General features: G+C 38.7%; 2 protein-coding genes and 1 pseudogene across 13 annotated transcripts; 1 reads left to right on the top strand and 2 right to left on the bottom strand.

Annotated features, from left to right (window-relative positions):
* The first annotated feature begins 1,993 nt into the window (after nt 1–1,993).
* On the top strand, nt 1,994–25,673 carry LOC143863652 (uncharacterized). Of its 4 annotated transcripts, none has more exons than XM_077374382.1 (13): nt 1,994–3,262; nt 4,656–4,782; nt 4,987–5,027; nt 8,217–8,310; nt 11,721–12,295; nt 13,004–13,117; nt 14,064–14,136; nt 14,281–14,320; nt 14,722–14,794; nt 18,535–18,600; nt 24,662–24,722; nt 25,045–25,204; nt 25,290–25,673. In XM_077374382.1, exons 1-11 carry the CDS (start codon nt 3,132–3,134, stop codon nt 24,699–24,701), a joined length of 1,374 nt encoding a protein of 457 aa, XP_077230497.1. In that variant the 5' UTR covers nt 1,994–3,131; the 3' UTR covers nt 24,702–24,722; nt 25,045–25,204; nt 25,290–25,673. The 4 variants fall into 4 exon arrangements, with proteins under 4 accessions (XP_077230497.1, XP_077230496.1, XP_077230499.1 ...); XM_077374381.1 differs by having other exon boundaries at nt 25,282–25,673; XM_077374384.1 differs by lacking the exon at nt 13,004–13,117 and having other exon boundaries at nt 25,282–25,673.
* Nucleotides 25,674–26,660: 987 nt separating this feature from the next.
* LOC143863654 (uncharacterized) lies at nt 26,661–47,781 on the bottom strand. 9 transcript variants are annotated; one of them, XR_013240929.1, is made up of 6 exons: nt 47,231–47,752; nt 46,941–47,018; nt 29,160–29,236; nt 28,991–29,043; nt 26,941–27,698; nt 26,661–26,858 (listed from the first exon to the last, which is right to left on the bottom strand). XR_013240929.1 is itself a non-coding variant. In XM_077374386.1 (4 exons), the coding sequence occupies exons 1-4, from the start codon at nt 47,348–47,350 to the stop codon at nt 29,040–29,042; spliced, it is 279 nt and encodes a 92-aa protein (XP_077230501.1). In that variant the 5' UTR covers nt 47,351–47,752; the 3' UTR covers nt 28,048–29,039. The 9 variants fall into 9 exon arrangements, 3 of the variants coding, with proteins under 3 accessions (XP_077230501.1, XP_077230503.1, XP_077230500.1); XR_013240927.1 differs by lacking the exons at nt 26,661–26,858; nt 26,941–27,698 and adding exons at nt 29,330–32,677; nt 33,426–33,519 and having other exon boundaries at nt 28,042–29,043; nt 47,231–47,781; XR_013240931.1 differs by lacking the exon at nt 29,160–29,236 and having other exon boundaries at nt 47,231–47,751.
* Nucleotides 47,782–51,557: 3,776 nt separating this feature from the next.
* Nucleotides 51,558–52,049, bottom strand: LOC143863360 (benzyl alcohol O-benzoyltransferase pseudogene; annotated as a pseudogene).
* Nucleotides 52,050–60,948: the final 8,899 nt, after the last annotated feature.

Below are 60,948 nucleotides of genomic sequence, written 5' to 3'. Positions count from 1 at the left end.
GTTTTTCGATTTGGATCCTTCGAGCTTTGTCCTATATTCGAAGATTGGTGTGCTTTATTAGAGCTCCCAACAGATGGACTTTGGATACAATCTTCGAACATAGATTCCTCTCATTCCATTTTTTGCAAGCTATTCAAAAATCAAACTGTTGATGCACTTTCATGCTTAACGGATACTTGTGTGCAAGTTCAAAACCTCATCACCCTTTTTTCTGAAAACGTCGATCCCACTAACTCTCGTTTTCAGAATTGTCGACGCAGTGCTTTGATTTTTAGTGTCTTTGCGCGATATGTCATTCGGAAAAACCCTCGTGTTGCTCCGTTAACTTTGTTAACTGTGGTAGACCAAATTAACAAAGGGAGGAATCCCATTCCTACCATGTTAGCAGAGACCTTTTTGGGACTAGATCTTATTGCTTCCCAAAATATCAAAGACAATTTCTGTGGGTGTGTGAAGTTGTTGTATGTCTGGCTTGGTGAAAAATTTCAAATTCTTCAGCGACAAAAACAAAATCCGTATACCCTGAAGAATTTCCATACATGGAAACCAATAACCAACCAACCTCAGTCCATTGATGAATGGCACAATTGGTTACAACATGTAGAAGAGAGTCAGTTTCGCTGGGTAAGTCATTCATGTTTCCATGTTTTTACTAGCACTTACCCGCATTCATTTATTTACCTCATGGGTACCGAGAAATCTTCCTTTTATGCACCCATGCGAATTCTCCATCAGATTACGGGAATTCCATGTCCTCCCGGAATCACAGTCCCTCCTCTTTGTGAAGATCTCACTCCTGACCTTGTCCGATCTATTGTGACTGCTTGGGGAAACAAAAATATAGAAAGGAGGTTAGGCTTATCTCGCAAATTCCGACGTGGAGAAATATCGGAAGAACCCGCAAGTCGGAGGGCTCGGATTGAAGAACCTTGAAGATTCGTATCATGTTATTCTGATTTCTGCATTTCCCATTTTTGTCAGTCTGTTTATCCAGTTGTGATTAGAAATTAATATTTTTCATCTCTTGTAATCACGATTTGAATTTTATTAATGAAAGTGTGTTTTTGTCTCTTTTGTCATTATTTGATCAAAATAGTTTATCTCGATTATCAAAATTTTAATCTAGTGTTTATATTTCCATATCAGGATTCTTGATTGAGCAGCCATTGCTCCTAAGAAAATCCTCGTTTCAAAATCAACCTGGTCCCGTCAGTCCGCTGATTCCAGGCTGAGTCGTTTTTCTTCCTCACCAATTTCTTTTACCTCCCCTGCATTACCTTTCTCCAATATCCAGGAAATCCCTTCGCCTGTCCAATTTCCTATTGCACAGATGGCTGACTCTGGAAACGCTATAGCTGAGATGAGTGAATCATCCTAAAGGGGGTACGAATTTATCATTGCCCTATATTTTTTGCAAACAGTGAGTGTGAATCGGCGAGAGGGAGAGATCTTGGGTATCACAGTTATTGATAAAGACAGAGAGAAGGTTAAGAGAGAGAGAAAATGGTTTGAAATTTCGGTTTCAGCATAAATTTCGGACCTAGCCGATACTTAAAACAAGAAATGAATTATGTTATTAGATAGCGAGAGACTATATTACTAGGGATTTGCTAGGGATTGATACTTAAAACAAGGTCAATTGGATGTCTCTTAAGCAAGATATTTTTTTATTCCTCAGTCTGTGCCCGAGCTGATAAATTCACCCTTTTTATTATTCTGAGGACACCCACTATTTATTCTCCTTGAAATCGGCTAAAATAGGTACTCATATAGTCATATACAATTAAACAGTGTTTCCTGAAATGCCGAAAATACCCAGATAAGACAGACCACATCCCTGGAAACCCTCACATTCCCGAACGAGGACGTGAGGAAGAGAACTACATGGGTATTTTCGTCATTTGAAGAAATACTATTTTGCTGATAAAGGGGCGCATTTATCAGCAACCTTCTCGTTTTACTATTATATTTTCTTATATACTGTTGATGATAAACAGTCTAAACCCCAGAAAGGAATAAACCCTAAAACCATCTTGTTTTCTGCTCAAATTTGCAATCAGAAAGTTTGTAAGGATCACACCACAGTCTCCTGCCGAGAACTTGAAGAATTTACAGAAAATAAAGAAGGAGAAACCAAGGGGACTAGGATTCTTCATTGCGGCTGATTTTTTTTTTCTAGGGTTTTCTCTAGGGTTTTTTGAAACAACCAATTGATCCAAAAGCTTAAGCAGTTAGAGTTGGTGAAAAACAGTGCTAACCCTAGATAGGAATCAACCTTGAGATTGCCCTGTTTTTGAGTGATGATAGATTTTATTAAAGAGAAGAAACTCAGAGACTGAGATACCATTCAAAAAAAAAAAACCCTAGATATTGAGGTGGTCAGATACAAAAAAGGAAAGTTTGGAACAGTATTTGCGGTGTTCCTGGTAGTGAAATGGAAGAAATTAAGGAAAAATCCAGAAGGGGAAGGAAGAAAGGCACGGGCGCAGGAATGAGGAAAAATGAAGTGGGTTTGAAGAGAAAGGCCGTGGAAGATAATTCAAATTCAGTGGATCTTACATTGGATAGAAGCAATGCGGAAATTATGGTGGAAGAGAATTCAAATTTAGTGGATCATACATTGGATATAAGCAATGCTGAAATTACAAAAGAGGAAAGTTTGGAACTGTCTTTGCCGCGATCCATGGAAGAAATTAAGGAAAAATCCAGAAGGGGGAGGAAGAAAGGCACGGGCGCAAGAACGAGGAAAAACGAAGTGGGTTTGAAGAGAAACGCGGTGGAAGAGAATTCAAATTCAGTGGATCCTACATTCGATAGAAGCAATGCTGAAATTATGGTGGAAGAGAATTCAAATTTAGTGGATCATACATTGGATATAAGCAATGCTGAAATTACAAAAGAGGAAAGTTTCGAACGGTCTTTGCCACCTTCCATGGAAGAAATAAAGGAAAAATCCAGAAGGGGGAGGAACGAGGAAAAATGAAGTGGGTTTGAAGAAAAATGCTGTGAAAGAGAATTCAAATTCAGTGGATCCTACATTGGATAGAAGCAATGCTGAAATTACGATTGAAGAGAATTCAAATTCAGTGGATCCTACATTGGATATAAGCAATGCTGAAATTGCAGTTTCAATGTTTGATTATTCAGTTGAGAATCACTTTCAAGCGATCAAAACGATTTCTTTGCTTTGCGGAATTACGGACGAAGAGAGTTTTGCTGAAAGTGAGATTGAAAGGTTCTCCTTGTCTGTCACTTTCTTAACGTGAGTCCAATTTCAAACCCCATTTTTTTCTCTTGATTTTTCGTTGTTGCTTTTGTATTTCAAGAGATGGAAAAAAGACTTCTGTTATTAAATCATAATTAATGATTAAATAAGTAAATCCCAACTAGAGGATATAAATTTCGATCGAAATAATGTAAAATTCGGTAAAAAATTTCGGAAAATTTGGCCGAAATTTCAGCAATTTCGGTGGAAATCTTGTAAATTTCGCTGAAATCCGGTAAAAAACTGATTCAATGTACTTTCGGTGTCGGATTGGAACAAAACCGAAATATTTGGGCCTAAATTTAAGATTTCGGATGAAATTTAAAACTATTGGTAATAGGTTTCCATTGTAAATTTCATTCTTGCAATTGATACAAACATTAAAATTGCATTGGTTTCTATACTAAAGGCCGTGCTTTTATTGATTGAGTGATATTTGTTAGCATCATTCTCAGCTAAATTAGGTTGAACTTGAATTCTTTTATGATGAAAAATGTTTTTTCCAGCAGGGGAATATGTGTCCAAAGTTTAGCTTGCGAAGATGACCTCGAAGTATGCATGTTTTTTTTAATGTTTAGTACAAATTTTGCATTAAGTTTACGTTCTGTAATGTGTTCTAAAAACAGTTGGCCATCTTAGAATAGCAAGCACTTGGGCGCTTCAATTTCAGATACTTATAGAAAGTTTCATTCTTTGGACATAATCTGGCATCTGCTCTTGAAGACTTTGATAAGGGCCTGTCTTGTTCTTAGCAAATGTAACTTGGTGCTACTCCCTCTCTAGAATTTTGCTCCCACTTTGAAACCTGTTGTAGATTATGCTGTAGCTACCACTTTCGTGGTTCCATCAATATTGATTTTAGCTCGGTCAATTTGATGCTATTTTGTTGTGTCTTTTCATTTTAGAATCTAAATATTGTGAGTTTTCTCAAGTACAATCCCTTTAGTTAATTTTTTTATTTAGCAAGTCTACTTTTTTTTATAGAATATTTGTTAAAACCTACTTAAGCTTGAAATTGTTGGCTATAACCTACTTTAAAATGTGTTAGGTGCTAAAGTTTGCATGATTTTGGATCTATTTAGCAAAACCCACAAAAGGACTAAATTTTTTAATACTCCTCTTAGTTGGAGCATTTTCCCATGTGCTACAAGAAAAATAGTCCACTCAATTTAGTATCATTTTATTGGTAATGTGTTTGCCATTTTCTCCTAACATGTTGATGCTTTATTTTTTCTTGTCTTTGCTTCTAGCATTGAGGATATGTTAAAAATGATTATACACAGTATATGCCTCCTTGTTTTGTTTTCAATTTGTGAAGTTCTCCACCTATCGTCAACTTTTATGAGTTCATTATGTCATCCTGATAAAATGTATTTGTGTATGTATACAGAGAATGGAAGCACCATTATTACCAACCAAAAATCATTCGGTTCGCTTATGAAACAAGAACCCCTCAAGTAAAAGATGCTGTTAATGGGGTAAGCTTACCCCCGTTTTCTGCTGCAACTGTTCCTAAGGTAGGTTGCGATGAGTCGGTTCGTTGGGCTATTGATTTTTTATAATCCTTTTCTTTTTCTATATTTCTTTTAGTTATTTTTTTTTTAAAGAAAGCCATACTCGCGCTTTTTTGCTACGTACTGCTTTAAAGTGAGCTGGATGTTGCATCTTGGACCTTATTTACCATATCCTTTTTTATTACTGGATTTGATATATTGATGCAGATGGAGAAACTATCTGGTAGTACCCAATTTTTGAATTCCAGGTATGTTGGTTTTATTTAGTTTTCCATGTAGTTCTATTTGAAGATCTTCTTCCCTTAAAGTTGTAACAATAACTCAAGAATACACCCCGAATTTTATTTGGATTGATTATCACTTCACTTTCTTGCTCTCTTTTTTCCTGTTTTCATGCAAGTGAACTTGGTTTTGTTGTTATACAAGATTATTATGCGTGCATTCTTTCATCCATAAGTGTGAATTTCATTAGTAAAAATAGAGAAATTGGTTAGCAATTCTCTTTTTTTGAACAGTTTGATTTATTTACATTGGTTAGCAATCTCCATCAAAGGAAGTAAAAGTCCTCATTGTAGGAAGAAAGAAATGGCCAATGTTGGATAACAAAGCAAACCCGTTTTCTAGGAAATCCTGTCTTGAGACCATGAGGAAGTACCAGTTACAAACTACCCCGCTACTAGTCGACAAGTTTGCTGTTCCCCTCACTATTCACTGACTGGTGGTTGGGGAGATCTAGATGATATTTAATGGGGACACCTGGTCCATACTCTGGTCAGTGATGGATTTAATTTTATTCTTGCGTGCTTATTACATATTTTTAATGGCAAATTTTATTAGCAGAAAGGGAAAGGAAACAATAAGGTGAGTGAGATGGTTAGAAAAACACAACAAACAAGAAATGGAAGAAAAAAAAAACATCATCTGACATCAAGGGAGGAGAAAGACAAAGGTCATAATCTCCTCCCGAGTCAAATCTGGAGCGAATAGGCTAGTAGTCAACTCAACTAAGCCTTTGTCCCAAACTAGTTGGGGTCGGCTAGCGAATAGGCTAATCAACCTCGGAATTGGTTGATCCCCAAACATGCTATAACACCACTGAGTAGCCCTCAATTCTGTCCTTGGACTTCCTCAATCACGTCCATAAAGTGCCAAGGATAACTGGCACCTTCACCCATCTATTCACATTCAACGGGTCTCCTTCCACAATAAGGTCCTTTAGAAGATCTTGACCCGCACTACAAATCCCCAATAGGAGAGCGATGACTTCGGCAGTGTTGGAATCACGCCTTCCAATTGGGTCAGAGAAAGCCATACTAACTTCCCCCTTGTGTCACGCAACAACCCCCCAATGCCGTCGGACATGAATTAAACTAGACGATAAAGGGCGGAGGGGGGTTGCTAAGCTGATTTTCATCACAATTCCTCTTAATTGTCGAGGCGGAGTAATTATGGAACTCAGGGAGAACCTTTGCCCACTAGGCAATATCAGCTCCTGAAATGCTCACACATTTTTCGGAACACCCTCAGAAACTCTATTGTTTATTTCCTTCCAGAGGATCTACAGAATTGCAACTAACACCAAACCCTATAGAATTCACCCCTCATCGACCATGGGGCAAAAGAGCACTAATCCAACAAATCAGCGGCTTCGCTCACAAAAGTACAAGCAATCCCAACCATCTTAATGCAAAATACAATACCTTTTTTTGAAAGATAGGGAACAAAGATATGGTCCACTGACTTCCCATCTGCCACATGTAGAGCAAGAGGAACAAGGAGCCGGTTGAATTATCAAATTGAGAACTTTCCATTCGACTCAGGAATACAGATTCTTCTGTCTATGCTGTCACTCTTAATGTCGTCTGGATTAATTCTTCACAAGTAACGCCCCAACTCTGGATTTCTCTCTAAAAAAGTTTATGCAGAACTGAATATTCCAATCCACCTTACCAATCAGCCTAGTAAAACAATCATTGGCATACACATGGAAAACAATCGTCGGCATACACATGGTTAAGTGCATTTCCTTAAATTAGGAGGGTTGTATATCAATTCGATTCTTACAATGCAGGTCTATTTTTATTTGTCGCGAACTATTCTAATTTACTATGTTTTATTGAAAAATTGTGAATTATTGGTTGAATTCCATGGAATATAGGGAGAGCTAATTATTTTTTGTTGAATATCTCACAATTTTTTCATGGAAATTTTCCATGAACATTTTGCTCCTTTTTCCCCAAAAAATGACAAATTTTGTAACTATTAACTTTTTATTGAATATCTCACAATTTTTTCATGGAAATTTTTTCCAGGAACATTTTCCTGCTTTTTTCCCAAAAAATTACAAATTTTGGAACTATGAAACTATTATGACTCGCGGCAATTGAGTCATGGTGAGATGTGGCAATGTCAATGTGAAACGTAGAAATTGCAATCATCAATGGAAAAATTGCTAACACGATGAGGACCCTAGGAAGTTTTAGCGACGATGATATCATTAGAGGCAAAATACAACCATAAAAGTCAATTCGATATTCTGCCCCATTAGAAGAGCCAATGGAAGAGGATATTCATGCTTGAAATTTTTGGACCCTACATCAAGGCCAAGAAAACTTGTAGTGCGCGCGCGCGCAATCGCACGTGCGTGTGTGTTTGCATGTGAGCATGTGTGTGCGTGTGAACATTATGTATTTCAATTTCCAATGGAGATAGTTTGTTTTGGTCTTGTAAACGACTACTTGTGAAGGGATTATAGCACCTTCTCTTGTATTTTGCATTCTATAGTAATGTCTATTTGGCATTTGGGCGTGCTTCAAAGGCCTTGGTTTTCGCAGATGCACATGGTCTTCCAGTTTATACCCCCTGCTCCCTGGAGTTCTGCTAGAAATTAATGTAACCTGGAGCGTGTGTGCGCGCGCACGCGTGTATGCGTGTGTGCGTGTGTTGTGTGTGTGCATGGGGGGGAGGGGAGGGGGCGTTTTGCTTGGGCTCATCATGGGTTTGCGCCCCACTGGAGATCTTAACCAGGATGGAAGGTGGAAAAGCTTTTCATAAACATTTTTGATATCACTAGACTAGAGTATTTTACAATATTGTATTTTTCGTTTTAAGAAAGGAAAAGGTTGATTTTGTTTCAACATTATGTGCTTTTAATTGTTGAGATTGGACATTTTCTTCCTTTGCTCTACTCTTGCTTTCCTATATACTTAAGAACAAATTAATCCTTACATACTTTTCCAATACTTAGTTAAGTCAGTGTATTTGTTTTATAAACAAAACTATTTAAGAAAATTGTGGCATACATTCTCAAGACAATATTCTTATGCAATTAATTACTATCAAGATGTCATTACATTTATATCATTTTCGGCATTTCCATTTCTTCTAGTTCATTCCCTCATACATTGTAGAATGCTACTCATAAGATTTTGTTGCAGCAAAGATTTCATATTGCACGTTGGTGGGCCTGTTTGGGCATTGGATTGGTGTCCTAGGATTCATCAAAGGACTGAGCATCCTATTAGTTGTGAGGTACTTTCAAGTTTCAACCTTGAAACTGGTATTATTTCCCTTTTGCACTTATGGATTCACAACAGCGACACAATACTCTTTTACCTTCTGTTACTGTATGTTTGATGGGAAAGGATTTGGTGCTTAAACTTTTTTCTTTTTTCCCCTCTCCTCTGCACCTTTAATTCCGCACATGTGTGCCATGAGATTGAGCTGTTTGTTCAATTGGGCCATAGCCCGTGTCCCACTTTTTTTTTTTTATCAATGCTACCGTCTGGAGGAATTTTGAGGACTGCAAATGGAATGTTGAAAAAAAAATTGAACAATGGTCATATTCGGCCAGGAGAAGTCCTCCAGCCGGATTGTTAGGATACTCCAATCAGTGCGAATTTTGGGCAATTGTCATCCATGGTGGGGCTTTCCAAAGGAACGGTCCGAATCTCATGCGTATGGGCTACATTTGTAGGTTCAAGGTTGCTGATAGGAGGAAAAGAAATAAGTCTTGAGCACTTTACTAGATAATATCTATGCATGTGGATATATCTATCTATCTACCTTCTGTATGTTTACCATATGGATAGGTATGTGTGTGTGTGTATAAAATATACGGATGATGTGACATAAAATGTGACACAGTTGCTACATCCCTAGTAGCTGTTTCGTGTTGTGTTGTGCAAATGGGTAGTCAGTTTCATTTGTCTGTATATGTTCCTTATCAATTAGGTATTAGGTAGTGTTGTTTGATCAATCTTAGGTATTAGGCTTTTGAGATTGATATATGAAGTATACTCCACCCGAGACGCTGAATACTATATATAAAACCTCAGAATCATCTCGGTGCCCTCTGTCCTAAGTGAGTTGTGAAAAAGAGTTTTTATTAAGGAGCTGTCATGCTGAGAGCCCAATACATAAAACATGATATAGTTGCTATATCCTATGTGTTATTTTCTGGTTCGTATGATGTAGTGCAAGAGGGCAATTCGTAATGACTTATTGGGTTTTGCTAAATATGAGTAAGTTGTTAATGTTGTTTAATTAATCTTTGGTATTACGATTTTGAGCTTTAATATGTAGGTATTCTCCCTACAAAATGTGAAGCAGTAAATTTAAAACACTAAGTTGACTTCGTACTTGCCAAAGGCCTGAAGAATTTGGAAAAAAGAAGAAGAATGGCTCTCAAGAATTTGAAAAATTAAAAATGAACAAACTATGGGGCATGTGTGTTTCGTTGTCTCAACAGGTTTGTGGTTGTGTGATGGGGACTATCCAAGATGCCATGAAGAATTAATAAGTTAAGGCAGGGCCCAGCGTTAATGTTCAAAGAATTTTAGATAGTTTTTAGAGTATTGTTTAAGTCTTTTAAGTCACAGGGGGTAGTAAAGTCTTTTCTTATCAAAATCACTCAAGTTCTTTGAGTTGTAAGTTTTTAAGTAGGCCCCACACATATATTATGAAAATTTTAAGTGGGGAGAAAGTTTTTTAAGTCATTGATGGCATTTGAGTCCAAAAGTGGTGTTTTTTAGTTTGGGGTTCTAGAATATTCTAGTTCTCTTTCTTATATATGTAGTGTCATGTTACTTTTCTTTTATGCTATGATAGAATGATTAAAGAATTGAATTTTTTTACTCGTGTGGATGTGAGTATGGTTTTTAAATTTCGGCTGAAATACTGAAATTTCGACCTAAATTTTGGATTTCGGCCGGGGCCAAACCGCTACCGAAATTAAAAAATTTCGGCCGAAATTTAAACTGAAACTGAAATTGCCACCGAAATTTCAATCCTTGGATGTGATTTATGTTCTTAGGATGCGATGCCTTGATCCTCATGTTGCAATCTTCTTTTTCTTTGGTTTGATGCTGAGGAAAACTCTTGGTGGGCTGTCTTGGGATAAATGTCTTGTTTCTTCATTATTTGCAATCTATATTTTCACTATTTCTCTCTTCTTTTCTTTGTATCTTTCAGAAAAAGAATTTGCCTAGGAATTGGAAATATTCCTTTCCCTTCCCTAAAAGCTCGAAACCATAATTTTTTCTTTTGTTTTAAACATCTCATCTCATCTTAAACCTTGTGTCTCTTAGTCTTGCCAAAAGCTTTGCCTCCACCTTGTCAACATGTCTGTACCTTTTCGGTATACATCTACACTTTTTCGACATGCATCTACACCCTTCCAAGCCTACCCTAAATCTAGTAGAAATATTTTTCCAATCTAATCAAATAGTAAGATCCAAAACCCTAAATTTTACCCCCATTCCCTACTACAATAATATACTCTTGCCAGTTAGTTCAAATATCTATAGCTTGCATAGAGTATTTCCTTTGTCCGTACCTTATTCTTCACCCTAGTCGGTTAAAACCTGAGCCTAATATTTTAAAGATACCCCCTTTCATAGATTGCCCCGCCTCATTGTATTTTTAGTTAGTCAAATAGAAATCATACAACTACAGTAGGAGCTCTAATAATTATTATTGCGGTTGACGGCATTTTATACAAGGTATCAGTGAGTATTAATTTCTAAATAGGTGTTGTCCATCCCCCTACTCCTAGCCATGTGACACTTCCTCTGTCCAACTCTGTCCTTGCCTTTACCATGTTTCTGATGCACAAGGTTTTATTACTATCTATCTGGCCCTCCTATAACCCCCGACAAGCAAGATTCTAGTACTGTTGCCCTGCCTACATCTACCATAGGAGTTTGTGCCACTGCCACGCCAGAGTCCATGGTTGTTACGACCACCACAATGAATTCCAGTGGAGATTGAACATATACTACATAGTGACTTACAATATGTACTTTGAACAGCATTATTGGCCATATGCTTAGAGCAACGTTTCATAAGAAGGTACTCACTTATGTCTTATATCACTGGTTTTTTTAATTAAATATTGGAAATATGACGGTATAAATTACCAGCATAGGAACAATGCTGGTTCGTGGTTAAAGATACACTAGATTATAAATTTATGAGCATTTAATGGAGTCCAAGCTGTACATATGTACTACTTGAAGCTTGGTTAGGTCCAAAACGAAGTGAACTGACAAGTTCTTAGTTGAGAAGGCGCCAGTTCACAGTTGAGAAGGCAAGTTTCTAGACACCGGTTGAAAGTTAGAAGTGTTTATGATGGAGCCTATTAATTGATGAAACAAAGTCTGAGTTACTACTTTGTTGCTTAACCCTTTTCAACTAAAAGAACGGTTTTATTAGCATTGAGTTCATTCATTTTTTCAGATGTTTTAACTGGTAATTGGATTTCAGTACTGGATGAAGTATCTTGGCTTGGAAGTTGTCATTTTTTCATGATTACGAAAACCAATGTTTTTTAATTACCTTACCATCTTGTTTCATTTTCAGTATCTTGCTGTTGTCATTTTTTTTCATGATTGTGAGAACCAGTGTTTCTGAATTACCTTACCGTGTTGTTTCTTTTTCAGTATCTTGCTGTTGCTGCTCATTCTCCTCACTCTTCATATGACAAGATAGGTGCCCCATTGACTGGCAGAGGTGTCATTCAGATATGGTGCCTTTTAAATGTTTACAGAAAAGAGGAACCAATTCCATTGAAGCCCAAAAAGCGGGGTAGAAAGAAATCAGTCACATGTGAATCTTTAGATGATTTAAGTAGTAACAGTGAAAGAAGATTAATAGTAAAGGGTGACATGGGAGATAAGTCAAGCCAAGGTGGCTATAGTGATAATATTAATCCAATTTTGGCAGCCATGAATGGGGAAAATAAATCTTCTGATGCAGTGTCGCAAGCAAATGACAGCTGCAGTCAGGACGTGATGGCACTGGGGTCGGAGGTTGTCCGTGAAGGTTGCCTGGGAGTTAGCATGGGTAGTTCATTCCTTCCGAAGGATGTTGCTTTGCCTAGGGTCATGTTATGTCTGGCCCACAATGGGAAAGTTGCATGGGATGTTAAATGGCAGCCTTACAATGTTAATGATTCTCAATCCAAGCATCACATTGGTTACCTTGCTGTATTGCTAGGAAATGGTTCTCTAGAAGTGTATGATATTCTCCTTTTTGTATTTCTGTTTTTTTCTTGTCATAAGTGTTCATTATTTAGGTTTTAATTTTTACTTTATTAGTTATTAAATGCCTTATTTAAAAAAATTGCTGCACCTCAAGAACTGCATTGTTTTATGTCATACTAAAAAACACATGCCGAAAGACTCTCTGGTGCATACATGAGAAGCCTGTTGAGTTCTATTAGTTGGTCATTCTGTCCCTAATATTTATATTTTGATTACATTCAGCTTTTTCATTCATGTATCCATATCATTATAGTCTTCTTTGATAGTACATTTTGCAATTGCCTCGGCCATTCGGCTCGGCCCGTTTTTTGAAATTTTCCGTCATTCAAAAAGAAAAAATTTCTCAGCTTCTATAGAATTGAAATTAAATTGATAGTTATTAGTATCCTTGCAGTCTGGCCACAATATTGGACCATATAAGGGAGGATATGTCTATCCCTACTTATGCCATGTAGATATTCTCTTCTATTAGTCTTGGTTGCATTGTTCTGAAAAGGTTTACTCGGCACTTGAACCTATGTTTGACCGCCTCTTATTTTCCCAGTTTTGGGGGCCTTGTCCTTGACCGTTTCTTATTTTTGCTTGACACTTGAACCTATGTTAGGGACTACCTTATATTTATTTTTTCACTTCAGAAATTCTGCTTAATGACTTCTGATGATCCTATCAACCACATACAGGTGGGAGGTTCCTTCTCCTAGCATGATCAGGACTTTATATAGTTCTCGGTGCAAAGAGGGGATAGATCCTCGCTTTATAAAACTAACGCCAGTATTCAGATGCTCAAAGATAAGGTGTGGGGCCAGGCAAAGTTAAACACTAGTTTGAATAATAAAATGTGTTCTGTAGTGCATTATGGATTTCTGGTCGTGAAAGATGAAGTATCATGTGACTTTTAGCTTTCAGAATCCTGAATGTTTTATATCATTCACTTGATTTCAATTGTAAACTATGAGAAGATTATTTTCTGTTTTTTTCTTCTTGTAGTTAATAGTTTCTTTACATATGATTTAGAAAAGTTGATAATTATAAAAGATGAGCTATTTTGACAATTATGAACGTAGAAATGGCTGTAAATTTGTTCTAAGGGAACAACTTCCAATCACTAGGTTTTCATTAGTTGCTTCTTCTCAAAATTTTAAAAGGCACTTTTTGTTTGATCGTCTCCCTATTGACATGACTCATACTAGCTAATCATTATAATTCATGAGTCCCTTGGTTCTATACTGTAGATTCATGAAACTGGAAGATGGGACATACCCTAGCTGAAGTCTCTGTTTTAATGTGTGCAAGTATAGCTCAAGTTTATATAATTGACTTGGAATTTCTCACATCCTTCTTTTGTCTTTCATCTGGTGCAGTTTCTTTGAAAAATTATATATATATTATATATGTGTGTGTGTGTGTGTGTGTGTGTGTACATATGAAAATATATATATCGGGGGTGGGTGGGGGGGGAACTTGCTACAAAATTTCGCTGAAAGCCATATTGCAGCTGGCTTTTGCATGTGCAAACGGCCACACAGGTTGACTTTTTGACATGTTTTGTCTTATTCAATTATTCATCTGAGGTGGATATTCTCACGTGCAAAAGCCAGCCGCAAAATTGCCTAGCAAATCCCTATATATATTTATATATACAAACTTTGTGAAATTTTTAGTACTTAACTGTCCTGTTGCTCTGTCCACATTCTTATTCTCTATTTCTCTCTGACTATCTAGAATGTGTTGTTAAAACAGCATTCCTCTTACAGTGGAGTGGTCAACTTCAGCCCCTCATGAGTTAATCCTAGCTGGATGCCATGATGGAACGGTAACTTTTGCCACATGCTCTCTAGGAAAATTTATTAACTATGCCCAGTTTTTTTGAGACGTCTATTGTCGTGTTAAAAAAGTGGTTGTCTTGATGGTAATTTTGAGATTTCTTATTGGAATTGATACTTGTCCATACATTCAGGTTGCATTGTGGAAGTTCTCTGCAAGCGGTTACTCTCAGGGTATTGACATTACATGCTCCAGTTATACAATTGCCTTCTTATTCTTTTTACTTCACCATTGTGATTGAATATCCTTTTAAAACAATAACAATGTATTGGCAGAATCTATCCTTTGTAAACTTGTAGGATCATTACATAACTTCTAATCTTGGTGGAAAGGAAAAGGGTGTAAATAGTACTGATTCTGTATTTTTTGGTCTTATAGGCAGAATTTATCCTTAGTAAACTTGTAGGATCATTACATAACTTCTAATCTTGCTGGAAAGAAAAATGGTTTAAATAGAAGCGATTCTTTGTTTTTTGGTCTTTAGTAGTGATTTTATATTCTAAGAACCATTCTTTCACTTTTAAAATACGCTGGCATTTAAGAGTTGAATTTCACTCTGCCTGTCTATTGGCAGATACAAGCCCTTTGCTTTGCTTTACGGCTGATACTGTTCCTATAAGAGCTGTAGCTTGGGCGCCTGACGAAAGGTAAGCGGTGCTTTATTATTGATTTTGATGTTAGCATTCTTTTTAATGTGTCACTTATCTTATTAAATCTCAGTACCAGTTCTCCTTGTATAGTCCAGTGGGTCCTGAATTAGGTCACATTACAATCTTGGAAAGATATTTTTTCATACATGAAACTGATGTTTTCAACATGCTATTTGATAACTTGAATTAGGCCACATTACAAACTCAGATGTACAATTAACCTTGCTCTGGCAGATCTAGATTCGACCATGCGATGTTCAAGAGGGAGACAAATGTGTGTGTGTGTGTGTATATACATAGAGAGAGAGAGAGAGAGAGAGAGAGAGAGAGAGAGAGAGAGAGAGAGAGAGAGAGAGAGAGAGAGAGATTTGTGTGGCTTGTCTGTAATTCATCCTCGACTCTAAAACATTACAAAATATACATCAATGACATGTACAATTACAATAATGCCCAGTATCTAATGTTGCTCTCTCTAACACCAAGAATGTTGGAGCTCAGAGAAACAAATTAAGAATAAAATATGAAGTTAGCTCGTTGGGGTGGATATAAAGAATAAAATCCCCTTAGAATAGCTATAAAAAGGGACTAAATAAGGCTAAAATAGGAAGACTTAAAAAAAAAACTTAATCTAGAATGTCTAGAAAAAAATCTAAAAAAAGTAAAATTTTAGAGGAAACGGAACGGAAGAATTGAAACAAAATGGCCCAAGTGCGTAACGAAATTCAGACTGAAAAGTTCGGCATGATTATTTGTAGTGGTTCCCTTACCAATATGATTATTTGTGCCGGTTTCCTTACCAGTATGAGACGGTATGATTATTTGTATCGATTTCCTTACCGGTATGAGATGTTTCGTCCGTTTCGGATATAATTAAATGGTATTGATAACTTAGCATATAATAGAGACATGTTGGGATCTTATTTCCCACTTGTGGCAAAGATTTGGAGCTACCAAAGCACATATTTGCTACTACAGAAGAATATGCATTGGCCTAGATGATGCTTGGCGGTTCATGCGTTTTGTTCACTGAATTTGAACTACTTGGATTCCGTGGGATGGCGGAAAGTGCGAAGTATGCCAAAGGGTTGATCCTTGCAACTTAAGTGGGCGGTAGGTGATATTCAATTCCTGCAGGGTAGAACTAGCAACACTCGAGAAGCAGTTTCAGTGAGTGGGGAATGTAGGGATACCGACATGCTAAATTGTACTGTGACGGTGGCTCCATACCGGATAACAACTAAGCTACGGGTCGGAAGGGAGACATCTTTTTTGATTGGACTATTTCGGACGCGCGCGCCCATGGCTAGAACGCTTCCCCTCGGGTTGAGTAGTCAATGAATTGGGTTATCCACCCGATACCCTAGAATAGCCATACCTTACACTACTATGTTACTCGCAACGTTAGCCTACATGTAGCACCTTAAGCAGCAATCAAAGGAGTATCATGCCATCCTGCCCTCGTGTCTTAGGCCAAGCTGCGCCAACTTGCGAGGGGTTGTGTGTTAACGACGTACATAGCATAGCGTATTCGCGTACAAGACACCAAGCTGGGAAAGCAACAAGAAGCCGCTTGACTAAGAGCGTATATTTGTGGTTTGGAAATTGTCTGGGCGCCGAGTCCCGATTAGAGCTGATGTAGTTGATTTAGATCGTTTGGAGGAGCAAATAAAATCTTGCTTTGTCAGGAGAATTCCCCTTAGCCCCTCGTTTCGTATACTCCACTCGTTCCCTTTGTAAGGAAGCTATTTTTAATCCATAGATTGTGAGTGAGCTTAATGCTCTGGCTCATCGTGAGACCTTGTTTGTTGGTATGCTTGCCAGAGGACTGGCAAGAAAGTCCCAAGTTCACCTTCTGACTTCTAACTAACCTCCGACTCCTAGGTCGATAACTAATTAACGGCGGTCGTGTTGGTGTTCCGCTTAGCCGGGCTCCATACACCGCCGCCTACCCTACATGGGCCATTCTCGTCGATGTTGCGCCACGTTTGGCGTGGTTATTTGTAGTGGTTCCCTTACCAATACGGGACTATATGATTATTTGTGTCGGTTTCCTTATCGGTATCAGAAGGTATGATGTTTCGTCCCTTTCGGACGTAATTAAACGGTTTTTTTTCTTTTTGAAAGTTGACAAATTTCATTAATGTTGAAATAGCATTCGGGACCAGTAGTCCCAGCCTGCCGTTACAAACATTACAGATGTTTCCCGGATAAATCCGAGGTATTACAAAAAGGCATGTTTGCCATTACCATGCCTTAATAGGCTGCATTAATTACAGATATGAAGTTATATCAAAATCCTCCCGATTTGCTCCCGCCTTAGCCAAAGTGTCCGTCATCTCATTTGCTGATTGTCTGCGGTGTTCAAGTGTTGGGTTGAGGATTCGCATCAAATCCAATATTTCCGCGACAGTCTCCTGTAGTTGCCAAGGGCCCTTTGCTGTTTCAGTAGCCCAAGCCACTACATTGGATGAATCTCCTTCCACTATAAGTGGATGCTGATCATGTCCGCACGCCCATCGCAAGCCAAAGAGTAGAGCCTTTACCTCAACTTCATTAGAGTCGCATGTCCCACACGGTCCTGAGTATGTCATGATAATTGTCCCAGATGAGTCTCTGATTACTCCTCCAATCCCTGCCCTTCCTGGATTACCAAAGGAGCTGCCATCAAAGTAATTAAACAGTTTTGATAACTTAGCATATAATAGAGACATGTTGGGACCTTATTCCCCACTTGTGGCAAAGATTTGGAGCTACCAAAGCACGTATTAGCTACTGGAAAAGAATATGCTTTGGCCTAGATGATGCTTGGTGATTCATGCGTTTTGATGGGACATTATCATAGTCTTCTAGTATGTTATGTTAATTTTCTCAAATTAAGTTCATACCAGAATTTATTTCCAGAGCAATGCTGTTTTGTTATAATATTTATATAGATAGATTTAAGGAGACTATTTGTTGTGAATCTCAATCTTATGGGTGTTCACTTCAGCTTTATTTTTTTGCTACTCATACCTCACAACTTGAGAATCGGAAACCATAGATGACTGTTTTTGTCATATGACAGCAACGGTGTTTTCTGCTTTTGTTTTAGGAGAATTTTGTGCTTGGATTGCTTGAATTTCTCAGGCTTGGATGAAAAGGCCTTAAAAAATAATTGATTTCCCTTTTCGATTTTAAATTTTAACATGTCTGATTTTAACAATTATTAAACTCGAATATTTATCTCAAATAATTGCATTGAGAGCAACCGTTTTTGCTTGGCTGTTGGCTGGAGATTCTGTCTTACCTGGGATCCTATATTTGCTGGCTGGATCTTTGAATGCCATAGGGATTTGTTCTTTGTGATATGGAGGATTTGGCTCCCAATATGTCTCACTGCCAAATTTTGAGGTCGCATGGATTTAATGTTGTTCTTGAGGACCCTTGGTTCAATTGTCAACGTTGATAATAACAATTTAACGATCACTGACCACACACTGGGTTTGAGTTTTTCTCTTTCATTACTGTAGGTTGACTCATGAAATTCCTTTATATTTTCTGCATCACACCTGCAATGGATGGACACCAAATTTAATGGATAATGAATTGAAAAGTCTTGGGGTGCTGTTAAACTTCGATGTTGCAAAAATAAATTCCTGTGCTTGGCCTAAGGGCAACATCAAATGCCATTTTAGTTTTAAATTTGTTCAGATCTTTTGTATATTTGAAATTTCTGAAAAGTAATATATGGTTTACAGTGATGCAGAAAGTGCAAATTTAATAATGACTGCTGGACATGGACGTCTAAAATTTTGGGACATACGGTATGTATGAAACTATGAATACCTGCTTGGTTTCATTAGTGTTTTCAAACAAATATATATTTGCTCTCTATCTTTTCATCTTTGCTAGCAGATCTGTTATTTGGTGACTGTCTTGCTATTGCCAACTAAATTAGGATATTCACATTTTTGGGTTTTGTTGTTTGGATTGGAGGCATATCAACGCTAATTATATTTGACATCGAAGCTTCCTTGTCCTCAAACAAGTGTATTCGTTTCAATCCAAATCTCTCAAAAACCCCATAAGATTTCATTGCCCAAAGGATGGGTCCATTATTTTCAAGTTGGTATATGCTCTAAATTTTGAGAAGGTTTTAGCACTGATTCTTGAAAGACCCAATGAATACCACAGAGGTGAGCTGGAGTTGAGACCTAGATGACAGCACGAAACTTTTTTGCGCAGAGTAGGGATGGATCCCAAGATGTACTTTGTCTGGGCAGCTCGATTGGAAGGGGAACTTGTAGTTGTGGCTACAAGATTGAGAGCCTGAAAGACACCTATCTCGATATTATAGAAGCAGGCTACTCAGTTTATGAGGCGCTTCAACTTTGGAAATACATAGAGACTGTTGTAGAAAGAACCCCATCTTAATCGGTAATGGGAAGAATATCAGCAACTCGACTCGCTCGTCACCTTGATGTAACCATGAGTACTCCTATGGATCTGGTAGTGATAGTGAACGGCAATCTTTTGGTCGAAGGACCTTACAGATTGGGAGGCGAGATGGTCGAAGGGAAGAGGTCTTCAAACTAGATAACATCAAACACCATTATGGATCTAGTAGTGAAGGCGAGCGACACGTTTTTGACCAAAGGATCTTGTCGAGGGGAAAAGGAAATGGGAGAGGTGTGTCTAGATTCAAGCCACACAAGCGAATGGCAAAACCTTCCGGGGAGGATTGGGAATGCTCTAGTTGTGGTTATTATAATTTTGGGGGACGAAGTCGATGTAGAAAGTCCTTTGTGAAGACTTTGGAAGACATTGCGTTGCCGGAGTTTGATGGCGGAGACCCCTCTAAATGTTTGGAGGTAACAAATGATGTCACTGGATATCATGGCAAACTTCTGGAGTTAATTGTTTATGGTAAAGAGATTGAGGAACGCATGAAGTTTCTCAAGTCGCTTGATGGGGCGTATGAAAATTAGAAACTGGAAGCTTGATGAGGCTTGGGTGTGGGCAAAAAAAATGGTGGGGAATGCCCAATCTCTAGAAACCTATGTTAATCAACACCAATGAATTTCTATTCAGATTTGAATCGGAAAAACTAAGCAAGAGAAGTTTTATATTGGGGAGGCGAGGCCATGGGAAACTGCTTTGCCTCTTTTGCAACCATGGCATCCAACTCTTAATAATGGGGCTAAATCCATTTGGATAAGATCCTATGACATTCCACTTCACGCGTGGATACCATCGACGATCGAGTCCCTTGGTAAGTTATTTGGTCAGGTCCTTCAAGTTAAAATGCATGGATACCATGATCATTGTATGGCTTTTGCTTCAACAAAAATTCTAAACCTACACTGGAAACATTTATGTCCATTTATTAATTTGAGGGTTGAGAATAGAAGTTTTTAATAAGAGTCATGAGCATTTTGGAAGAAGAGATTATTAATGGTGGGATGAACACTAATGACACATCCCATTTGGAAGATATGTCCCACCCTGCGAAAGGGGACAAGTCCGGTATATTGACACTTGAGGATAAGGTAATCTCTGGCGAGATGAGGAAAGGAAAACCAGCTCGAGCCCAAACAGGCGAACCGTTGAAGAACCCTGAATTCAAATTTGAATTGGGGTCTAATAGGGCAAAAAGATCATTGGCTGGAATGATGAGATCTCCACAAGCTGACAGAGATAAAAAAGTTGTACATCAGGGAAAGGACAAAGGACCGTTGTATCCTAGTTTCAAATTTGATTTAGGATCAAAGGAGGTTGTGTCCTCATTGGCCGGGACGATGAAAATAGGGCATCACGCGGCTGAAGATGGGGTTGGCTCCTGGAAACGACTAAGAGTAGGGCATTAAATGACCCTGCTGAGGTGTGAAGAAAATGGGGAGTCAGAATAGAAGGGAGGCGAAACAAAATATTAAATATCGTTGAGTCTCGAGGATGGAGAGAGATGTCATTTCACCGGTAAGAGATAACCATCATTTGGATCCTCGTGAAACCACCTATAGATTTACTACATCGCGTCCCGATTCAAGATATCGAGGAAAATACGTGAAAAGGTATATGAAAGGATTTCATACTAATCCTGCAACTTACATGCGCCAAAGTTACGAAATCGAGAAAAGTTATCTATTAAGGCACTCAAGAGTCGATTCATTCCTATATAAAAAAAGGGAGGGTAAGGGTTTTGGCAGATACGAATCAAAAAAGAAGAAACTTGTCTCTACCCTCCTTGATCTCTTGGAGTTTGTTCACATGGACAGAAGTTGCAGCTCCTTTGAGGAAGAAAGAAGGCTTGATCGAACGGGTAAAAGGAAAATGCCGAGGGGGGAAGGCTTAGGAGTTGATGAAACAACGTCATTCAAAAAACAAGGCCATGCCAAACGATCGAAGCGCCAGCGATCAGCCTCACGTGGTGAAATTACACAGACGTTTCTAGAGCATCAGTGGAAGAAACTCTTAGAGGAAACTAAAGGTAAGGAAGATGAAATTGAAGCCCTTACAGGAAAGAGATCGATGGAAGAGGTCTGCATCCCTCTCCATGAGCTGCCCCATTTCAAAAAGGCGTTGGCTTAAGAAAAGAAGACTTTGGAAGTGGAAACGGATTCGGGGGAGGTGGATTGGGAGGAATTAGTCAGTAGTCAGGAGACTGCTTAATCCATAGACTCCATGGATGTTGACCTTAGCGGGATGATTAAGAGTTGTCTGAGAAGGGCCGAACAGGATTCGGTGGTTGAGAATGTGGAAATAGTGGATAAGGAGGAGCAAGCTTTTCGAGAAGAATTTGATGAAATGTTCAAAGTGGGCAAGAACCTGGGAATTGGTTTTGAGGAAAACGTGGAGAAGATAAAGGAGATGCTTCTAGAGATTGAGAAGCGTGATGCGATTGAGAAGGGGAAGACGCCAGCTAGGGGGAGCAGGGAGCTAAATGCTCTCAAGAAGTAAGGGGCTCTTATACTTCTCTGGTGTAAATGTTTTTTGGGGGTTTTCTGTGTTTTTGTCTTGGAGGTCTCTGTTTTTCTAGAAGGATTGTGAAGGTTGTTTGTGTCTTGTCTTTGTCTTGATGGATGGAAGGGAAGTTGCTGATGGTTTGGTTATGTGACCCTCTACCTTTATTGAGGAAATGCACCCTTAATGAGATTTTCTGAGCGTGCTTGAGGGACTTTTGGTCTTTCGCTGCTCGAGGATTTTTCCTCCGTGGATCTCTACTTTTGCTAGGGTAAAGGGTGCATGAAAATTTTTTTTATGAAAAGTTTTTTACGAGCTTCTGGATGAAGTTACTCTCGGTTTAGTGAAGTTGGTAATTTGGTGAGGGGGGGAGGGGAGTATGTAAACTCTCTTTGTACTTTCCGTAAGAGTTTTTGGGCATAAGAACCTGTTCTTGTTAACGATTTCAGTATATAAATATATTGTCAATTTTCAAAAAAAAAATAAAAAAATGAATACCATAGCACTAGATAGTCATGATTCATGCCTTTCATCCATGTTGCGATGAATGAGTAGTTGATTGTTCAATCTCTTCTTTCTTACACAGCGTGCAAATGTTCGCTAAGCTATATATATATATATATATATGTGTATATATATATATATATATATATATATATATATATATATATATATATAGAGAGAGAGAGAGAGAGAGAGAGAGAGAGAGAGAGAGTAAACAGTTCCTGTGGTGGCGCTAGCGCTACCTTATATAAGGTGGCGCTCACTAAACATAGGGGGCCCACTTTGTTTGGATGATCCAAAGCATTCATTTGATAGGCCCTCACATAGATAGGGTGCCCACAAAAAATCAGGTCAATAGGATCATCCTAACCCTTCCATTTGTGGAGGTTTAGATTTATGGAGGTTTATACCCGTCCTTTTAACCTCCACAAATGGAAGGGTTAGGATGATCCTATGAAGTTTTTTTGTGGGCATCCTATCTATGTGAGGGCCTATCAAATGAATGCTTTTGATCATCCAAACAAAGTGCGCCCCTATGTTTTGTGAGTGCCACCTCAGGAACCCACAGAATAAGAGCAGGTTGGTTGAAGTGGAAGCATGCTTCAGGAGTTCTTTGTGATCGTAAAATACCTACCAAGTTGAAGGGGAAGTTTTATAAGACAGTTGTGAGGCCATCCATGCTGTACGGCTCAGAATATTGGGCCACCTAGAAGCAGCATGTGCATAAGATGAGTGTAGCGAAGATGGCCACACAAGGTTAGATCGAATTAAAACTGAAAAAAACTGAAGCCATTAGTAAAAAAAGTGGGGGTGGCATCAATTGAGGAGAAGATGAGAGAGCACCGCTTAAGATGGTTTGGGCATATCCAACGTAGGCCTTTGGATGCTCCAGTGAGAAGAGGTGACTCGTGCCAAGTTGATGGAGTAAAAAGGGGTAGGAGCAGACTGAAAACAACTTGGGTAGGAACAGTGTGGAAAGACTTGAGGGCTAGGATCATAACAGAGAACATGACCTTGGATAGGATAGAATGGAAGAAAATGATCCATGTAGATGAACCCAACTAGTGTCAGGATTAGACTTAGTCAATTTGAGCCGGGTAGATCCTTTCACCTTCTTCATGAAAATTTTCTTAAGGATTCATTAGCCGACCCCAACTAGTTTGGGACAAAGGCTTAGTTGAGTTAGGTTGAGTTGAGTATGTATATACCATTCAAATATATATATATATATATAGAGGAAAAAGATTATACGCTTGAAGCGCATTTCGTTAGGTACGCTTGAGAAAAGAGAAGTCTTCTGATTGGTTGAAATGGTGGGCCCAAATGGCATTTTCGAAAACAAATGCTGCGGCGTTACGGAGGGTGGGTCTTCGACATACCCTCGAAAAAAAATTAAAACAAAAATAACATCGTTCTCTCTCATTGTGTTTTTAAACCCAAACCTCGAAAGAAAGAAAAAACCCATCGGCTCACGGAGTTCTCCATCTTCACGGTTTGGATCACCCAAACCCAAACCCATCGGCTCTCCATCTTCATCTCCTCTCTCACGGAGTTCTCTCTCTCTCTCTCTCACTGTGTTTTAAAAAAAAAAAAAACCCAAACCCAAACCATCGTTCTTCTTCTTCTTCTTCTTCCAGCAAACCTTCTTCCAACAAAGAAAACCCAAAACCTACACTCTTTAGATGTTTCTATTGTATCCTTCAAGATGCGTTGGGTTCACTCCATTGGAAGACATAGAAATCAACCCAAAACCTCTCTCACTCTCACTGTGTTTTTTTTAAAAAAAGAAACCCAAACCCATCGCTCTTTTTAAAAGGTTTTGGGATGCTTCTATTGTATCCTTCAAGATGCGTTGCCTTTTGCTTGTTTAGATATTTTCCTTCAGGAATGCATAGCTGGATTTGCTAGCACAAGAGTTATTGGGTTCACTCCATTGGAAGACATAGAAATCAACCTTACTTCTGCGATAGAAATCAACCTTCTTCTTCCAGCAAACCTTCTTCCAACAAAGAAAACCCAAAACCTACGCTTCTCTCTCTCTCTCTCTCACTGTGTTTTTTTTTAAAAAAAAAACCCAAACCCATCGGGTCTCCTACCCCGATCTCTCTCTGTCTGTGAAGAAATTAACCCAAACCCATCGGCTCTCCTACCCCTCTCTCTCTCTGTCTGTGAAGAAATTTGGGAGAAAAACAAAACCTAAACCCAAAACTTACGCTCCTCTCTCTCTCTGTCTGTGAAGAAATTTTGGGTGAAAAAAAAACCCCAGCAAACCCTCTCTCTCTCTCTCTGTTGGATTTTTTGGGTGAAAAAACCCCCAAAAGCTCTCGTACGCTTTTCTCTCTCTCTCTCTCTCTCTCTGTTGGAATTTTTCACCCAAAAAAATTACCCAAATCGCTCGTTGAAGCAAACCCTCTTTTGTAGAAAAATCAGAAATCTGGAAGAAGAAGCGAACCCTTGCTGAATCTCTCACCTCTTCTACCAGGTGCGTTTCTTACTCTTTCTGCAATCCATCTCTTTTATTTTTTTTCTTTTTTCATCTTCATGAAAAAATAGGGTGAAATCTTCTTAGTTTTTCTGGAAATTTGGAATTTTTTACTTATTTGTGGTCTTCTCCCAAATGAAACCCTAGTTTCCCACTTTGCAAGTTTCATTATTTGCACCTAAGTAATGTATTCATCTGTAATCAGCTGAACGGAATAGTGGAAATGCCAAATGGGCAGGGATTAGTGGGCATTTTTTGTTGTAAAATAATGAATATTGAGGTCATATGATTTGTGTTCCTTACAACTGTATATTCTATTTAGAGAAGCGAATTAAATGGCATCCTCAAGCAACTACAGTGCTAATTCACGGGGCATGCGACCACCCGAATGTGACTGTAAAGAGATGGCAGTTCGCAAAATTACTCGCAGTAACACAAACAACAATAGAGGCCGGCCATATTACAAATGCGCTGGAATCAAAGTGAGTATTTTATTTGGTAGTTTTTATCTATTTAATTCTTAACATGTATAAATCTTAATGTTGGAAACGACATGCAGGGCTACAGGTGTGAGTATTTCGAATGGGCTGACCTTGATTTCGACGGTACTGAGTCACCCACTTACCCAAGGATTCACAATCGTCGAGAAAGTATTGGCGAAAATAGAGGGATCGAAGACCGCATAACAGCACTCGAGAATGAGAATATCATGCGGAAGAATGAATTTAACATGTTTAAAGGGTTTGTAATTATGGGGTTTATGTTTGTAATTATGGGGTTTATGTTTGTGTTTTTTGTGTATCTTTTTACCTTTAGGTAGTAGTAGTAGTATCCTTTTGTATGGTTCTACCGTTAGGTAAGTAGTAGTAGTATCAAGTAATTGTATGAAGTGACATCGAAACTCTGATTGTATTACTTATGGTTCAGGAGAAATGAAAAAATCTTGGTGTTCATATTGTGGCTTGTTTTATTATTTTCTACTTTCAATTTAATTTGTGCACGATTGGATCAGATTCGCCCGGTAGATTTGCTCAACAGATGCCCAAATTTTGAGTGTTTCCGATTTAAATCAGACACCAACAAAAAAAAAACTAAAATATCTTGAGATTCACCCTTCCTGAGACATTTCTGAGACAAATATTAGTAAGTAGGGCCAGCCGAAGCTATTGTTAAAAAGGGATACTTTGAAATTCCAAAATTTGTATCTTGTGCCTCAAAATTTCATGTTTTTGGTTCTAGTCATCTTGGTAAAACCCGTCTTGCCACGTAGGAGCAAACCCAAGAATAATCCATCACCATTGGTCCCACCTCCCAACTTATGCTCTATTCTTTGGCACCATGTGCCTCTGCTGCTCTTTAAAACTCTTCTCAAAGCATTGTAGTCCTTACTTCGTGAAGGGCCCACTTTGTCATTGCTATAGCCATGGGGAGCTCCACTCTGACGGTATTTTCTCTATGTATTCTCTATTTCTTCTTGCTAAGTGGTTGCCTTCGAGCTTCTTATTCCTTGACCCTCCTTGATCCTATTACAGGTACTTATTTGGGAGTTAGGACTTTTTTTTCTTTATTACTGTTTGTTTTGGTTTTGGGTCTTTTCTTGTAAGGCACTAAGAAGGGTGATTTCTGGTGTAGCTGCTTTGTGTGCTGTGGTAAATTGTGGGGAAGGGACATGTCAGGCTTCTTCAAATGGTTCGAAAATGCTATTTGTCCCGCACTTTTACACACCAAAATGCCATTTGTCCCCTTTTAAGGGGATCCATGTAAACATAGGTACCTTTCCTTTGGTGTCAACCTATTTAATGGAAGTTTTGCCCTGCCGCTTGGGAATAGTATAAGTATCTCTTGCACGTATAAGGACTAGAGAATTGAGTGCAGGTGAACTAGAGAGGTGACATGTATATAGGGGTTCATTGCCCCAACAATATATCAGGTGTTAAACTTGCACACAGAATTCACGCAAAAACACATCTCGATATACATATATGTTATGGTTTTGTTTCTGGTAACAACCTGTTGTGGTTAAGAGAACCCCAAAATTGTGATACCTCCCAGTGAGAAACCTCAACGCCAGATCGACCCAACTCCACAAATCGAAGGGTTTAGAATGCTACATGTATGCATCTAAGTATGAAAAACCTGACAAAATGCATCAGCAGAGGCAAATAAGACCTACATATTTTAAGGTATTTAACAAAATTTTCCATTAAAAAAAAGGTACCTTACAGATTTGCATTCCATGAAAAGGGTTTGGCTGATCCTTTAACTCAAGTCAATCTTTTCAAGTCAGATGCAGATTGCAGCTCAGACTTTGTAGAAAGGCATGGCGAAAATTTACATACAGAAAGAATATTGGGAACTTATTCACTTGCTTGATGTACTGGAAAACAGGGACAAAGAAAAACTCTACTCAAAACAGAGTTTTGTTGCCTGCTCAATCCAACAACCCCCCCTGTCCACAATATGAAAAAAAAAAATCACAGTTGCCAAACATGGCCTTAGTGTCATTTTGATTCACATAACACCATGTCCTCCCCATGGTGAAATAATAGATTACATTATTACAATCATGAGTCCAAACCCAAAGTTTCCATTAGAGCAGACTCGTCAAAGAAATGGGCTCCACAGAACAAGAAGTCTGTCAGGTTGATCACCTTTAGATTTGCTCTTTTTCAAGAACACACAACCCTACTGGTTGCTGCCCTTTACATGCTGAAATGTAGATTACAGTGCACAACTTGGCACCTCAAAAGATGAAGGTGGATTACAAACATGAGCTAATCTTAGTACAAAATGAACAATGATCGACAGAAACTTGGAAAGAATACTGTTTTGATTCATTATTTTGGGAACAAACATAAAAGAAGTTTTAACATCTTCATAGGAGCAGAACCATAGCAACAAAAAGTCAGTATCAGATAGGATCTATGCCCTTTGATCGCCTTCTTTCCTCCTCTTCAGCTCTTATCCAAGCAGCCTGCAAACACATATATGATGAGATAACTTGGAATTGTCTACAACACTAAAAGATATGAAATAAGAATTAACAAGTAACTGGCTGTTGAGCTAGGTGCGACTTTGTTTCAAGTCTTGATGGGTTCTTTGTTTGAAGAGCTGCCATTTTTTCCTTTTCAAGATTATATACATGCACCTTTTTTATTTGAATGACAATCAAATATCATTGAAAAGCAAAAGAAACAAGACCAAGGTCTCAAGAATAAAAGAAAAGCAAAATACACCACACACCAAAGGCATCACCTTATTTAGAAGAATACCAGCTGCTTTACAAAGAACCTCTATTTCCTATCAAGTTTTCTACAACTGACACCAGAGAAACTACACACTCACTACAAGAAACACATAATGCAGGCACATAATATAATATGATATATTTTTTTTTTTTGAAATGGCTATAAAATTCTAATAACAATATAATATGATATTGAATGATATATTTCTTATATAAATAAATGGCATTCATAGAGAAAAATAAATGCGTCGATACACAATAGATGGATTGCAGCTATGCCTCCAGTTCTGCATCTTCCATATGAAACCACCATTTGATTGTCACGACATGGTTGTTTCCATTGACAAGCCCACCATGCAAAACCAGAGGTGTGCTACAATTGCTAGTACTCCTCTAGGTAAAAAAACGTTTAAATAGCATGCAATAACAGATATGAAAAAAATAACAGAAATGAAAAATCTACATTAAAAAAATATCGGATATGAAAAATCTACATTAAGACTCACCCATATAGCATAAACGTTTTCTTTTTCATCGTGACTCACCCATTTCAGATATAAAGAGTCTTGCACTTTGAAATACGGACAAAACTGAAATTGCCTAAAGCCAATGGCACGACGGGACTAACATCACCAACTCATCAGCCGCGATGAAATTCTCATCTGTCTAGATAATTAATGTGCTACAAGGGAATATAGGTATCAGTGCATTTTACATTGATTACTCCTACTAGTCAGACAGTGTTTACTACATGGCTTGTAGTTTTGTCGATGTTGCTCTCCATTCCTCTTCATCTCCTCATCACATGCATAGTTGGCATGGCTATCCATCCCTGAGCAGTTTAAAATTTATTTATTTTTACAATAGAGATGTCGATGTTGATGGAAAAAAGACCATGGTACCCGTAATATAACTAAAGGAACTTAAAAGACACCTAAAAAGTTAAAACTTGGACCTTAGGATGGTCCCCATAATACCCCATTAGAATTGACAGTAATTTGAAGAATATTAACACTTTCCTCAAATGTGATGCTTCTCCGCCTTTATTTTCTCCATTGAAATGCTCCTTTTCACCTGAAAAATAAAGGCAGTTGTTTTAAACTTACAACGCATAATATACTTATGATGGCTGAAAAGAAGGTCAAGAACAATTTTATGAACTTAATATCAAAGTAAATGAGAGCACAAACATGGCAATGATTTCAACATTTTGGTCCCCCTCAGCTTCTTCTCCCTTATCATCCTTTTTCTTCTCATTTGCAGCCACCTATTAGCAAGCACAATAGTAGATATTTAAACAAAAAAGAAAAAAATGCGGGGCATAATAAAAATGACGAGTAATAACCATATTTTGTTTCACCTTAGCCCTCTTTTGACAGCTTGTTCTGTAATGTCCATATTCCCCACAGTTTTTTTGCTTGAGTGGCCTCTATGCCAAATACATGACGCGTTGCACGCTTTGGCCTGCCCTTCGTCCTTACAACTTCAAGGTCGCGAATTGTAAACCCAAGTATTTGACTGGAATCAATGTTTGACAGAGGTATTTGACTAGGACCAATGTTTAACTGCACTTGGCTACTAACTGTTACCAAGTCACTCTGCGGAGAGACAATCTCCTTCTCCTTCTTTTCAACTTCTACAGCAAGCTCTGTACAAAAATCAGTCATCTTCTTGAAGAGAATCTCGTCATTACCAACTTGTTCAATCAGTTGCTGCCATGTTGACATTAGACACCACCTCTTCAGTCCATTCACGCCACTAGTATCTCTTTGGGTTACAGATGTTGTGCCCCCAGCTCGATACCTTGCATCAATTGACCATCTCTTTAATAAATAGCGTTTGGGGATAGTAGGTACTTGCTTTCTATCCATAACGTGAATGACATGTCTGCATAATATTCCTTCCCTCTCAAACTTAGCACATTCACATGTTGCAGTTGCATCGTTAGAACTGTCAAACAGAACCCTGACGTATTTCTTCTTGTCATCTGTCATAATTCCTACACTGTGTTCCACAACATTACCGTTCTTTCCCAACTTATCTTTCCATAAGGCAAAATTACCCATCATCTCATCTTGGAATATGGTGAACATCTTCATCGTATAGAATTCCCCAGCCTTTCGTTTCAATGGGCTGGTTGTGTTCAATTTGGCAATTGTATTTTTAGACTTAAAATCTTCTTCGGATTCAGCTTTACGCCGCTCAACCAGTGCCTTATCGTATTGACTCAAGAATTCAACTAAAGAAGTGTTCTGGTTAACATAACCATCAAAGAATGAATTTATACTTTCACTCCGTTGACTAGATGTCATTACTGCTGTGAATGTGTCTCTCCAATAGGCGGGGACCCAATGCTCACGGAGATCCCACATTTTTCCTAACTAATGACTTTCATCAATACCATATTTATCAACCATAGTTTTCCATTCTGTCTCAGAATCCTCTATTTTCCTCCTAAAAAACCAATGATTGTAATCCTTGTAGAAATCACTGTCGGCATCTCTCATGTCTGCAACATGCTCAAGGAGATGCTTCTTTATGTGCCACGAACAAAACCGATGTCTGGTCTGTGGAAACACTTTCCTAATTGCATTTCGCATAGCTCTGTCCATATCAGTTATTATAGCACCTGGAGCTTTACCAAACATACACGTGAGCCACTGCTCAAATAACCAGGTGAAAGTCTCCTCTCTCTCGTCTGCAAGAAGTGCACATCCAAATAGAGTCGACTGCCTATGATGGTTAACTCCAGTGAACGGTGCGAACGGCATGTTAAACCTGTTCGTTTTGTAAGTGACATCAAATATGATCACGTCACTAAAGGTAAGGTATGCTTCTCTCGCCCTTGAATCGGCTCAGAACATCGAACGCAAAGTCCCATTCGCGTCTAACTCCAACTCGAAATAGAAGTTCGGGTTTTCAGACTTTCTCTTTTGGAAATGGGTTGCCACTGTCACCGCTTTTTTACCCATATTGTTCTCCTTAAGTGCTCTCAAATGGGCAATAACTTGATTTGTTGAGACCACGAGAGCATTGGAAGTAGAGTTAATGGAGTTTTTTATCTGAGCAGGCTTGAAATTACTTCCACCGAGCTGTTCAATCAAATTCTTACAACTTTTGTTATTACGGAACTGACTATGTGAATGATGCATTTGCCTTTTAACTGGAGAAGTAAGCTCATGAGAATGAATGTCGTCGAAAGTTGTAATTTTTCACTGATTATCTCTCAACTTGATGATTATATTTGCTTTACAATTCATTCTGGTAAGGCGACGCTACCTCAACTCCTTCACATCATCTCTCTTCTCCATAACTCTTTTCTGTCCCTCTTTGTCACATACGTATTGTCTCGATATCACCTCATTCGTTATATTTGACTTCATTGTACTAGATATTCGTAGTCCAAAACCAGTAGCGTACGCATAATTATTGTAGAACTCATATGCAGCTTCCCAAGTTTCAAAAACTTGATCCACAAACGGCTTATTCATAACACTTTTCTGACTGGCAACCTCGTTGGGACTACTAACTTCGTGACTACAACCCTCATCTCCGTCTTTCCCATCATTAGCCTCCGATACTAGCTCATCATCATTGAGGTTCACCCCATCATTAACCTCAACCGTAGTCCCTTCCCACACTAAATTATCATCACAGAGATCAAATCCATCGCCAAACTCAATTAAACCATTTGCATCTACTTCGTCAATAGATGGATCCATTTTTTATACCTAAAAACTCATCCGGAAGCGCGGTATGATGCTTGTTGACCATTTTCCCCCTTTGCTTGAAAGATGGTGAATCTGTGGATCATCTCTTCATGCATTGCTCCTTTACGCGTCAGGTATGGAGTTTGATATTTCTGAGATTTGGCATATGTTGGATTTTTCCATTTTCTATTCCAGAGTTGATTCTTCTTTGGACCTTTGTGCCATGGAAGAAGAAGGGCAAAGTATTGTAGAATTTGTGTCTTCTTGCAACATGGTGGGTGATATGGAAAGAGAGAAACTCCCGTGTCTTTGAAGGGGTTGCAAAATCTCCGTATTGGATATATATGAAAATTATTGCGCTCACTATTTCATGGGCGAGAAGTTTACCGGCTTTCCGTTTTGTATCGGCCTTTGACTTATGGGAGAGTTGGAGGATTGTTTGCTTTAGTAGGAAGATCCGGCATCCGATTGTTCAGAGATGGGAGGCTCCGCCTATTGAAATGTTCAAAATTAACTTTGATGGGTCGAGTATTGGGAACCCGGGCCAGGCCGGTGTTGGTGGGTTGTGTCGGGATGCTTGTGGTGAAGTTATATGGGCTTTTGCCGGCCCTCTTGGAGTTTGTGATGCCTCGGAGGCCGAGGTGAGGGCTGTCATAAAAAGGCTTGAGAGAGATAGCCTGGATATCACTATTGTGGAGGGAGATTCTTTGAATGTGATTAAATGGTTGAAGGGGTTGGTGTCGCCTCCTTGGAGATTTTCTTCTATTTTTGATAAAATAGATGATTTAATTGCGGGCTCATCTATTGTTTTCAATCATGTTCGGCGATCTGCTAATGGGGAGGCGGACTCCTTGGCTAGAAGTGGGGTTAGGAGGTTGGAGTTGGAGTGGTTTGACTTCCTTCCTCCCTGAGATTTGTCTTTCTTGTTATTGTTGTTTTATTTTCTTGTAATTTTGGTTGAAGCCCACCTCGGTCCCCTTCCTTTTTAATGAATTCATCTTGCCATTTCAAAAAAAAAAAAAAAAAAAAAAAAAAACATAGACATGGCCCATCATCATAATTAGAAATGGTTAAATGTACAGCTAAGAAAATCAGAGACAAGAATATATGATAAAGATAATCACATTTTTTTTTCACATTGCCAACAATAGAACCTAAAAAATGGAACCATCTATTGACCCGACAGAAAAGAATCAGATTACATTTTTTTCAAGAAACTCTGAACAGGGCAATTGTTATTGGACTCAAAATATGTATCCCCATGAGAACAAATGGATAAAAGTCTAAAGACAGGGTAATCCTGTAAAACATGTACCTGACAGAAACTATGGCCATGAGAAGTCTACAATCGAACAACCAATATTCCAAGATAAAAATATATAAAATTTCCCAGAAAAGTAATTTAAAAAAAAAGGGAGTATTCTCACCAAATGTTACTCCCAGATCATGCCCAATTGTCTAATTTTATTATCTAAAAAAGAAAAAGAAATCTATACAATTCCAAATAGCCACAGATCTGGAACTCATCCCACCTAAAAACCAATTTCATACAAAAACAGATTCATCCCCCAATACACAGATTGATCAACCCTAAAATGTGAAAACACATAGTTCTACTTTTAAAACCCTAAAAATAAAAACCCAACATCCATATACTTTATTCCGCTTTTTTGCACCTAAAACTTGCGACTTACCTCATAACTCATAAAGATTTAAATGTCAAAAAAAGATGAAGAATCGGCTTACCAATGGGGCTTGAACTCGAGCACTAGCCCTCTGAATATTAGAAGTTTCAAGGGCCTCCTTCTCAGAAACCCACAAAAATCATGGGAAAATACTCCTAAAAGGAAAAAGAAAAGGGGGTTTCAGATCGAGATTCTTAAGCTTCAACCCATCAAAAAAAAAACCCCTTCTTCTTTTACAAAGATTGACCCAGATGGCCTTATGGAGAGAGATCGGAGAGAGAGAGAGAGAGAGAGAGAGAGAGAGAGAGAGAGAGAGGAGAGCGTACCTGTGCGATTTGGGGGTTTTTTTCCACCCAAAAAAATGTTGCGGCCTGATGCACTCCGATCGGAGAGAGAACAGAGAGAGATTGGATCGAGACAGAGACAGAGAGAGAGAGAGTGCGAAGAAATCCAGATTTGGGTTTTTTTTTTCCGCCTAAACAGAACTCCATGACAGAGACAGATGAGAGAGATGAAGATGGAGATGAACTTGGAATGAAGCCTACCTTTCTCGCAGATCGCTTCACAGCGACAGAGAGAGAGAGAGGGGTAGGAGAGAGAGAGAGAACGAGTGAGAGAGATGATTTCCTTTTTGGGTTTAAAAACACAGTGAGAGAGATAGAGATGAAGATGGAGAGCAGATGGGTTTGGGTTTGGGAGCCGATGGGTTTGGGTTTGGGTTTGGGTGATCCAAACTGTGAAGATGGAGAACTCCGTGAGCCGATGGGTTTTTTTTTCTTTCGAGGGTTTGGGTTTAATTTTTGGGTTTAAAAACACAGTGAGAGAGAGAGAACAACGTTATTTTTGTTTTAATTTTGTTTCGAGGGTACGTCGAAGACGCACCCTCCGTAACGCCGCAGCATTTGTTTTCGAAAATGCCATTTGGGCCCACCATTTCAACCAATCAGAAGACTTCTCTTTCCTCAAGCGTACCTAATGAAATACGCTTCAAGCGTATAATCTTTTTCCTCATATATATATATATATATATATGGAAAAATGTTTCAGGTAGGGTGTGCCAAAAAATCAGCTCCATAGGATCATCCCAAACCTTCAATTTGGGGAGGTTAAAAATGGACGGGTATAAACCTCCACAAATCTGTCCATTTTTAACCTCCACAAATCGAAGGGTTGGGATGATCCTATGGAGCTGATTTTTTGGGCACACCCTATCTCTGCCAGGGCCCATCAAATGAATGGTTTGCATCATCCAAACAATGTGGACCCACTGTGGTTCTGCCGACGGAGTAGATAACGCTATCTACTTGATCGAGTGGAAACATTTTTCCCATATAGGCATTTCGCGGATGGCATTTTGCATGTGAGAGCAGCCACCTCGTGAATGAAGACAAAATCTGCTGAAAAGTGAGCCTGTGTGGCTGCTCTCACATGCAACAGGTCATCACACACACACACACACTAACTCTATTTTGTCAAGTTTTATCCCAACTTTGCTGCCCAGCCGAAAACCTATATTTCAAGGGAATGGAATTCTTCCACTCTCTCGATGCATGAGTGATGGAATTGTTGATCCCATGAGAGAGCTAATGTAGAAAAGATTTTACCGAAATTCGACCACTAGGGATGCATAGCTACTTATCTATCTATCTATATGCAGGGATGCATTTGCATACACTGTTTTAGAAAGACACAAAATCCTATTTCCCCTAAAAACTCATCAATCAAACCAAATCAGCTGTTACTCTTCAAGTTGGGGAATTTGAATTAGATCTAGCAAACAAGTGTCAATAGGAATTTGGCATGGGATTGAGTGGCAAACATTGTTAAGATGATGATTGTGATTGGTCTAGCTTGGTGAATTGGGCCCCGTTCATGCCTTGCTTTGACTTGTGCTTAAAAGCATGTGCTTTAAGCTGCATCATCATGTTTTATGATGTCCAAATTTTGAATGTGTGTGCTATGGAGCTTCAAGGACAGCCCATTGTTAAGAGCTAATTCATGTATTTCAAATCCTTGCTGAGTCGACTTGATTAGTCAAGATTGGGGACGAGAGATTTAATTAGTTATCGAAAAGAAAAAGTCGATAGAGCTATTTGATAGAATAAGCTCAAATTGAAAGTTATTGATTCATCATTCAAATCAAGCACTCCAAAAATTAGCTCACATTCTCAAAAATTAAAAGATTTACAACTTGAAAAGAAAAAAGAAGATCACGTAGTTCTAGTTTTGAGGCAACTCTTTTTTCTGGCGCTTATTGAATATGGGTAGAGTTTTGATTTTTCAGACATTGGCATGGTTGGCTGTAGCAAGCTTGTTTGAGTTGACTTATTAGTTACTATGGAAGGTTAAGATCACCACTAGGTATTTCATACTATTATGCTCTGAATAAAAAGAATGACTTCAGTACATGGTCTCTCAACATATCCTCATGGAAGATTTTATTCCTTTTGTTTTGTTTACAATCTTTTGTTAGATTATGTACTTTTAATGATATGCCTATCCAAACTCACGAAAACTAAATGTTTTTCTCTCTTGTACCTTGTAGGGATCCTTACCGCCCTTTGTGGGACCTTAATCCAGTGCAAAGGGTCGTATTAAGCCTAAACTGGCTGAGGGAGCCAAGGTACTACGTAATTTATCTTCTTTTTGAAGTGCATACGATTTCAGGGTTTCATTCAGTACAGGGATTTGTTAATATAAGAATCCTTGTCAAAATTGGTTCCAATATCAATAACATATTCTTAATATATCACATTTGGACGTTTCTTCTAGGTGTGTTGTTCTATCCTTTGATGATGGCACCCTGAAGATCCTTAGTTTGTTGAAGGCCGCATATGATGTCCCTGTGACAGGAAAACCTTTTGTCGGAGCACAACAGCAAGGATTGCAGAGTTATTATTGTTCATCATTTACAATCTGGAGTGTTCAAGTATCACGACTTGCTGGTATTTATCTTATGACATTGGATTGTTAAGTGAAATGTATCAAATTACTAATTTGGACACAGACCATGTTGGCGCATGGATTGTTAAGAGAAATACACCATTCATACTATTGTAGTGTTATATATTTCATTTTAGAGAAAAGGGTTCCTGCGCTCGAGCGCAGATAGTTTATCTGCGCTCGAGTGTAGGAAACAAGGGTGGGGCCACATTGTTGGGGTGATCCTAAGCATTCATTTGAAAGGCCCCATCACGGATGGGGTGTGTTCCAAAAATCAGCTACATTGGATCATCATAGGGTGTCCATTTGTGGGTTGAAAATGGACAGATACTGTTTGTCCACTAATCTGCCCATTTTTTCACCCCACAAATGGACACCCTAAGATGATCCAATGGAGCTGATTTTTGGTGGACACCCTATCCATGAAAGGGCCTTCCAAATGAATGCTTTGGATCCCCCCAACAATGTGGGCCCACCCCTGTTTTTGCACTCGAGCGCAGAAACCCTTTACTCTTCATTTTATTATGTTATAACTAATATTTTATATTTTTACTGAGAAATCAAAAAATTATTAAACTTTTAGATTAATTAACAAAATCAAGGCGTAGAGATTTAGCCATGCCCTATTATGCATAAAATTGTGTCATATTTTCCTACTCTTTTTTTGTCTTTGTTATAATTTTTATAAAATATTAAAATCATTTAAAAAATATATCTTTCTCTGGGGTTGTAAGTGACATAGCGTTCCTGATAGAAAATGACGACTCCTCCAGAAAAACTAAGTTATTCAAGTGCTTTTTCCCAAAGAAGTCTCGCTCCTACGGCCCGACGAGTCATCTACTTAAAAGGACCCTCCCTGCGCCATTTAGTGTGTTAGTGGTATACTATGTCAGTATATGCTACATAATTATACGAATTGCATGTGAAATGTGTGTACGTATTATGTTTAGATATTTATATGAATTGCATGTAAAATGTGGCATGTGATGGTTTTTGGAGTGTGTACTTGTTCTTATTCTGGCAATTCTTGAAGTTTCAACTTAAATGTCCATCATTTGCATGTGTTTTCATACTTTATTGTGATTTTTCTAAATTTGCACCGATATCTTCATCCAAAACCAACATGTTTCCATTTCTATCATGGTCTAAGCGCATAATAAAACTGATACCCGAAAGCTTGGTATTAAATACCGTATAAAGGTAAATTTATTCATAGCTATAAATGTCTATAGCTATTGTGAAAGTTTTAGGTGTAATTTATTTATAGGTATTAAATATACCGTACATTTCTAAGCTCTAGCCTTATTTCACCTCGTAAATATTTACTCATAACAACAGGTATTTTTCGTACACGAATCACGCATGTCATTTTTTCTGGCAATATCAACATGCTTTTACCTGTTCACATGTGTTGAAAAGGCTAAAAATGTAAAGTGCTTTTTTGTTATATGGGCAGAAACATAAAGTGCTTTGTTGTTACATGGGCAGAAACATAAATTGAATGTAAAGGATATTTATCTTCAATACTGGAAACTACTCTCTTATATTACGATATGGTCTGTTTCTAAAGCCATTCTTCCTGCAAAAGCCTTTAGTGTCATATCTTTAACAAGTTAAAGTTGGAATCGGGAGTTGGATTGTCCTTTTCATTACATTGCTTGTATTTTGTGATTGATATATTGTAACTGTCATATGTTATCATTCTGACAAAGATTTGTTATGGTTCAGGACTAGTTGCATATTGTGGTGGGGACGGTTCTGCTCTTCGTTTTCAGGTAAATTTACTCTTCGCTTTGTTTTCCTTATAATCAAAATTTTGTTGCTTGAAAATGGATTCTGGTTCTACAGTGGAGCTGTAACCTGCACACAGAAATGTTACAGTTCAACACCTTGTTCGCAGAACTCTTCGCTAAGAAGTTGGGTTCCCTTAATGTGCATACTTACCCGACCCTCTCTATAGTCTTCAAAACGATCTAGGATTTCCACTTGGCCTCGGCTATCTTTCAAGGGATGTCATAGTTACCAAAAACTTTCTAGTTGGATGCGAAGCTCGCTTCCCTGGAAACTTGATTTTGATGCAAAGTTCGCTTCCCTGGAAACTCGCTTCGAAATCGTGCTTCTCTGATGTTGAAAGTACAAAAAGAATCCATTTAAAACTTGAAAACTCATCTTCAGATTCAAATGAAAATTATGTGAATCATTTTCCAAAAAATTAATATAAAATATACGTTAATAAAACATGTGAAACTGTAAATTCTTAAAACTTATAATTCTAATTAGTCGCTATTAACTTACCAACTTCTCCAAAAGCTTAAGCTGTTGGAAAAGGCGTTATTTATCTTTTATACTTTAACACTCCCCATGCACATGTGGCCTACTTGGCAAACACGTGGTACATGTAGTCCCACTTTGGGCTGACCATCGCATGTGGATTTTTGCTATCCGGGAGGTTTGAACTTGAGACCTTTGGCTCTGATACCATGTTAACTTATCAACTTCTAGCTTAACATGGTATTAGAGCCAAAGGTCTCGAGTTCAAACCTCCCGGATAGCAAAAATCCACATGCGATGGTCGGCCCAAAGTGGGCAACATGTACCACGTGTTTGCCAAGTGGGCCACACGTGCGGGGGAGTGTTAAAGTATAAAAGATAAATAACGCCTTTCTCCAACAGCTTAAGCAACATCTCCCTATATCTTTTCTAAACCTCTCGCTTCCCACTTCTCGCACTCGCTTCCCACTCTAGCAACTATGTGTCTGTTACCTTTGTTGGCCCACAAACAACATTAAGGAAGACTCTTGATGATCGAACCATGAGCCATTAACTGGCTAATGCAGCATCTGTTACTCCAACAGGGCTGCATATGAAGAGACATGCACCCAAACTCAGTAGCTACATCCCTAAGTTGCATCAGTACGGATACGAGTGTCGTAATCCGACATGGGTATCGAGTGTCGGACTCAGCAAACCTCAAAAAGAAAGATCCGTGGATTCGCCCAAATATTATTAATTAATTCTGAAATTTTAATTATAATAGGGAGATGATGAATCCGCACCCCCTGTAGGATGATTCGCACCCTTTTAAGGTGAATTGACATCGAAAAAGCGTCAAAAAGTGTCAAAAAGCGTCAGACTTTAACGCCTTTTGACATCAATTCACGTTAAAGGGTGTGAATCATCCTACAGGGGGTGCGAATTTATCATCACCCTTATAATAGATAATATATTAAAATTTTTAGTAGGTTGAGCCATAGTTACCAGGGTGGGAAACGAATTCGGGAAACGAAACGTGAAAGGGAAACGGGAAACGCATGAAAAAAAATACAGGGGAAACGAGAAACAATAGAAAATCGTATGAGAAATGTCTTAGGAAATGATGTGTTTTTTCCAAAATGATTTCCGTAAGTTCCACACATGTTTCCTACACGTTTCATATGCGTTTTCTATTAGTGTTGCATATGTTTATCACGCGTTTACACATTATTTACTTAAGTTTTCCATATGTTTCCCATGTGTTTTAGAAACATTTCTCCAATTTTGTATCATATTTTGGAAATGTTTCCGAAACGTGCTTCCCTCATTTTAGGGGAAACGAGTTTCCCAACTGTGAGAAACGCGTTTTAGGGGAAACGGGTTTCCCACCCGCCCAAGGAGTTTCCGGCAACTATGGGTTGAGCATATATATAATGTTTTATTTTCATATAAAAAATATAGAAAAACTTGCTATTATGATGGATAAAGCTTAAAACATGAAGGTTGTGCTAGCAATATTCAGAAAAAATAATAAAAATAGACCTAGAAGTGTCTCTGTGAATCCTAAAGTATTGGAATCTGAGACGTGTCTGACAGGGATTCTTCGCCCTTTCAGAAGAATCCATGTAACATAGCTGCATCCCCATTAGCAGCAGGTCCATGGTTGCGTTTTCTAGACCCATTAGAATTCAACTTGAATACTCATCTTGAGATGATAATTAACAAACAAGAGACTTTTGTGATGCCAATGAGTGCCATTGGATATGGCTGATAAGTTTAAAAAAAAAACAGTGGAGCTTACTGTGTTGAAACTCGTGCTTCTAATGGCCCTAAGAACATTTCAATCGTCTCTAGGTTTATGTGGCTTGATGTTTATTGATCATCAAATTTCATATTTTGTAACTTATTCCACATTGTAGCTGTAAATTCTTTCTGATGCCCTTTGGGCTGGCGAGTTGAGGTGAGAATATTGTTTGGCGTTGTAGATGTGAAAGAATTCAAATGGAAGGAGGCCCATAAGGAGAGATCCTTCTTCCCAAGTATAGTGGTTGGCACGTAAGAGATTGGAAATGTGTGTGCTGTAGAAATTTCAACTTCAAATTTGTTTGGTGATATTTTAAGGAGGCTGTTCAAATTTGTCTTTGGCTTTTGGAACGCAAGGCTTATAGAGAAAATGAAGCGGCTGTATAGCATAGATGCATTATGTTACAATGAAATCTAGAAGAACTTTCCCCTTAGAAATGTTTGGCTGGCCAGGTGGATCTAGAGTGCTCGAAATAGTGCTGAAGGGGTGGATATTATTTTCTTGGGGGTTGAAAATATTGAGCTTTTCCTGCTTATACATGGAACCTTATTCCTCTTCGTGCCTCTTTCAGATATGGAGGCTATGCTAGTGTTAAAAGCTATAACTCTTAGGGGGGCACTTCTAGCAATCTTTTTCTGAGTTTGAGTTGTGGAACTCTGCTGAGAGGAATTTCCTTTGACATCTTTTTTTAATGGCAACGATTTATTAATAAGAAAGGGATTAAAGCTCGCAAACCGAGGTGGTCAAGAACAAGCCAAACAAAAAAGAAAAGAAAGGTACAAGTTGCAAATCAAAGGGGAGATAGTGAAACATCTCCAGAGCTGGTCTCTTTTCTTCTACTCAAGGTCGCTCCAATTTTCATCAATCGAATCAAGTTTAAGAAGTCTTCCACGATAAGATAGTCTAAGCCGCACCCTCCACTATGATAATGCCAGTCAACATGGCATGCATTGGTGGCATCGGAGAAGCCGAAAGGACCAAAATAAGACCATTTGGTTGTACCGTCAAACTCATGAAGAAGACACCCTAGGCTGGACGATCCAAGGTTCCCCAAACTGAACCATCAAAGGTTGCTTAAGTAAAACATCAAAGTTTAGATTAACATTTCGAGGTCCCAGGGAGGGAGGGGAGTCAGCCTAGGAACCACCTTACCTGACTGGCCCCTTTCAAGGCACACAATATCCCATGATCTTCTTAATTTATTGATTGTGATACCACTGAAATCTGGGAGGATGATCGCCCATTGCAGAATCAATGTAAAGATTTGCTATTTCATGCTATGGAAAGAACTTTGCAACCCCTTTAAAGATCTGACTATTTCTTTCCTTCCAGTTGACCCAGATAGATCCCAATATCCAGGCGATATCAAAAAGTTGCATCACAGAAGCCCAAGTGTCCCAGGCTCCAAAGGTGGTCCACAATGAAGATTTTGTTGAGGAACGATGTCCAAGAGACAAACTCTAGGAGGGGTGGGAGTTCTCGGGGCTCTGACTGCATGTGAGGCAGATGTCATTGGCTGAAATGGTAGAAAGAATGAATGTAGAATACACCATCTGAGTCCCGGGACCAAATTCTCATATCACCTCTGGATTGTCTGATGAAGGTTTATTCCAAAATATCCAACAAAGTAGCCATCCTGTCAAGTTCTTTGGCAAAAAATGTTTCTGCGAAATTGCACTCTCCGGTTAACTTTGTTTCTCTTAGGTAGTCCTCAACAGAGCAACTCCGCTCGGATGCCACCAAAAAAGGAGTTCAAAAAGGCTCTCTTAACATCTATTGTCCACACTGAAGATCTGTCCAGATGTCTATTCAATCACCTTCGCACATTTTATAATGAAACCCCCTCTTGAAGAGTGGCAATCCTCATGATCTCTCGAAACAGTTATCCTTTTAGTCGTAATCATCAAGCGAGTACAAATGTCCAAACTGATACCGTATTTTCCGGCTATTACCACCCTCCAAAGATGGCTTCGTGTTGTCCATGATTTTCAAGAAATTAGAGCTGGTGTTGTCCATGATTTTCAAGAAATTACACAGTTATGTCATATAATGTGAAAAATGCAACTTTGCATTGAATTTCAGACCCCCAAACATCAAAATCATAAAAAATCCTACGAATCAAAATTGTAGATCTCAGCATGAGTGACATTATCTCAGTTGACCACTTCGTTTGGATCCGGCCAGAAGTGGCCGGAAAATGGCCGCTTCCGATCCATCATCATTAAAAGACATATTAGTGTTTCAGCTGAAAGTTCGCGCTCACTTTTGACACTCAAAACATCGTTTCTGAAAATATTTACTCAACTACAAAGTCTTAGAAAATCATTCAAGGAAAAGTTTTTTCTTCTTGGGCTCCGGCCAGATCCGGCCAGAAGTGCTTCAAAAATGACCGATAAGCTGCTGTTACAGCAAACACAGTTTTTCCATAAAACTGAAATTTTGAAAGTGATTTTTGACACACCAGACATTGTTTCTGGAAAAATGCACACAATGACAAAGTTTTAGGAAATCTTATAAGAAACAACTTTGTCTTCTACAGTTCCGGCCAAATCTATCCAGAAGAGGTCCAGAAGTTACTCGACGCAATAAATTTCTAAAAACTTAAATTAACACATTGAATGGGTAAAACTTAAAAAGAGCCTAACTCTCACATCCTTTTGCCAAATTTGGGCCGTAATATGCCAAATCGAAGATATCGACAAGCTCTACAACTCTTATGTGAAGTACAATACTCAATTTTAATCGGATTGTAGTGAAAAATCTCAAAAAACAAATCTCGACAGCATATATTTTTAAAGTTTTTATACATCTTACAAGAGCATTTCACATCAAAACCCTAGATCTATCATGGATGTCACTAGATATTCACACACACACACACACACACACATATTAACACATAAAATTTTGAATCCCAAAGCCTAACACTTCAGATCTAAGGATTTTCACAAAAATTATCCAAGAAATCACCATTTTAACCCTAATTTTCAAATGAAATATTAAAATTGGCATTACTTCTTCGTTTCTTGGCCAATTTTGGGCCATTAAACGCCAAATAGAAGACCTCAACGAGCTCTACACCTTCAAATGAGAAATTTTCACAAATTCCAACCGAAATTGATGAAAAATGGCAAAAAGGAACCTGGACAGCACTTTATTTTGCTATTTTCACATCGAAATTCAACGAGAACTCAAAATCTAAGGTGAATTGCTATAGATCTTTATATGAGACATATTTTTAAATATATTTTGGTAGATTTTAGCCCTATGTTGCTAGATCTAACCTTTTTTAAGCATTTTTCATTTAGATTACCCATTTTATGTTAGATTTTCAAAGAAAACTCAAAATCTACTAATCTTGTGCTCTTCTTTTGGATCTCTCCTTGAAATCTCTTCTCATCCTTCTTTCTCTCTCTAGATCTCTTTATTTCTCTCTCTAGATCTCCTTATTTCTCTAGAATTCTCTCTCTAGATCTCCTACTTTCTCTAGAATTCTCTCTCTCTAGAATCTTCTCTCTCTCTCTAGAAATCTCTCTCTCCCTCGCTCTAAAATTAGATCAAGAACCCTCATTTTTTTCTTCAAATGAGAGCCCAAATGCTCTATTCATAGAGTTCCCTTAATTTTTGTCCCCCATTAATTTATAAGACAACCATTTTTTAAAAATTTTGCTTTAATTTTGGTTGCAAAAGGGTGGTCTAGAGGGAAAATTTTAAGTGAAAAATTAGCATAACCTTATCTCCTTCAGTTACTCGTAGACACCCCCTCCTATGTATTTTACACTAGATTTTGATGAAAATGGGTGGTCTCGGGAAGAAATTAGGTCAAAAATTAGAGTGGGATAATTCACCCCTCTTTAAAGGTAGCTTACATCCTAAGCTAAGTTTTCTTAGTGTAATTACCTAAATCATCCCCCTTTCTACTCTAGTGTAAAAGCTACCTAGGTTAATGGCTAATATACTCTCCTATTTACACTATGATTCTAACTACACTTGTCTTATTTGGCATTTTTCATCCGATTTCAACAAAATTTTGCAGGGACCTAGCTGAGATCCTAATCTACCATAGGAAGAAATTTGGAACCCTAATTCACTAATTTGGAAGATTTTTATTAGAACTGACAGGTTTAGGGTTCGGTCAAAATGGGGTGTCTACAAACTCAAAGCCCTTTTATAGTGGGAATAAAGAGAACAACAACCTGGTGATCTTGGATTGTTCTGAAAACTATATCATTGGGTCCGAAACGCTAAAAAACTTTAGGGTATAGTTCAGAACTTTTTCTGTTTATGATCCTAAACCCAAGAAAAGTTGGAATATCCAGTGCCCAAGAAAAGTAGAGATTTGCAGAAAAGGTAAGTTACAATCCAACACTTCTGCAAAATCTCAAATTTAAGGGCTCAAATTTCAGCCCGAATGAAATCCGGGAAAAAAGACAAAACTGTTGCGTCGCCAGCCTCACCATGATGCATTCTGCGCCTAACGCACCCTTATTCCTCATTATTTTATTAGTAAAACCTTCGAAGCCCGCGGTAGACAAACCACACATCGGATCGGAGCGCCGTCTATTGCGTTGGATTCCGTTAATCAAGGGCAACGATCCCATATCATCAGATCGCCGTCCGTAGGTTCTATATGCCAGCGGTAGCTAGAGGATTTTTCAGTGTAGCCAAAAGCCCTAAACTTGAATCTTTTAACCCTTTGTAATGCCATTTTCTTTGTAACGACACAGGAAGGGATCCTTTTATCCCAGAATTCAAGGCTTTATGATTCAAAACAGTTTTGTAACATATGTTCCTCAAAACTTTAATAAATTGTATTCCAATTTAAGAAGGGCAGATGTACAAAATTGATTCGAATCAATTATGAATTGATCTATCTTGATCAATCGCCACAGCACGAAGGCTGCTCTGATACCAACTGTTAGTTTTTATTTAATTCTAAATAATGCAGAACTTACCTCCGGCCATAGCGATTAGAATGGAAGATCGCGAATTTCTCTAGCTTTGGCGAAACCACGAACACGATCTTCGTTGTGCCACATAAACAAGAGAAGAGAGAGTTTCTAATCTTAAGAAGACCTTAGGGCTCGATCGATGGAATCGTAGGCACAATTTTCCTCTCAGATTAGGGACCATCTTTATGATGGAACATTAGCAATAACGTACGAGTGTTGTTCCCATCAAACGCAACCCATATTTATAGATTTCGGATCACCAAGGGATAAGAAAACAAACGCAACCCATATTTATAGATTTTGGGTCCTAAGTGGGTCCCACCAATGTGGGCCACAACTTAAACACCAACATGGCCCACTTGGCAAACACATGGCACATGTGGACCCATTTTGGGTCGTCCATCGCATGTGGATTTTTGGCTATCCGGGAGGTTTGTACTCAAGACCTTTGGCTCTGATACCATGTTAACTTACCAAATTCTCCAAAAGCTTAAGCTGTTGGAGAAAGGCGTTATTTATCATTTATACTTTATCATGTCCATTTTGGCTTTGAGAGAGAGCTCTTCATTGATGCTTTCTTTGTTTCCCTTGTCTTTTAGTTTTCTCAATTTCTCACTCAGATGAGATTGCTTAAGAAAGGGCGGGGCAGTGCACGAGGTTCCGGCCATTGCGGGGTTTGGGAAGGGCTAGTTGTATGCAGCCCTACCCCTGCACGAGGTTCTGGCCATTGCGGGGTATGGGAAGGGCTAGTTGTATGCAGCCCTACCCCTGCTATGCAGAGAGGCTGTTTCCGTGACTTGAGCCCGTGACCACCAGGTCAGATGAGATTGCTTGTTGAGCTTATATGCAATGAATTGATAGAATTGAAGGTCAGCTGCTGGTGTTGATGCGCATTAGTAAGTCCATAAGGGATCTTGCTCCAACCATGGAGTCCAGGGGACCGATCTATTCTCAGGTTGGGGAAGGTGTTGGCAATCTCAGAACCAGAATCATCTTCTGATTGATCTGTTGCCTTTGGATCAAAGTAAGGCTAGAAGAGAATCATGAAAAACCGTTAAAACTAAGGATCTAAAACATGAAAACCTGTAAAGTCGGATGAAAACCACTAAAATCTAACATGGTGAGTGAGATCAGCCCACTTCAGGAAGCCCTGTTCACTCATTAACTAGGGTAATTTTGGGGTGGGCCTTTATTTAATCATTTATACTTGAACACTCTAGACTGCCCATCTAATAGGCCCACGATTGATTGGTTAGGTACAAAATTAAATCACATGATCGAACGACACCAATCATCTGATTACTATTCACCATGCTCATTGAATTTGGTTCTTCACAATTTTATTTTCAGAAGTAGTAGCCGCCATCCAACTTAGGATGGACAGTTTATATCATCTGACAGTACTTGTCATGTGTGATGAACTAGGAATAATAACCGTGTTGAAACTTGACATACTGTTTGATGATTTTTCCATGGCAGAAAAGTAAAAAGGCCTGATAATTGCCATCAGAAATCAAGCCTCTTATGCTTGTAATTGATGTATACAGTAGATTTCTGTACAATTTATGCTCTGCTGTTTGATGGAATAGTAGTTGGTTCTAAGAGGGTTATGGCTTGGTCATACCTTGACAAAACACAACAAAGATCCGACTAGAGAACCTGAAACCGCAAGAAGCGTCAAGAACCGGCATCCGTAAATGGCCTGAAAATTAAAATTGAAAGATACAACCTTTAGGTCTTTTGTAGAGAGCAAACCGTGCTTCTGTTCAGAAACGGAATGTTCCAAATGTTCCTCCTATTGGACCATTTGTATCTATATGTGTCAGATCCCGTTCTGTCTTTTCAGAATTTGGAATTAATCAATTCATTTGTTAAAATCGGAGATACAGAGAGAGGAGAGAGGGGGGATCTCACCTTTTCAATTTGCTCTTCTAAAATTCGCAAGTTCGCCGGGGATTCATCAAACACGCCTGGCCTGAAATCTGACTTGACCACCGCCGGAGGAGGAGAAGAATGAGCTGTAGAAGCTGCCATGTTGTCACTGTTAGAGCTTGACTTGGTGGATACTGGGAATCTGACCTCCGACAACCGGGATATACTTACTCTCCTTCCATGAGGAATCAATCTCCATTTCCCGAGGTAGATTGACCCACTTGTACTTTTCCCAACCAATACCTAGTGAGGTCTCATGGTCTCAAAAACAGGGCCCAAGGATGCAATTCCGGCCACAAACCTACCTATTTAATGGCAGCTAATAAGGCATTCGACAAACATGCATATAGGTCACCTCATGGTAATCTAGTTAATTTCCCTAGTCCCAACAACATACACGATATCATAGCTCTGTAAAGAGAAAATAAGGAGCTCTGGCTACTGGATATTTCTCTCCATTCACGAGAAAGGGCAGCCACATATACATATTGAGGTGGTCAACCCTTAATTGCACTGGACTCCGTTGCATCAAGGGCTGATATTAACTGGAGTTACGAGAAAGGGCAGCCACATATACATATTGAGGTGGTCAACCCTTAATTGCACTGGACTCCGTTGCATCAAGGGCTGATATTAACTGGAGTTACGGCTTCCTACTTCAGCCTTTAAATGTATCCTAACCACTTCCGTAAGAGGGGTGAATTCAAACTTGAAGGGGGGTGAATTTATCACTGCCCTATAATATAATGTGGCATATATGTCCACTAGTGGCTCCCACTCAGGATTAATACACACCGTCTACTTGATGGCTCTTGCTTTGGATCTCCTATGACTCAAAAATTATGTCGATCACATAATTGTAGCATTTAATAATGTGTGTTTTTGTTTTTGAACACTGAAATATAGTCAAGGATTCGCATTCAAGAAAATAACCCAAGTTGCTATTATCCAAGTTCTAAAGGATGATTCTCAAGATCCAAAACAAAGGCCTCCATAACATACCCTATAACTCTTTTTCTACAGGATCACATAATTATATAGTTTTTTTTAATTTATGGGTAAGCAAGGGTTAGGCAGGCATAGAGGATCTAGTAGTGACAGATTGGCGGCCGGCTTTTGCAGTCTTTAATACGGGAAACAGGGACCTCGGGTGGAGCAATGGCGAGCCAGTACTTGATCCTGCTTTTCTTTGTTTTCCCTGTGATGCCGTCAATTTTAGCGTAGGGAGACATTTTGCTGGACGACCTGGTGACGTTGAGTGGTGGCGAGGCGGCAGGTGTGGTACCGTGTCGGGAGGTTATCTCTTCGCACCCACAAGAGTGGTATTATTTTATTGCTCTTTTCTTATTCAGTGTTTTTTCTTTATATTTCCTCCGTAGGCATGAATTTGGGACCGTGGAAATATCCGAACTTCACGCAAAAGGCCGATGACTAGAGTTGCCACCTAGGTTAGACACCTAGGATTCACAAGTGACACAGCAAAGTAGTCTGCGATTCCATATATCTAGGTCCGTTACCTGATTACGAGAATGGAAAGTGTTAGACATCATTCTCATCCGGTAAACCAGTCTTTAATTTCTAGAATTAACTTATTTAAACTCGATTGGAAGGCTATTAAATCCCGTAAATGGGAGCTAATATGTGATCTACAGGACATGCAACCTAGAAAGTTTAGTTTGATGTGAACCCTAAATTAGTTTAGTATTTTAATGTTCTTATGACATCTGCAAGGTAACTACAATGAATTTGAGTAGGAAATTGGATGATAAAGCGAACGGATGAGTTTGGGAAAGGTATGACTGAACTTGGGATTGCAAGACTTCTGGGGTTATGGCTTTTTTATTTTCCTAGATTTTCTGAATTTTTTGGATTTTTCTGGATGTTTAAACTCATATAATAATTTTCAAGTTTAAAATTGATTTAATTAATTTTTAGATTTATTAATTAATGACTCTTTTTATTTGAGTTGATTAACTACTTTTTATACTTCTAATAATTAAAATGAATTTTCTTAGGATTTTTAGAAATTACAAATGATTTTTGTATGGTTTTTAGGCTTTAAAATGGTTTTTTAATTGGTTTTAATTGTTTTTAATTACTTTTTAATTAAAAATTTATTTTTTGTTGAATTCCAATAAAGAAAACATGTTTTATTTTTAGTTCCAACAATACAAATCCAGATTTATTTATTTGGAAACCTTATTCTTGGTAAAAAGTATTTTTCATGGATTTTAGATTTAAGAAAAGAAAATTCAAAGGAAGATCCGAAATTCCTAAAGGAGTGTGGATTCAAAACTCCATTCTAAAATTGCGAATTACGGTTTATAGTTGGGGCTGGCCAATCCCAAAGTTGGAGTGTGTGGCTCACTTCGGGCCGATTATATCTTCAGCTGGATTTTCAATTCCTTGATTTCAAATTGGGCCTGATTCTGGCCTATTTTCCATAGGCTTGGAAATTTGCTTAATTCGCTGATATATTTTGGGAAGTGATACATCCGCGCCTTTCGATTACTTGGGACACCCAGCAGCAGTGTACGTGGTAATATATCAGCCCCTCTGGAGTCATTGATACTCTGCTGCTAGGTTTCCCTAGTAATCCAAAGGGGTGGATATATCACTTCCCTGTATTTTTTATATAATATTTTAAATACCGGATGATGGTATTGCAACCCTTGACTTTCTTGCATTGTGGACTTCTATTAGATCTATTTGTTTCACATTTAGGATTAAATGACACGTTCTCATAAACATATATGCCTTGCTATTGAGTGCCAAATGTCCAGCATGGCGGGAGATCAAGACCATGACCACAGGCCGCCATGGCTGGTTCATATATGGTGCAACATATGGTGTGACCAGTAAAAGAACTAGAGGGAGGTGGGGAAGTGGGGGTGTCCTCTGCCTCGACCAAGACCATGACCATGACCAAGAATTTATCTCGAAGTTCCGGGAATACAAACAGAAGTTGGAAAATTTCTACTGGACCATTTCTCGAAGCTCCGAGGATTTCTCGGAGTTCCGAGCTCGGAGCTCCGAGGATTTCTCGGAGTTCCGAGCTCGGAGCTCCGAGAATTCTCTCGCAGTTCCGAGAAGCTTATATCAAGCAGATTTTCAATTCTTGTTTCTGGGCTTCCAACTTTACACCAAGTTGGGATTGTTATGAGGGTTCCAAAGTGTTGGAACACCACAAAGACAATCTCTTATACATTTAGGGTGTGTTAGATTACATTTTTTATGCCTCTTAGAATCTAAACTAAGATTGGATCGTATACATTCTACAATGACTTCGATCTTCAATTGATTCTTCAAGTCTTCATTCGTCTTGGATCTTCGATGTCTTTGGCCTTCCGAATATGATTCAATGAGAGCTTCTTGGCCTCAATCCAAGCAATCTTCTTTTAACACCAATATGATCTACAACTTAGACATTCAAATACATTAGTGATCTTAAATCACTTGTGTATTGGAATCATCAAAATAAGATGGGAATTGCCAAGGTGGGAACCATTGGGCTTACAGTATACAGAGCATATTTGTTTAAGGATCCATGGTCGTATACCATGGATGGCGACTCTGAGTTTGTTTAGGTACGTTTTGAATCCGGACTTGTTCCCGAATCGAGAGGTATCTCTTTTATATCGTCACTCGTGCTATGCTATGAGGGTGGCACCTGTTTCGAGAGTTCCTTAGTAGAGCTCTCCTTTACGCATGGATGATCCAAGAGGCCGCTGGGGGCCCGTCCCTCACATCTCTCTCCCGGATCGGGGTCCACACTACACGACAAACAAGTGGAGCGCATAGTAATGGATACCAACCATTTTCCTTGGAAATCCCCATGAAGTGGCTGCTTTTGTGTAATATAGCAAAAAAGCCCCTATTGTTTAGCATATTCATACGAAAACATCGAGCCTATTTTCCATAATTTGCCACTATCGAGTTGAACCTGGGCCAACAAGATTTCAGTTGGGCCTATGCCGCACCTGGGACACTCTAACGGACCCATAACTTATGTCTCACTCATTGAAATTTGAATGATTTGTATCCCTTCACAATCACACCCTATCTCTAATAAATTAATTAGAAGCTAGGCTTAATAAATATTTTCTGAGGAGTTTTTGAGAAACAACTAAAAAAATAAAGTTGATAAATAAAAGGGAAATGTTATCAGCACAAACATATTTTGATATTTGCACAAACCCAGCTGTCCTTTCTACTTTATTTGGCTCATGAGACCTTTTTAGGAAATGTAATAACCTTTTGGCATCTCTTTAAATACTAAAAGACAAGATGGGTTAGTGAAAATATCAAACTATAGTTGTGCTGATAACATTTTTCCTAAAGAAAATGATGGGTTAATAAGGATCACCTGCATCAAGAGCAAGGGGCAATGGAGGATCCCTCCGGAGCCAGGAACATCATAGAGAAGCTCATCAAACCAAGGAAATGGTGGTTTTAAGGATTCACCGAATTGCTCGAGCTTCACATCTGCATCAGCCTCTATGAACATGATACCCTCCCCATTGCACTCGACTATTATCTTCCTACCCGGACCTTCCCTAAGTCTACCAGCCAACGGGTAGTAGAAAACCAGGGCCTTCGCCACCGCATCTTTCAACACCCTAACTGGGTCTCTCCCTTTCATCGCAATATTACGGTAGAAATGTATGGACCTAATTTGGAACCTCAATCCCTCCTGGTCATCAATATCTGAAAGAGGCTTGAATTCATGGGGTGTGGACTTTGCAGGTGGAACCAACACTGGTTCACGCCTTGTTACGGAGAAGACAAGAGGGGATGCCATCAAAGAGGAGAGGGGAAAACTCCAACAACAAAGGGGGTGGTAACTTTTGCTTAGGTTGGGTGAGGTTGAGAGCCTTGTTTCTTCATGCATGGTTTGGGATATGGATTTATATATAGGGATGAAGAGTGGGTTTGTGTAAACTTCATTGTTTCTAACATAATTAAGCCAAGTAGGGGTTGGGTCTTTGAATGGCCTTAGGTGAAATGCAAAAGAAGAGGAGTCGCTGTTATCATCCATGTGATGCACAGATGAGTCAGCTGGTATTCTGCCTACTTGAGTAACTGCTTAGAAGAGGTCTAGTGTGGCCACCCTAACTACTAGGCACTCCCATGCATGTAAAAGAAATAGGACAACATATCAAATAGATATGCTAAAGTCCCATTAAATTTAGGGAAAAGATATCTGCGCCAAAGTGTTTTGATAAACATGGGCTCCACAGAAATATCCTCTGACATCTCTTTAAATACTACACGACAGACAAGTGGAGCGCATGTTTATCAAAACACTTTGCCGCAGATTTCATTTCCCATAAATTTACGGCTTTCTAGCAATACCAGGAAAGTCACACAGTGGAGATCAATGGTTACAATAAATTTTTGGTTCCCACAAGGGGTGTAAATCGGAAATCAAGACAGCTGATCTTGCAGAACATCATTGATCAACCTTAAGATAAACCACTACAAAAATCAATAGTTTAGCTTTATTTCTTTGCTCAACGGTAGGGGAGGATCCATGGATCGTGTGACCAAAGCATTCTCAACAGCATTTGACAGTTGGGATTGACAGAGATCTGATCACTTACAAAGGAGGCACAAGTAGAGCACCCCCAATGTGTGTCTTTTTGGTGAAATTAATGAAGATTCATGATGACTAATCACTTTAAGTCATATACCCCCCCTCTCTCTCTCTCTCTCTCTCTCTCTCTCTCTCTCTCTCTCTCTCTCTCTCAACAAGAACAGTTGGTGGGCCCAACAGGAACCGTTGGTGGGTCCATCTTTTGAACAACCTAGGCCCTGCCTATACTTTTCAAAATGAACGCCACACCATAGGATGATCCAAACCGTCCATTTGATAGGCTATGCGTCCCAAGATATAATTTCCATAGGCTGATCCTAGCCGTCCGATCTAAATAGAAACTACATATTGTGCAACCTCTATAGGTTGGAGGGTTGCGATCATCCTATGGAAATGATTTTTGGGGCACAACCTATTTACATTGCGGCCCATCAAATGGATGGTTTGGTTCATCCTATAGAGTTGGTTGTACAGTATCATTAAGGCCCAATAGTAGGCCCCACCCATTTTTTTCAAAATGAAGTGTACGGTCCACACCATAGGATGATCCAAACCGTCCATGGTTTGGATCATCCTATAGTTTTTTTCGTACAGTAACATTAAGGCCCAATTGTAGGCTCCAGCCATATTTTTGAAAATGAAGTGTATGGTCCAAACCATAGGATGATCAAAACCATCCATTTGATGGGCCACAATGTAAGTAGGTTGCGTCCCAAAATATCATTTGCATAGGATACTCGCAACCCTCCAATCTATAGAGGTTTCCATAATAAGAAGTTTCTCTTTATAACAGAGGGCTAGGATCATGATATGGAATTGGTTTTTTGGGACAACCTATGTACAATGTGGCCTATCAAATGGACGGATTGGATCATCCTATGGTGTGGGCCATAGTTTATTTTGAAAAGACTGGATGGATGGAGAGAGAGAGAGAGAGACAGAGAATAAGTGGTTATCTAGTCCCCAGTTTTTATATATACCAATTTGTTTTGTAAATTCGGTGTTGTATGGTGGACACAACGTAGAATGATCCAAACCGTCCATTTGATGGGCCCAACGTAAATAGGTTGCGCCCCAAAATATTATTTCCATAGGATGATTACAACGCTCCAATCTAAAGAGAAACTGCATATTATGGAAACCTGTATATTATGGAAACCTCTATAGATGGGAGAGTTGTGATCATCCTATGGAAATGATATTTTAGGGCGCAACCTTTTTACATAGTGGCCCATCAAATGGATGGTTTAGACCATAGGAAAATGGATGGTTTGGATCATCCTATGGTCTGGACCATACACTTCATTTTCAAAAAGTTGCCCATTTTTCACGTCAAATCAGGTTATAAGTGGGGTGTGCATGTAATGCAGGGGGGTGAAAATATCATCTCCCTTAATAGCAATTATGAAGGGATGGTTATGAAGAGAATAATTAAAAAAAAATGCCTTGTCAAAAAAGACAAGACGGGGTAGGAACTTCTTCTCTGTACTTACAACGCAGTAGCGTCTTCGTCTAAGATCGAGATATACAGTGAAGAAAAGGGACGTGATGGCAATTCGCCTACATTATCATCTCAACTACCGTGTCACCTTGAATCCTTGATATACAAAACTATTTTACTCTTTTAAGTCTACTTTTCTCATAAGTATTTCATATAGTTGCATTGCTCAAATTTCTCCCATAATTAAATTGGGGTAACACATCACTCCTTGTCATACACATGAACATTATCACTCATTTTATCATTCACTTGATTTGTTACTCACTTTCACTACGTAGTCTCGTTTCTTAATGCATGTCCATTACTTTAAGTGCAGTCATTTTTTTCTTAAACCAATATGCATGACATTAATTGTAAAGGGAAAGAACAATACATGGAGACAATACTTTTGGGGGAGCTTTGGATACTGCATGTCTACTGGCGCCGAACATCCTGATGATACCTTGAGTCACTGAAATGTAATACCCACACTGATCATGTGCGGGGCCACAAGCGATGTCATTTTAAACTTTGGGTTTGGTGTTGATGCCTTAGCCGATTGCTTTGTTTTTTATGAAAATAACTTGCCTCCAGCCCTGGGCTGAGAAACTTTCCTCCAACTCCTTGCTAATAGTCTAATAGCAAGGGGTGATATTTCCACACCCTTTGCTATCAGAGGGGCTGGAGGAAGTTCCTCCAAACCCGGGCTGGAGCCAAGTTTTGTTTTTGATTATTTAGGGCATGAACGCCCAAACCTGTATCGGGTTTATCAAACTTTGATCTCTTACCCACACGCCTTGTAAGTATACATCTCCCTGGTGCGTCTCTCTTCAATTGATTGAAGAAGACAAATGAAATGGTTGGCGTGGGTGAGAGGGTGTACACTCTCTAGTGGTCCTGTCTTTATGGTTGATCTTCTTTCATGTTAATTTGGAGTCCCGTTACCATGTGCGGCAGATACGAATGCAGGCAATATCCCAAAACAGGTGACCTTCGTTTTCCCATTAAAAAATCTGGTTGAATTAATGACACTGACAAATAGGAAACTGGGCTGGGGTAGTTGATGACTGCAACTGGATTATACATGAAGGACTGAACAAGAAACTGTGTCCCGGGCTAGTCTGTGCAAACTTTTAAGGGCCTGTCTGTTTTAGATTATGACAACCGATTGTGGAGTCCCCGGCCGATTATTGGACTCAAATTTAGTGCAATTCTCAGTCCAATAATCTGTTGGGATTGTGGAGTCCCCGGCCGATTATTGGACTCAAATTTAGTGCAATTCTCAGTCCAATAATCTGTTGGGACTCTACAATCGGTAGTAATAATCTAAAACAAATGGGACCTAATAAGTCTTTTAGCTCCCATTGGCAGTAGTGAGGGACCCGCATAACCTGAAATTGTGCTATTTCCACGAGCCCGGGAATCGTGGGCCTTTAATTGGTTTGGATGCTCCTAGTGGGCCCCTTGATGCATACATGGCTGAAAATCTGCAACAATCATCCTACCAATCGACTTACCCATAAGTGCTATTGTCAGTACTGCGGGAATGTTACTATCCCAGAAAAACGACTTCGGCCATCTTTGTTAGGCCGAAGGGCTCACATTAATTTCACTATTCATTTAATGATAGTGTCTTTTAGTTATAGAAATTATATAGAATGAATATAACTTACGAAAAGAACAACCTAACGTACCCTTGAGAACCTATCTCTTTCTCTTTCTCTCTCTCTCTCTCTCTCTCTCTCTCTCTCTCTCTCTCTCTCTCTATATATATATATATATATATATATATATATATATATATATATATATGAGGAAAATGATTGTAAGCTTGAGCGCACCAAGCTTAGGTGAACTTAGGGCCCAAAACTCATGCGTCCCACATTTTTTGTGGTGATCCAAACTATTCATTTACAAGGCCCCATCATAGATATGGTGTCTACCAAAAATCAGGTCCATTGGATCATCCTAACGCCTCCGAAAGCGGAGGGAAAATGGGCAGATTTGTGGCAAACGGTGTCTGTCCATTTTGCCCTCCACTTGTGGATGGGTTAGGATGATCCTATGGAGCTGATTTCTTGTACACACCCTATCTTTGTAAGGGCCTTTCAAATGAACGCTTTGGGTCATCCTAATAATGTGGGCCCACATGAGTATATATATATATATATATATGAGAAAACGGTTCCTACACATATGTGTAGAGAGTTCTCTACACACTAGCTTAAAATACAGTGGGGGCCCACATTGTTTGGGTGATCCAAGCCATCCATTTTAAAGGCCCTCACATAGATAGGGTGTCTACAAAAAATCAGATCCATAGGATCATCCCAACCCTACGATTTGTGCAGGTAAAATGGATGTCTTTAAACCTTCACAAATTAGTCCATTTTTTGCCTCCACAGTTCGAATGGTTAGGATGATCCTATGGATCTGATTTTTTGTGGACACCCTATCTATGTGAGGGCCTTAAAAATGAATGGTTTGGATCACCTAAATAATGTGGCCCCCACTGTATTTTAAGCTAGTGTGTAGATAACTTATCTACACATATGTGTAGGAACCGTTTTCTATATATATATATATATATATATATATATATATATATATATATATATATATATATATATATATATAGGGAACTTTTGAACTTTTGGTGGGTACCACAACCAATACTCTCCCTTCTATCTTCTCTCTTTGATGCAAATCCTTGGTGAGCCCAACAATGAATGGTTTAGATCATTGAAGAAGGTGGACCCCGTAAAAAGTGTACTCTTTTAAAAAACCACTTCCGCCTACCTAGTTCAAAGATCCTAACAGTTCATTTTTGGGGCCCAACGTATAGAGGCCTTGCCCATAAAATTTCCATATATGATCCAAACCATCAGACAACCAAACACCGGTACAACTTTCTCTCTCTCTCTCTCTCTCTCTCTCTCTCTCTCTCTCTCTCTCTCTCTGAATTGTTTAGATCTTTGAACAGGGATGGCTTCACCCATACTTATTCTCATAACCAATATTGTCTTTCTTCCCTTTTTAATACGAACCTTTAGTGGGGGCCAACAATAAATTGTTTAGATCTTTGAAGGTGCACACCATAAAAAGTGTCGTTTTTGAAAAAAAAAAAACTTCGGCTCACTTTTTAAATAGGCCCCAGAAACCATCTCCCTAGGATGATCATAACTCTTTGATACCGTCGCATGGTGCCATCGTATTAGATTGAAGGGTTAGATCATCTGATGGAGATCATTTTTGGGGGCACAGTCTATTTACGTTGATTCTTGACAAATGAACAGTTCGGATCAATGATCAAAGTGGCCCAATGAATTTTCTAAAAAATTTTGTGGTATGTGATGTATGCACATAGGTGCCATATAATTGGTGGGTCCAAATGTATATTGTGTTCGTTCCTAGGTGAGTATATATTCTGAAAAATACAATGAAGCCCACTTTGTTTGAAGATCCAAACCTGTTGGGACCCAATATTACTAAACTGTGCCCCAAAAATCATCTCCATTAGATGATCCTAACCCCCCTAATCTGTATATATAAAAATCTCTATAGATCCTAGAGTTAGGATCAGCCAATGGAGATGGTTTTCGTGGTACGACATATTTACGTTGGGGCCTAACAACTAAATTGTTTAGATCTTTGAGCAAGGTGGGCCCCATTCTTTTAAAAAAAAAATGCACCTACATACAGACACACATATTTATTAAATAATTCATTGTGGCCCACATTATTCTAATATATTGACTGTTCATTTGATGGGCCTCAGTGTCAATAGGTCTTTCCCCAAAAATCATCTCCATGTGTTGATCCTAACTCTCCGATCTGTAGAGGCTGATCACAGGGTCTGGATCATCTTAAGGAGATGATTTTATGGGCAACAAATGAACCGTACGTTTGGATCTTTGAACCAAGTAGGCACAAGTGAATTTTTTTATAAAAAAAATACATTTTATGGGGTCCACGTTCAATGATCTAAACCATTCATAATTGGGCCCACCCAACTTCCACATATAAATACATTGTAACAGCATGTAAATTGTTGTCTATGATATCCTTGTAATATCGCCCTCATTTAAGGGCATTATTGTCATGTAACAATATATTTTGTATATATAAAACAACTAGAGACGCGTGTGGAATCTGGGTTTCAGAATCATTTTAGATTCAAGGATCAATTACCAATGAGGGACAAAAATTAGGTGAAATTATCAATAGGACCCATGCTTTTCAGAAATTATCAACGAGGGACAAAATATGTCTTGTCATTAAAAGCTGGACGAAAATGCCCTTTTCTTAAGCAACACGTTTTGCTTTTCCACTTTTCCCTCTTCTCTCTTCTTTCCCTCTTTTTTTTTTCACTTTTCCATTTTCAACTTGTTTTTTTGGCCCTACCAGTCATCTTCTTCATCATTTTAGTCACCATTGGAGGAGGGAAAGCTCAAAAACTTGAACCGTGAGTTCATTCCCATCTCTCTCTATATCTAGGTTTTGTTTTTCATTTGTTTTAGGGTTTTGTATTTCTCCTTCTCCCTTTCAATGGAGGATGAGGAAGATGAATCGTATGGTAGAAAGAAAAAAAACGTGAAAATGAACGAGTGAAAAAAAAACAGGAAGTAAAAACGTGTTCATAAGGGACTTGATAAGCCCATTCAGAATTTGGTAACCCCATTTTGATACTGGATAACCCCAACCCCAGAGACTTGAAAACCCCCTTCCAAAACTCCAGTACCCTTGGGCAATTTTAAGGGACTTGATAAGCTCATTCGTAAATTGGTAACCCCATTTTGATACTAGATAACCCCAATCCCAAATACTTGAAAACCCCATTCCAAAACTCTAGTACCCTCGGCCAATTTTCAGGGACTTGATAAGCTCATTCTGAAATTGGTAACCCCATTTTGATACCTGATAACCCCAATCCTAGAGACTTGAAAAACCCCTTTCCAAAGTCAAAACGTGTTCTATATGCCAAAGGGTATTTTCGTCCAGCTTTTACTGACAAGACCTCTTTTGTCCCCCGTTGGTAATTTTTGAAAAGCATGGGTCCTGTTGATAATTTTGCCTTCAAACTCTCTTCACATTGCAGAATCATTTTCTTTCTCATTATTTTCTTCGAAATGGACTTCCAAATGGATTCGGGGTGTATTTTTAAGTTTCATAATTAAAACTACAAAAATGCTACACAAGTAGAAGAGATCTGGAGACGAAGACTCGTATAAACCCAGTAACAAGTTCTGATTTCTCGTGACACGTGAAACTATAAATTGATAAGATATATTATCCAGTCAAAGAGTCAAATAGTAAAAAAGAGCCAAAAAGCTGTCAAACAGTAAACTTCCTTTCTTATGCACAATTTTACATGCCATCTGGAATTCAGGTTCAACAAAAATAAAAAAAATGAAAAAACACAAGAACAAGAACTTTTAATTCTCCGACATGTTTCCAAGCTGGTAATTAATTTATTTTCCCCAAAACCTGTATTTAGGATCGAGTCATTGTAAAAAGAGCCTTAGCGTCATTTTCCCTTCTAGGGATATGATATTTTCACCCCTCTACATTACGCATTCGCCCCCCTTTTAACGTTTTTTTACGTCAAAATCAAGTTAACAGGGGGCGAATGCGTACTACAGAGGGGTGAAAATATCATCTCCCTTTTACTATTTATGATGTCATCTTGACTAGGGTTTTGTTTTCCTTGACTTATTAAGCAGTAAAACCCGGCAACCCTTTCGCCGCTTTACTTGGTACGAGTACGTCAATATCTCGTGTCCATATTATGGGAAGTTCTCGAGAATTTTTACTTTTTCTCGCAAAATATTTCAACCCCACGTTTTCCTGCATCTACACCCACTTCTGTTTGTCTTTTTCTAAAATGGGTGCACTTTCACTTTTCTGTAGGTGGGGTTTCGTAGTCAACCTCGAGCTAGCTTAGTAAACTGATATTATAACTACAAAAATGCTAGTTTCATAATTATAACTACAAAAATGCTACACAAAATAATTTAAGTTGACAATATGATAGAAATATATATTCATAAATAGAAAATGCTTACACTAGCATGATATCCTCAACTGTGGCTGCAATGGGTGCAATGACCTCAACAGTTCGACAGTCACATAATGACCTGCAACAGAAGAGTTTGACAGTTACAAACTTGTCATCTACGTACAAATCCCTTGAAGTAAAAATACATATATTACTGCCTCAATAAAAAAACTTCTAGAACATGCAAATCCTCCTAAAGAAAAAAAGACATGGAATAGTAACAGACCACAAAACTAGTGCAGAAGTTCATGATACTAATTACACTAACATATTCTGCTTCCTCTGTATGAAAGTAACAAACTAAAAGTGGTTCAAATATATAAACGTACTCCTCCTTGCCTCTTCCTTTTCCTCTACGTCACATTCCTCTTGCCGCTTTCTTTTAGGCAACTTCTATTAGCATTAACCATAACAGAATCAATATATAAACATTAACAAATATCATTCCATATACACATACAAATGAATAAATAGGGAAGAAAACAAACCTCGCCTTTCTTTTTACATATGGACTTATAATGTCCTTTTTCGCCACATAATTTGCACGTTCGTTTCTTTGGTTGGGA

Source organism: Tasmannia lanceolata, unplaced genomic scaffold (genome assembly GCF_043159265.1).
Source record: "Tasmannia lanceolata isolate RefF3 unplaced genomic scaffold, GAP_Taslan_0.1 ptg000044l, whole genome shotgun sequence".
NCBI lineage: Eukaryota > Viridiplantae > Streptophyta > Magnoliopsida > Canellales > Winteraceae > Tasmannia > Tasmannia lanceolata.
Note: the sequence above shows the minus strand (reverse complement) of the source record. Positions and strands in the feature narration are given on the sequence as shown.

What these genes read in the sequence shown, in the direction of transcription:
- LOC143863652 (XM_077374382.1), top strand. Translation starts at nt 3,132, where the DNA reads ATGTTTGATTATTCAGTTGAGAATCACTTTCAAGCGATCAAAACGATT. An exon ending in GGAAATGGTTCTCTAGAAGT is followed by an intron (nt 12,296 to 13,003) that starts GTATGATATTCT and finishes AACCACATACAG; the next exon opens with GTGGGAGGTTCCTTCTCCTA. An exon ending in GCTTGGGCGCCTGACGAAAG is followed by an intron (nt 14,795 to 18,534) that starts GTAAGCGGTGCT and finishes TATGGTTTACAG; the next exon opens with TGATGCAGAAAGTGCAAATT.
- LOC143863654 (XM_077374385.1), bottom strand. Translation starts at nt 47,350, where the DNA reads ATGGCAGCTTCTACAGCTCATTCTTCTCCTCCTCCGGCGGTGGTCAAG. An exon ending in TAGAAGAGCAAATTGAAAAG is followed by an intron (nt 47,019 to 47,230) that starts GTGAGATCCCCC and finishes TTTAATTTTCAG; the next exon opens with GCCATTTACGGATGCCGGTT. An exon ending in CTTTGTTGTGTTTTGTCAAG is followed by an intron (nt 38,429 to 46,940) that starts GTATGACCAAGC and finishes TTTCAACATCAG; the next exon opens with AGAAGCACGATTTCGAAGCG.